We start from the raw sequence: 71,112 nt of genomic DNA, 5'->3' as shown, positions 1-71,112 counted from the left end.
TCATGCCTTTAGGAGTCAGGAGCATTTCAAAAACCTTATTTCAGATCCCGCTACCAAATTCCTGATTCTTGAGGTTTGAAAATACTCATGTCTAGACAGCAGCAAAATCAAAGGCATGAAAGTCTATGAACATGTTAACTGTGTCCTTATTAACACTATTCATCATAGCTGTTCTATATACCACAGGATGTATATCCACAAATATTGTCATCCTGGAATGTATTTGCTGGTGAATGAATGTTCCAGCACCTCAGATCCTCAGCTGGTATAAATCCGTGTAGCTCCTGTGACCTCCCTGTTATGCCCTTACCTCACTGGGATTTCCAGGAACTCCAGCAGAGGACCTGGCCCTATGTATGCAGCCCTCGTGAGTGTGAAGGCAACTGTAATATAAACCAGTGGAATGCTGGCATCTTGAGTCTGCAGCCATGGCTATAACTGGAGGACAGGCGTGTGCAGATATGGGACTTACAGCACTCCTTGGCCTGCCCAGTTCTGTTCACTCGGCGTGTGAGTTGGGAAGTTTGGCCCTTCTACCAACAGAAGGAGGCCAATAAAAGATATTCCCTCACCTACCTTGTCTCTCTAATACATTGAGACCAATACCAACAACACAGCAACATACAATTTTGGTCAGTTAATTTGTCATCAAATCTATTTTACAATGACTATCAGGGCATAACAGTGATTTTGATTCAATGGCTGCCAGTGGAGGATGGGTTGTGTCACGTACTGTTGGTTCAATGGCTGCCAGTGGAAGATGGGTTGTACCATGTAGTGTTGGTTCAATGCTGCCAGTGGAAGATGGGTTGTACCATATACTGTTGGTTCGATGGCTGCCAGTGGAAGATGGGTTGTATCACGTACTGTTGGTTCAATGGCTGTCAGTGGAGAATGGGTTGTACCATGTACTGTTGGTTCAATGGCTGTCAGTGGAGAATGGGTAACACTGTGTATTGTAGCAGGATAAGTCACCCCTGAGAAGTCAACGGGGAAGCCATTTGTCACCTCCACAGCTCTGCCATTTGGTGCTTCACTGGGTGAGAGATATGCAACAATAGCTTAGGAGGCACATTTTTAACAGTGATGGTGTGACAAAGTGAAAATTTATTTTTTATAATATTTTTATGAGTTTTATGTGTGCCTCAGTTTCCCCCAAAATTTTGCATGGCTACCCAGTGGTGGGGGAGGATTAAGTTTGCTCTCAGGGAGACTGAGACATAGGTGTATGTCACCTCCCTGTCTGGGTGGAATGAAGAGTCATTAAGGAACTCATTGAAACTAACCCAGCTGACCAAGGGGTTCAGAGAGACAATGCAGGCTCCAGTGACTGCTGGATTTCCCTGCCTCTCAGTGGGGAAGCTGAGCAAAGATTCCAGCTGGAGAACACAGGACTGAGAGTTGTGAGGTGGAGATAAGCGTGGGCCCTGGACGAAGCTTGGGATCTGACTAAGGCCAGGTCTACACTAGGAAATTAGTTGACCAGCTATGTTGCTCAGTGGTGAACATCCACGTTCCTGAGCTTCCGAGTGCAGCCCTTCCCTTCCCCCAGCATCACGACAGCCATCTCTTCCTCCCTCCTCCACCTCCCTTGCTGGGCCCTGAGCACTGCTGAGGCACAGAATTTTTTTGTACCTGATTTTGTTCTTTGCTAATAGCACCTGAGATCCAGCGCCCCAGTGCCCTCCTGACCCATCCCAGCAGCAGCCCCTGCAAGCTCATACTGCAACCCCCTGAGGGGCTGTTTCAGCACCAAGGGAGTAGCTGTTGCCTTCGTGGAGGCCTGTGATTTCCTGTGGGCCAAAGAAATGGGCACGTGCGTGTGCATGGGCTTGTGCACACGTGTGAATGAGTCTGATGGGGCGCGGGTGTGTGCCTGGGGCTGGGCATGAGTGATGGCCATTTAGGGTTGCCAACTTTCTAATTGCACAAAACCGAAAACCTTAGCCCCACCCCCTGCCCCACCCCTTCCCCGAGACCACGCCCAGTCTCCAAGGTCCCACTGCCCAATCACTCCATCCCCCGTCCCTCTGTCATTCGCTCCCCCCCACCCTCATTCACTCACTCATTTTTGCCGAACTGGGGCAGGGGATTGGGGTGCGGGAGGGGGTGAGGGCTCCAGCTGGGGATATGGGCTCTGGGGTGGGGCCAGGGATGGGGTGGGGCAGGGGGGTGGAGGCTCTGGGTGGCGGGTGTGGGCTCTGGGTTGGGGCCAGACTGCACTAGGGATGAGGGGGTTCGGAGTGTGGGAGGAGGTAGAGGCTCTGGGTGGCGGGTGCGGGCTCTGGGGTGGGGCCAGACTGGAGCCTCCTCCTGCACCCCAAACCCCTCATACACCCCCCCACACCATAGAACCCTGCCCCAGCCTGGAGACCCCTCGCACACCCTGAACCCCTCATTTATGGTCCCACCCTGGAGCCTGCATCCCCCAGTCCAGAGCCCGTACCCTCTCCCACACTCCAACCACCTGCCCCAGCCCGGTGAAAATGAGCAAGTGAGTGAAGGTGGGGGAAAGCGAGTGACAGAGGGAGATGGGATGGACCGAGTGGGCGATGGGGCCTCAGAGAAGGGGCGGGGCAGGAGGCAGGGCAAGGGTGTTTTGTGTGATTAGAAAGTTGGCAATCCCAACACAAGAAGACCAGGGTTTGGTTTTATTGCTATGCCACTAGGTGCGGGACGGGGGAGCCAGCCCCAGGGCTTAGTTTGCATTTAGAGTAATTGTGGGGAGGTTCATGGCTGCCCCTCTTTCTAGTGCAAGGCGCACCAGCAGCTCCCTTGGCTCCCATGGAGGTTCTGGCCCCTACACTCAAGTGACTCTGTGAGGCCTGGAGGGAGATTTGGGGACAGCTGGGGGACAGGGATTCAGTGACGTGGCAGGCAGGGGGAAATTTGGTGAGTATGGAGGGATGTGGGGACTCAGTGACAGTGGAGAAGAGGAGTACGGGGGATGGGGTGGAGTTGGTCATGGCGGGGGACGCGGGGACTCAGTGACTGCAGGGTGAGGGTGGATTTGCTGCTTGGGGGCTGGGGAAGGAAGCAAGGAAGCCCTAACTGTCTGCTCCCAGGGTCCAGCACAACAGGGCAATATCTCAGCTGCAAGGTGCACGTCCCCACTGGGGGCGATGCCAGCAGGGCCTGGGGCCAGGTCTCCCTGAGCCTGGAGCTGCCATAGGGGACCACAGCAGGGCAGGGCGGGCAGGCTGCACTTGCATGCTAACTGGTGAGTTGAACCCTAGCTGGGAGTCCAGGCTGCACCTCAACCAGTGACAGTGCCAGACTCCGCTTGTCCCGCCTGCACTAGGGCTTTGTGGCGTGTTTGCTGGAGCGCGTCACATCAGCCAGCGCGTTTTAGAAGTGCTGTTCCCCTGGTGTGAACAGGGCCTGGGACCCTGCTGGATCCCAGCCCACTGCATGCTGATGATGAGCCAACAACCAGCACGTGGCCCTTCAGCTCTCTGAGACCTGGTGCATCGGGCCCTTGGAAGGCTCTTTTCTCCAGGGATCCGCTCTAACACCTGTGACACAATCAGTTTCTTCCTCAAGATGAGTGCGTGGAACAGCAGCTGGCCAGTGAGCGAGGCCTCTGTGCCATGTTCCATGGGGCTGCGTTTTGGGGTTCTCTTCAGTCCCAGTCCCTGCTGTGCAAAGCATTGCTGTTGTGTTTGCATTGCCCCCTCATTTCCAGCTGTCCTGGCAGCATAGTACTGCCCTAGGCAGGGTGCTGGGGGTGGGGGTCTGGGCCTGTGTGCACCCCATAGGAGTCCAAAAGGCCTTGGGATGTTGAGGACAGGGCGTTTCCTCTGCCCCACCCCCCCACCCCCCGGTCTCCCTACCCCCCCAGCCAAAGTTCTTGCTGGGGACGGAAATGGGAACGTGACATGTCTCAGGTGAAAAAGCCCAAACAAGGGGTTTTTATCTGAACACAAACCTGAGTGACCATCTGAGCATGTTCCAGAGGACGGAAGGGCCTGCACACACCCATCCTACAAGCTCTGGAGGCAGGCACGTGCTCTTGATGTGTTATGCGCTCTCCTAGCAGCTCTGCTAACTGGCGTAAAGCAGGGGAAACCTGTCTCTGCCCTGGACTTGTTGTGACGAAGTGGGACTGTTCTTAATGTCTCCTCTGAATAGTGTGGGGGTGCCTCAGTTTCCCCTAGGCAGTTCTTAAGTATCTAGGTGGTGGGGTAAGGGTGTATGATCATTGCAGTGCCCTAGAGGGCATGTGTGTGCAGGAGTCTGGACACAGAGAATGGCCGACACCCTGTTTCCTGGCAACTGATGGCCTGGGCCCTTCCCCCCCTGCAAGGTGAGAGCTGAAGGGTTGGAGAACAAAGGAATCAGGTGACCTCCTGGCCCGGGAAAGGAACAAAGCCCAGAGGAGGAGGGGCTGGAGGGGTTTTCAGTTTGGGGCTGGCTGGGACATGGAGTGAAGTGCAGACGTGGTTGTCTGGCTCACTGCCCCCCAGAATGGACCCAGCTGAGGGGTCCCGTTCTCTGCACCTGCAAGCTCTGTTTTAGACCATGTTCCTGTCGTCTAATAAACCTTCTGTTTTACTGGCTGGCTGAGAGTCACGTCTGACTGCGAAGCTGGGGTGCAGGACCCTCTGGCTTCCCCAGGAGCCCCGCCTGAGCGGACTCGCTGTGGGAAGCGCACGGAGAGGCAGAGGATGCTGAATGCTCCGAGGTCAGACCCAGGAAGGTGGAAGCTGTGTGAGCTGCGTGTCCTGAAGACAGGCTGCTCACAGAAAGGCGACTGCCCCCGAGTCCTGACTGGCTTCATGGGGAGCAGTTCCAGAGCATCGCCCAGGGACTCCGTGACAACTGGTGGCAGCGGTGGGATGTACTGCACCCCGTGGATGGCGCTTCCTGCAGTAAGTGACTGGGGAGCAGTAACACGAAGGGGGATTGCCGAGGACCAGGCCTGCTGAAGGCTCAGAAAGGAGCGGTTTCGGGGGGCGGTTAACCCCTGGGAGTGTGTGACCAGTGAGAGGGACTGTGCAGTAATGGGGTCCCCCTGGGGACTGCAGTGAGCAGTCTCAGGGGCGGAGGAGTCTGCAGCTCGACCCTGGCAAAGAGGTGGTGACCTCGAGAAGGGCTGGCACACTAGGGGTTCTCCCTGGAAACCGTGGGGAGCTGAGAACACACGGGCCTGTGAGTCCACAACAACTTGGGAGGAGCGGAGTGATGGCCTGTCACCGTCTCCTTAAGAAGGACATTGTAACCCTGTGCAAAAAGAGAGGGTTGAGCGTTGGAAAGTTCACCAAAGCAGAGTTAATCGTGCAGCTGGAGGAGGATGACCGCTCTAAGGAACAGATTCCTGACCCCAACTGGGGCTATAGCAGGATCTGGGAGCAGCTGGAGCGGGAGCCAGGCATCGCCAAGACTCCTGTCCCCGACCAGACGGGGGTCTTCACGATCGGGTTCCCCATCGGGGGATCGAGACGGACGGGATTGGAGCTGAGTCTGAGAGAGCAAGAGGACCGTGGGAGACAGCGAGAGCCCGAGAAAGAGCTGCAGAAGCAGCAGCAGCATGAACTGGGGGTGGTGGGGCGGAGAGGCCTAGGGGACCTCCCCGGGGTGAGTGGGGATAGATCCCGGGGGGCCAGTTCCGCAGGGAACCTCGAGACTAAATTGCTGCCCCTGGTTAAGGAGGGGGGGGTGTGGATGCCACCTCACTGCCTTTGAGCAGGCTGGAGATTTGAACCAGGGGGACCCTGCGGAAAAGCCCCGGTGTCTAGCTCCCTTGCTGGGTCCCAAGGCCATAGACTCCGTCAGCCAGGTGGTTGGGGATGTGGACAGGCTCCCACTCCTGACCCCAACCTATATGTCTGTGTGGAGTTTCCTGGGGCCAGGCCCCCCGGACCTCCAGTGGGAGTAGAAGGTGATGGTCAATGGGGAGACATTCTTGGGGTGGCCAAAGGGCATGGGCTGCATAAACCTTCCCACATGCGGCCTGCGAGTGCTATCGACCACCCCTGATCTAAGGGAGGGCGTGAAACTGGAAGGGCCTGGTGTAACTCCTACCAAGGAATGGGAGAGATGCTGGGGCATCCATGGGAACGTTGGTGGCTTCGAACTTCCCCAGGTCACCGGCTAAAGTGACCCCGCTCAGTTCGATCTCGAAGGGGGGAGAGATGTGACGAAGTGGGACTGTTCTTAATGTCTCCTCTGAATAGTGTGGGGGTGCCTCAGTTTCCCCTAGGCAGTTCTTAAGTATCTAGGTGGTGGGGTAAGGGTGTATGATCATTGCAGTGCCCTAGAGGGCATGTGTGTGCAGGAGTCTGGACACAGAGAATGGCCGACACCCTGTTTCCTGGCAACTGATGGCCTGGGCCCTTCCCCCCCTGCAAGGTGAGAGCTGAAGGGTTGGAGAACAAAGGAATCAGGTGACCTCCTGGCCCGGGAAAGGAACAAAGCCCAGAGGAGGAGGGGCTGGAGGGGTTTTCAGTTTGGGGCTGGCTGGGACATGGAGTGAAGTGCAGACGTGGTTGTCTGGCTCACTGCCCCCCAGAATGGACCCAGCTGAGGGGTCCCGTTCTCTGCACCTGCAAGCTCTGTTTTAGACCATGTTCCTGTCGTCTAATAAACCTTCTGTTTTACTGGCTGGCTGAGAGTCACGTCTGACTGCGAAGCTGGGGTGCAGGACCCTCTGGCTTCCCCAGGAGCCCCGCCTGAGCGGACTCGCTGTGGGAAGCGCACGGAGAGGCAGAGGATGCTGAATGCTCCGAGGTCAGACCCAGGAAGGTGGAAGCTGTGTGAGCTGCGTGTCCTGAAGACAGGCTGCTCACAGAAAGGCGACTGCCCCCGAGTCCTGACTGGCTTCATGGGGAGCAGTTCCAGAGCATCGCCCAGGGACTCCGTGACACTTGTAAACAGCCTTGTAAATAGGGAAGAGTGGGGCCCTATGTCTCCTCCTCTCTGACTAGGAGTTTGGACCATACTGGCCACCCTGGATCTCAGCAACAGCTCTGCTCCCCACCCAGAGTTCTCCCGTGACAGGCTGATGGCAGCTTTTCCAGCATGCGCCAGGCCTGCGGCAGGAGGCAGCACCACCAGCTAGAGAGACGCTGGGGAGTGTCACTAGGTCATGTTCAATTAAGACTTTTCAGCTCTGTCTCAAAATGAGGATTTGTGCTCGGTGCCGAAGCCTCCCCCCGCCATCTGCCGTGCAGCCAGGCCCAGGCAGCCCCCCACCACACTCACTGCCTGATAGGAAAACTGCTCACATGCTTATTTAACACCATGTTTATGCCAACATTATTTGAGAGATAATTGCAGTCTTTTAATTAATTAGGGTAAAAAATTAAATATTACAGGCACGCATAAAATCCAGAGACTTTAAAACAATAATTATTGGGTTAGTAATTGAATCACAATTCCGTTCGTGACAAAGAGAGCAGCGGGAAGGAGAACGCCGGCCCTGCTCCCTGTGCACAGAGACGCAGCAGCACTTTTGACTGATGGGATTAGACCAACCACATTCCGTTTATTTGGGCTTTTAATCAAATGGAACGTTTTAAAGAGCACTTCCCCCTCTTGATTTTATAATGAGGACACTTAGCAATTTATAAATGGGAGCTAATCCCCACAGCCCCCTGTAGACAGAGGCAGGGCTCTGCCCCATTTTAAAGAGAGGGAAACTGAGGCACAGACGCCTTGCCTGAGGCATTCCACTTCTCGATGCTGCAAGCCCTCCTCTAGCCCCGGCTGTCCTGCCCCCCAGCTGTACACGCAGTCACAATGGCCTGGCCCGTGTGGGCTCCTAGCAGGCTGCAGACACTGGATGGTACAGGCCTGTGCAGTGGAGCTAGCCCTGGCTGCTGGAGCAGCGGGGGAGTCCCTGTGGGGAGAGCATGAGGCAAGGCCTGCACAGGGAGCCAAGTCCTTTTAAAGCCGGGGGTGTGAATGTACCTCGTGTGGCCCAGCCGTCGGGTGGCTAAGGAGAGATGAGCCGAGCGTGTCTCTGGCTGTTTACAAGCGTGTAGGTTTCAGTGGCCCTGCTGCATCCCCCAGAGAGCGAGAAGCAGCTCGGCTCCCCAGGCTGCGGGGTGTTAAAAGCTGGCGCCAGGCGCAGGGAGTGAGGAGATCCTGTCACTGGATCACACGAACATGACGGCTTGTCAAATCGGCTCCTCTCTCGCTTGCTTAGTGACCGTAACCAGCAGCGGCAAGCGCAGCCCGGGAACCCGCCAGCTCGCAAAAAGCTTGTTTTGTTTGGAGAAATCAGGCTCATGAAAAATGCAGCTACTCTTTGAGTTTTACACGGATTTGGTTTTAGCCCTGACTTCATACGTGTCATGCTGGGGAATAGGACGGAGCCAGTCACAGCAGGCTCTGCTAGCTGCCCCACCCTGCCTCCATGCCCCCCTGCCCCAGCACCTCCTAGCACTCTCCTGGGTCGCACCCCTGCCTGGTCTCTATTCCCTTCTCCAGACCCTGCTCTCCTCACTAGGCTTGTGGTGCTCCCCTCACTCTCCCAGGGACTCATAGCAATGGCGGATGGGAAAAGGCCCATCAGTTAACCCAGCCTCCCCACCTCTACTCTCCTCCTGCCAGGGGTGGGGGGGAGGCATTGCCAGTTAGAGAGAGAGAGAGAGAATGGTTAATAATTAATAACACCTATCCCACTACCCTCCCCAGCTCCACCTCCACAGCCCGCCACAGGCACTGTGCCCCTCACCTACCCCCACCTCACAGGTGGGGATTAGAGTTGCCAGGCATCCGGTTTTCGACCGAAAAGCCCAGTCGAAAAGGGACTCTGGCAGCTCTGATTGGCATGGCCAACTGGGCCATTAAAAGTCCGGTTGGAGGCACAGCGGGGGCCCAGGTCTAAAGCAGGCTCCCTACATAGCTCCACGCGGCTCCCTAGACCCATGGGCAGCCAGGGAGGCTCCACGCACTGACCCTGCCCCAGTGCCGGCTCCGCAGCTCCCATTGGCTGGGAACCATGACTAATGGGACCTGCGGGAGTGGCGCCTGCGGGCGCAAGGGCAGTGTGTGGAGCCTCCTTGGCTGCCCATCTGCCTAGGGGCTGCAGGGACCTGGCGGCCACTTCCGGGCAGCTGTGGTAAGCGCTGCTGGGACCCCGCACCATGAACCTCCTCCTGCACCCCAACCCCCTGCCCCAGCTCAGAGTCCCCTCCCCACCCAAACTCCCTCCCGGAGCCTGCACCCCTCTGCCCCAGCCTGATGAAAGTGAGTGAGGGTGGGGCAGAGCGAACAATGGAGGGAAGGGGGATGGAGCGAGTGGGGGTGGGGCCTTGGAGAAGGGGCAGGTGGGTGGGGCCTCGGGGCAGGGGCAGGGGCAGGGCAGGGGTGTTCAGTTTTGTGCAATTAGAAAATTGGCAACCTTAGTGGGGTTGCAGGTATCGATGCGTTACTCTCTGGGGGTGTGAGCATGTGGCCCTCGATGGGTGCGTGTGTGCGTGGTTCTCTCTGGGTGTCAGTGTCTCTATGGGTGTCTCTCATGACTCTGCTACTGTCTCACTGTGTGATCTGGGGCAAGTCCCTTTCGCTTCACTGTGCCTCAGTTTCCCCCTCTTTACCAGGGACTAAGGTGTCCTCCTCACCCCACTGGGCTGCTATCAGACTGAGCTTTCCAGGGAAGGGGCCTTGTTTTGTTAGTGCCTGTGCACACCCTGCACACCTCTGGCTCAGTGGCAGGTGCAGCACTCAGACTCAGTGCAGGAGTGAGCTGAAGCCAGTGGGGATGATTCATGGCACTCACTCACTCTCCTCCCAGGAGGGGCTGCAGTCACTGCTGTCTGTGACATGCTCTGAGATCCTCAGTGGGAGGGGGCTATGTACAGAGCCCTGGACTGGGACCTGGGGCCTGGTTTATATTCCTGGCTCTGCCTCCACCCTGTGGGGTGACGGGGGCAGGTCCCTCCTTCGCTGGGCCTCGGGGTGTCCCCCTCTTCCAAATGAGGGTAATGACATGCTCCCCTTCTCAGTCACTGGGGACAACACCACTTTCCTGCCTGCCATCTGGGCCCATAACCTGGGTGCTGTCTTCAGCTCAGCCCTCTCCGTGGGTCCTGCCGTGAGAGCTCGGGCCGATCCTCCGGGTGAGCCCAACTGTGGGAAGTGGCTACAGGTTTATGAAATGTCACAACAACCTACAACAACAAATGTTGATGGGAAAATGTGTAAAAGCAAGACAGACAGACTGAATGAAAACAAAACGGTCTCCTGCTATCACGGAAGGGCTGTGTGAGGCCCAGGGCTGGTGAACAAGAGAAGGGTGGGACCGGAAATCAATGGCCAAAATTGGTGTGTTGGCAATTAGGCCTAATTGGTGAGCAACATACTGAGGGACCGGGCTATTCCTCCCACCCCTCCTCTTGTCTCAACAAGAGACTTTGGGAGGCAAAGGGGGCCGCTGGCTGCCTGGAAGACAGACCAGGAAGGAGCGAGGTTCACCACCATGTCTCGCAGTCTCCTGGGGCCTCGGAATCCACCGTGACACTGCTGGGACTTCAGTGTTTGGTCCTGAGATGCCCAGACTGGACTGGGCCAGAGAGAGGGGCGCAGGTGACATGGCTACTACCACCCGTTCCAGTGAAACCCCAACCACCCTCCAGGATGTGAACCCTTGTCATCGTTCCCCACCACCATGTGTCCTCTTCCTTCCCACCCTTACTTCTCTCTCCGCTCGCTCTGCCTTTTCTTTATGGCCCATACCAGTCTGGCTTAACTGTGAGTCTGTCACCAGAAAGCAGCAGCTAAAAGCAATGCCCTCATATAGTGGTTTCCAGCCTGCTTGGGCTCAGGACCCAACTAATGGCTGAACCTTGATAGCCTGTTGCCACCCAGAGATCCCCTGGGATGCTCCAGACCCGATGCCCCAACCACCAAAGGGGCCCATTGGGGCCAGGAGCATGTCAGAGCTAAGATTCCAGAGGCTCCAGCCAGATGTGAACATTAGGGGAACCACCCCCACCAGCTATTGGGAGGTGGGGCAGCAAGTTGAGACACGCCCCAAGAAGTACATAGCTCCCCCATGTGGCCCATGGAGGGCAGAGGGTAAGGGCAGTATTTGGGGGTCTGGTGGTGAAGTGAGGAGATTGAAGGATCCTGGGGGTGTAGTGAGGAAGGAGATGGGGGTTCTGGGATGGGCTACGGAAGGAATTTGGGGGCAGAGGTGTGGGGGTGTGAGGCCGGGGCAAGGATATGGGATTAGACAAGCCAGATGAAGGGACAGTAAGCCAATAGCTCCCCAAAAAACACACAGGGCTCTCCACAGTCCCTGGGGGTTAGAGTGGGATTTGAGTTTCTGGGAATATAGTGCAGAGGCTGGGGGAATGAGTTGAGGGGGAAGGGGCTGGGGATGCAGTGGGAGAAGATTGTGCGGGTTGGGGACCAGGATGTGTGGTATGATAGAGGGCGAGTCACCTGACTGTGGGGGATGGGTACATTGGGGGCCCAGGCTGGGGGGTAGGACAGGGTCTGGAAGACAGAGCATTGTCTGGCTGTGGGTGGGGGGTACCTTTGGGGGCTCCCTCACGGCTTCCATTCCACTGGGCTGCTTGGGCTCCGTTCCCCGCTCCAGGCGTTGCTACTTCAGTTTTGTCCTGGCTCCCTAATGGGGTACTGGCCATACCAAATTCGTGTTAGTGGCACTGAACCTGCCACATGAGCTCACTCAAATTTGGCCTCTCCAGGTTCCCCATCATCATGAGAGATGGGAAGCTGGGCCAGATCTGAGCCACACTGTGACCTCATGCAAAAGGTTGTGACATGGGGAGCTGGGCCCAGCCAGCTCCATCACCTTTGACATGACCCCTGGGTTGAAAAATCCTGTCTTAGACAACCCAACATTAGTACAGGTTTTCCAGGCCTCGGAGTGGCCAGCCGCGAGGTTGGGAGTGAAAGTCAACACCAGATCCATAAGCTGCATTTTCCGCCCTCGCTGTTCTCATCTCTCCCCTTCAGTATGTGTTTGGCTTGTTTTGTTGTCTAGAAAACAGGATCAGGCTTTAACATCAGTGACAACGCAACAGCTCCAGCCCAGCCCAGCCCAGCCCCAGCCCAGCTAACTTCTCTTCTCCCCCAAAGGCCAATTATTGCCGTCTCTGATACCATCTGAGAGACTGTCCAACAAGGGGCTTTTCCTTCTAAAGACTCTCCAGCTAAGGGGAAGGGACCCAGGGAAGTGGTTACACTGACAGCCTGACTTAATGCTTCACATTTCAAACACTTGAACTGCTTTTCCTCCTTTGCTGTAAGTTCAATAACAGGCTGTTTAATGGGATGTTGCCATGGTACGAAGTAGGCTGGGGTCTCTGGGTAGCAAACCCTGACCCTTGTTTAACCCTGTTTAGTGCTGGACAGTGACTGGGTCACGTTAACAGCTCTGACTCTTTGGGCCCATATATTCCATCAAAATTAATACAGCAGTTCTCACATCAGGCTATGCCTAAATCTTGTAGATTCTGTCTGCATAACACCGTTAAAATACAGACTTTCCAAATTCCTAGCCATCCACACCTCTAAAACTGCATCCAGGCGCTCATCATCTCACGTCTCAATTAGTGCAACAGCCTTCTCTCTGGCCTTGACAAACGCAATCCTGCACTGATTTGCAAATGCAGTCCTTCCCCCAGCCTCGTGCTGCATACCCCCCACCCACACCTCTGCTATCAAATTCCTTCCCCCGCCCCCCTCCCAGAACTCCCAACTCCTTCCTCACTACACCCCCCAGCAATCCTGACAGAGCTGTGCTGAACACGGCTGCCAACGTCCTTTCCCTAGCCTGTCACTTTGACCATGTCATCCCTCTCTGTGAAACCCTTCCCTACCTCCTCCTGCTCTACTGCATCAAACATGAACTGCTTGTGTTCCCCTCACAGTTCCCCACCCCACCCTCCGTCTCCCATTCACTAGTGAGCTGTCCGTGCTCCCCTCCAATCAGCCCATCATGCCAGCCTACATCACCCACTTGTTACGTTTACAGAGAAGCCTCTTTGGGCTTCCTCCCCTGCTGTCCCTCAGCCTGGCAGGGGCCCCTTGTGAACAGCCACAAAACTACCTCCTCCACATCCCTCTCAGAACTCTCCTTGGCTGTGATGCTACAACATTTGGCTGCTAGCATGCTGAGCCCCTACCTGTCATGCTGACTAGAACGATCTTGTTCTCTCCTTGTGCTCCTGCCATAATTGGGGCTAAACCCCCAGCTTTGGCACAAGCACTTGAAGGAACCCCTTCGATGTGCCAGACCCCCAAGGGGCCTCACTCTCCCCTCAGGGTCAGCCACATGGCATCACTGCTTCCTGAAACTGAACCTCTGGGACTCTAGCCCCTCTGCTTCACTCCCTCTGTTCAGTGAGACCAAATGAGTCACACCCTTGGATCAATGCACCTCACCAATGCACCTCACCAAGTGACACTCAGGCAATGTTTTCAGTCGGTGTGACGGTGCCCCCCATAAGGCTTTATGGAAATATGCTTATGAATATATGTGACATAACTGGAATATGTTCTGTGTTACATATGCCGTGTAACATATCTATGTAAACGTTATGATCTACTGAATCTATTAATCCTATTTGTATGCATGTATCATTTTTGTATTTGAAGTTATGAATATTGGCCGTGTACTGGCTTGATTTCTAAATAACTTTAGTAGAGCATTTGGTCAGTTCCTGGAGAAAGGAATTTGCAAAGTTAAGTGCCCAATCAAGAAGCACTTAAGGAACAATGCATCTTGGAAGGCTCCAATCCACATAAGAAGTCTTCCTGGAGACATTCAAGATACCATGTGAGCAATGACTTCTGCCTGTAAAAGCTGTGAGTCATGCATGCATGGACATGTGACTTGCCCAGGTGACTCCAGAACTCCATCTTGGAGCTGGACTTTGCTTAGGAGAGATGAGGGGGTCTCCACCCACAAGAGAAAGTCTATTTAAGCCCATGGGAGACCCCTCCAGCTTGTCTTCAGCTGGCTAAGGAGATAGCCTCTCCACCCCCAAGGATACCTGAAAGAAACTGGAACAAAAGACAGTAACTACGGGGGTGGGGGGTAAGTGCTTGCTGGACCCAGACTAGAAGGAGGATAGTCTGTAAAAGAGAGCTTACTGGAACTGGTGAGGTTTTTATCTGTATTCAGTTTGATTAGACATAGACTTGCGGGTTTTATTTTATTTTGCTTGGTAATTCATTTTGTTCTGTCTGTTACTACTTGGAACCACGTAAATCCTACTTTCTGTACTTAATAAAATCACTTTTTACTTATTAATTAACCCAGAGTATGTATTAATACTTCATGGGGAAACAGCTGTGCATATCTCTCTATCAGTGTTATAGAGGGTGAACAATTTATGAGTTTACCCGGTATAAGCTTTATACAGGGTAAAACGGATTTATTCAGGGTTTCGATCCCAACTGGGAGTTGGGCATCTGAGTGTCAAGGACAGGAACACTTCTGTAAGTTGCTTTTAGTTAACCCTACAGCTGTTAGGGGATGTGATTCAGACCTGGGTCTGGATTTGCAGCAGGCTAGCGGGTCTGGCTCAAACCAGGCAGGGCACTGAAGTCCTAAGCTGACTGGGCAGGAAAGCAGGAGCAGAAGTAGTCTTGGCACATCAGGTGGCAGCTCCCAGGGGTTTTCTGTGATCCAACCCATCAGTTTAGTAGTCAGCTGGTATACAGCCGAGGGAGTCCTTAGGGTAGCGCAGTTAAAGCCTCATCCATTCCGGTCAGCCCAGAGCCCTGCCAAGCTGTAGGGAACCTCATTTTTGGCCTGTTTCTGACTTTGCTCCTTTGCTCCCAGGTGAGAGTGCCTCAAGTTTCTTCCAGAGACAGCCAACTTATCCCCCACCTCACACTGGGTTGGGGTCTCTGCTCAGCTTCCCTGCTGGGAGTGTCAGTCCAGGAGTCATTGGAGTGTGCATTGTCTCTCTGGACCCAGATCTGAGTCAACTTCAGCCAGTTATGTAACCACTCTATTCATTCCACCCAGACAGGGCGCTGATGCACACCCCTATGACTCTTAGCCTGCCCTGAGAGCAAATGTCATCCTTTTCCACCCACTGGGTAGCCATGCAAAATATAGGGGGAAACTGAGGCACACATAATCATAATGAAAATATTATAGCACATTCCCACTTTGTGATAGATCTCCCCACCTCATCTGTCTGTCTGCATCCTCTTGTCTGATACTTAGATTGTCAGCTTTCTGGGGCAGGGACCATTTTTTGTTCTGTGTTTGTACAGCACCTGGCGCAGTGGGGTCCTGGGCCAGGACTGGGGAACCCAGGTGCTACGGTAATGCTACTCATAAGAATAATGGTAGTTAGTAAAGAGCTTTCAGATCTCCTGATGGAATGTGCTGTGTAGCAGCTCTAAAAGGCTGGCACAGGTGTCAGGGTCCTTTTCCCTGGCAGACTGCTATCCAGCCCCTCCCTTGCTGGGCACCTCTCTGCTGTGCAGTGCAGTGCTGGGGGGTGTGGGTAGCTGCCTGCTGGACTGTAGCTGGCTAATGGATCTGACCTCTCCAGGGGCCCTTTGTCTTGGAGGAACCCCTGCTGTCTTTGTGGGGTGCCTGGTCCTGGGGCATGTTCTTGCCTAGCCGGACATTGTGTTGCTGGGCTTTGATCAGATCTGGGGTCGGAGGAGGGACTCTCCCTGTTGAGGGGGGGACTCATTCCAGGCAGCATGGTCTAGTTTTGCAGGCTCTGCATTTTCACTTGCCTGTCTCCCTTGGCCTAAGCCACTTTGATCACACACACCCTGGCCTGGCATTGCAGCTGGCCCCACAGTGCACCTGGAACGGAGTCAGCTGTTGATGCAGTCACCAGGCTGTAAATATCACTGCTGAGTAACATTGTGCTCAAGGGCACCATCTTGCCTTGACGTTCCTCAGGGAGTGGTGGCATGACCTTCTACTGTGGCTCCTTGCCCTTCGCTCTCACACTTCTCTAGCAGCCCCTTGAGGTTCTCCCCATGGGTGAAGCTGCCTGTGCTCGGGGTTGTTCTGCCTCTGCCTGGTTTCTAGGGATCCCATGGCACCCGCAGATGCTTGGACTCAGCTCAGCAATGCCAGTGACTGTCCATCACCACCTGGGCTGTGTAAACCCCAATCTGTGTCTCCTGGCTCTCAGTGTCTAGGGTCCCAGCTCCCATCACATACCTCTCTCTTCTCCTGGTCTCACTCGTCATAGCGGCATCTCCCCCTTCCTCTGCCTCCATCTCCTCCTTCCTGTGTCCCCAGTGCATGCCATTTCTGAGGTCTCTGAGTGCCCCATGCTGGACGACCTGGGTGCTGCCCCTGCTATGATTAGGGTTGATCTGGATTGCAGGCATGTCTACAGCCCTCCTGGTCCTTGCTAGCCTGATGCTGTTGTGTTTCCCATGGCCTGGGTCGGTGGCACTCAGGAGGGGACTCGCATTGGTTCAGCAAGGGGCTGTCCTTGGACCGCCCTCTCCACAGCCTCCCTCTGTGACCCCTGACCAGCCGCTGGCTGACCAGGCCTTTCCCTTGTCACAGCAAACCTAGTTTGCTGCTGATTTCCCTGGGGCGCTTGTATTCCCCAGGCAGCCAGCTGCCTGCAAGAAGAGCAGGGTGACAGAACCACAGCTTTTCCCCAGGGTCCACCACATCTCCCAGCCAGGCACCATGCATAGCCTTCCAAGGGAGGAGAGGAGGGTTGACAGGGCATGGGGTGGGGGGTCTTTCAAGGCTGAGGTGGGGTTGGGGGGACTGTATCAGGGGCTGGAATAGGAGTGGTGACCAGCTTAAAACCACTCTGCAGGGTCAAACCCACCCAGCCCTGTCTGCGTCTTTCCCTGTAACAAAGTACCCCAATCCTCTGTGCCCGCTCCAGTGACACGCTTCTCTGTCCATTCCCTATTTGGTTTGCGTGCCATGGGCAGCATGATTTTGTCCCTGTAAATAGTGTTAATAAGTGCTCCAAGGTATCATTAGAATTCTCTTTGACTGGATTATATTTCAGGGTCTGTCCTCTCAGCGCATCTCTGGAAAACAGGGAGTGCAGCTCGCCTGGACAGAGCTGCACTGACCTCATTAGCGGGAGGGCTGGAGGAGGGGGTGGGAGAGGGGGAGAAGGGCTCTGTGTGTGTGTGTGTGTGTGTGTGTGTGTGTGTGAATCAGAGCTCTGAAGCCCAAGAAAACCATATCTCATTCCGAGTGCAGCCAGGAAGCTGGGGCCACGCTGGCGTGGCCTTGGGTGTCTATTAAAGATGCAGGCACTGAATGGACACAGTAGAGAGGGGGCTGCAAAGGCAGGTGGTAACACAAGAAAGCAGATCCTCCAGGAATGTAATTCTATGATTTCCCCTTGTCTCCCATGGAGCCAGCTGCAGTCCCAATTCTGCATGCAGGTGGCAGATAGGAAAATGGGCTGGGAGTTCCAGGGACCTGTTTGGGCTGCCTGCAACTTGCAGGAGGAAATAAAGAATTGATGAGCTACTCTAATTTGTAAACACTTGTGGCAGATGAAGAATGGCTGAACATTTGGCACTGGGAACATTTAAACTCCGATACAGTGACAAATGCACAGAGCAGCACACACCCAGCCCCTGACAGTGCACAACAGATTGGTAAACAGACACACCACACTGACCGGCACACAGGGAACATCCATGCTGCCAAGCAACAAACATACCAGCAACTCCTGCCCTCCCCTTGCCAGAAATGCACAGCAGACTGGTAAATACACACCCTCCCCCAACAAATGCACAACCTATTGGTAGACATGCTGACAAACACACAGCACACACACACACCAGTAAATATGTACTTATACACTCGCGCATACACTGACAAATGCACAGCATTGCCAGTGTGCACAAAGCAGTGCACCCTCACTGACACTTCACAACCATAGTCGCACACGCACACAGGAGCACTGGAAGGGAAATGTGTATCTCAGAGACCTGGTCCCTTGTGTGTTTTTGCTGTTTTTCTCATTCCTGTTCATAAAGGTCTGAGCTTAAGTAATGAGTTTTTTTCTGTGGGTAGATACACAAGTGTGCCAATGTAAATTGCTCCATTTGGAGAGCTAATTGCACTAAAAGGCAGCCTGATCTGTGGTTTTTCTCTATTTTACATTAGCAGCTGAGCTGTCAGATCTGAAATGGAAACTCATTTTTAAGGCTTTGCATTTACAGTGGCTTCAACAATGAAAAATGTTCCCTGACAGTAATAGAAGGCAAACCTCATTAGAGAAACTTAAACCAAAGCGGCACAGTGCTAAAGCCCTCAGGCTGCTTCCAAGCATCTTAAGAGGGAATGAGAGCATTTTTCACATGACTCTCTCCGCCCGCGGAGTGCACTGGCTCTGCTTGACTATTGCTGCACCCTCAGGAGCTGTACATCTGACATGCACAGGGTTTCAATAGAAATGGCAAATGGGTATCTCTCAGGGGCACAGGCTGCTGAGCCACTTAAGGGGCTGGGAGCCCATCTTGCTCCGAATTTGCAGCTTCCCCCCCCCCATTCCCTGGCAGCATCTCTGGCTTGTTGAAATTGCCAGGATATTAACTGGGGAGGGCGCCCCTCAGGCTGTGAGAGGGGCAAATGCAGCACAGCACAGTTAGTTACTCAGCTGCCCAGCTCTGATGCATTCAGGCCCAAGGATGTGGAGAGAGACCTGACCCACAGCCTGCACATCGGTTACTCAAGCCCCACAATGTTGCTTGGTCGCTAAACCAGCTGCTGGTACCAACCGGGAAGGGGCGGGGGCATCCTAGGCAGCAGCAAGTCATATCTCCAATAGCAAGCACAGGGCAGAGCTCCAAACCCACAGGCTTCCCCTCCTGCACAGCCCCTGCTGCTGCGAGGAAGGGGGCAGATACAGGCTCCCCACTGTCTCAGTGCCCCCTGCTGGGGTGGGGGGCAGGGCTCAGCAGCTACAGGACCCCCCCGCACCAAACACACACACACACTCTCAAAGCAGCCCCCGCTGGGGGCAGGACTGAGCAGCTGCAGGCTCCTGTCTTTCTGGAGTTGTCTGTAAACTGTGCAGATGGCACTGTGCCGGGGGGGGGGGGGTGCTGTGTTGCGAGCTGTTGGTAGGGGGCAGGGCTAAGGCTCTCTGGCCACACTCACTCAGTGAGCCCCGTGGGCTTGGCGAGGGCTGTCCTCTCTGGAGGAAGCCTTGTTATAGACATAGCCATCACCTCATCACCTTCTCCAAATGGCCCAGCCAGGGCTGTGATGTTCCCAATGCTGGAGTGGCAGTCAGGGCTCGGAGGGCTGCTAATTGGAACTGCTCGAAGGTCGGCACCATCAGTGCAAGGCACAGGCTCTGGGAGCCCTCCCTGCCTCCCCTTCAACGCCCCTGGACAGGAGCAAGTAACCGAGCACCGGCAGGCAGGGGTGGGGAGGAAGCCTGACAGACACTGGCCAGGGCAGGGGTGGAGAACAGGGGGGTGCATTGCACTAGGTGTGTGCAGGGGGGGGGGTTGTGAGTCAGAGACTGTGTGTGTGTGTGAATCACAGCAGGGAGACTGTGCAAGAGTGTGCGTGAAAGTGATGGACACAGGAAGCCTGTGTGTGTGATTCACCGCATGTGTGACAGACAGCGGCCTTTTTGGTGGTAAATAATGAGCCACTGGGGGTTGGCAGTGGAACGGCTGAGGTGGTGCTGAACACCCATTAGCAGCAAGCGCAGACAATGACAAACAGGGTTCAGCACCAGTTCAGCAAGCAAGGTTAAACCTGTATGGTTCTAGGTGAAGCACAGGCCCTCTTTGCATAACACAAAACCAAGCAGAGGTTCAATGAAACTGAAAGGCAGCCTAATGGACACTGACAGCAGGGAATGCTGTGCTATGCAGCAGATAATAAACCTGTGGAATTCCCTGCCACAGTACATCACTGAGGTCAAAAATTTAGCAGAGTTCAAAAAGGAATGACAACCTCTAGTTAAGGTCACCTGACATTTCCCATTATAAGACCTTGTTCTCCATTACTTATAACCCTATCCAGCTCATACCATTCGGGCTGAACTTTTCCACATCAGTTAGCCTCAGGCTGAATCTTTTTGGAAAATTTCAGATGTTTGTCAGAATGAGATTTCGCCCATGTTGAAAAGAATCTTACATTGTAGTGCCTCCTTGCACTGGAGCAGGGCCTTGTAACTTGGCGGCAGCAGGGTGGGTATAGGGTTGCCCTGGTGTCAGGGAGGAGCCTTTTGCCATCCCCAGAAAAATTTATCCAAATTGGGCTGAGTTAAGAGCCTCTGAAAATCTGTCTGAGACTTGTTAGAATACAGCAGCCGATTCCCTCTGCACTGAGAATGCTCCAGCCCCTCACAGCTCAGACTACCAGTGCCCCTGTGTGTCCCCACAGAAAGACGTGCGCTCCAACCCAGGCTGCGGGGGCTGAGCAGGACTTTCCCTGCTATCGTCCTCCAAAGGCGCTGTGGTGTGGGGCACCGGAATTGAGAACAGGGGGACTGTCTGTCATGGGCCCTCAGTGCTCCTCTGTGCCCAGGCAGTGAGGCTCGGTGGAGAAGGAGGAAGCAGCTTAATCAGAGAGTGCAGCTAAGCGGGGGGAGGGGGGGCGGATTGGTGTGGGGTGAGCCTGGGACAAAGGGCCAGGGAGAGTGGGGGGATGGGGGCGTGGAGACAAGTGCGAGACTGGGCCTGGAATATGGAGCTGAAGAGGGATGGGAGGGGGGAAACTGGGACTCAGACTGGAACAAGGATAGGCTGGAGGGACCTGGGACAGGATTTGTCAGACTTGGGCAGGGACGCAGGAGCAGAGAGTCCATCACCTCTAGAGCATGTTGCTCTCAGAATGTGGAATAGAGCCCAGGTTTCCTGTCTCTCACGGTTCCTCTGTGCCAGCAAATAGCTCTGAAACCCACTGGCAAAGTGTGTGTCCCGTCCCACTCTAGTGCTGGCCCACACAGAAGATAACAGCTTTCTATTGCCATCAGTCACTCCATTAGCCTGAGAGCAGAGGTGTGATGCATCTAAAGGTTCCAACCCTGCTGATGTCCCACATGGGGCTCAATAGAGTGCCACTTATAGGATTTCTGTTTTTTCAGTTTGGATTTTTTAAAACCTAAAATATATACATAAACCCACATATGTTGTGAGAAAGGTAAGATTGCAAAATCAAGCACTCAAAAGGTAGGAAATACCAGACTGAAGGTTGCCTGTGGAACCTTAACTTGGCCTTGTGTGTGTTTACATTATGACACAGTCTTTAATTGCAAGATCAAATACTATTTTTCCACAGGAGCCCTGCCTCCTTCATTGCACAGGATGGCCCTACTCCAGGAGTGAATCAGGGTTGTGCAGCTCTCTGTAGACCCCCTGCCTCATCTGTTGCAGTAGGAGGAAGGGGTGTAGAGAATGAGGCAGGAAGAGCAAAGACAGTCTCAAGGTTAAGGCTGTTGAATACCAGGGTGAAACAAAGCCACAGTAAAAGTCTTTGCAGGCAGTGAGTAATGCACAGCAAAGCTAGGGTCACAAACCTGGCTCCCATCTGTGGTTTCAGCACAAAGAGCCCTGTAATTCCCCCTCCAGCTCTCTTTCCCAGTTTGGGTACCATGATCATCACTCAAGTATCCGGGGCGGGGGGAGCTGTCATTCCCCGATGGGCAGCATCACATTGCTGGGCAGTGAATCAGGTGAAGCATCTGCTGTAGGACAATGGGGGAAGCAGGATGGCGATATCCAAGCCTGGACCAGTAGTCAGCTCTTCTCCAGCAAACCCTCTACTCCTAGGCCTGGCTCCTAGTCATCCACTTTCCCTGTTGGCCTAGTCTTGAACTCTCCTCCTCCTCCTTTTCCATCCATCTAACACTTCCCTGCATGCTCTGTGCCCAGCAGACACATTGGGGTGTGGAGAGTTCTAGGGTAATTGGAAAAGGCGTTTTTGAGTTAGGAGACTTTTGGGGAAGTGATGGTTTTTCACTTTTTGTTCTAATGTTTTTGTCCCTCACAATTCAAGCACAACCTGATGGAAAAACCTGGCCTGTGTTTTATTGTAGCTTTCTCCAGGAGTGAGGCTATACAGCCTCCATTCTGTTCCCATTTCAGACTTTATCAAACAAATTCCATTAGGCTTAAATTCCCCCTGCTTGGACTCAGCCCAAAGTTGACATTTTATGGAAAAGATGAGCAAAATCATTTGAGCCACTTTCCAGTTAAGCAAGGGTAAAACCAAAAAAACATCTTTCTCTTTATATTGGGCCTGCACTCGCATGGGTCACAAGCAGCAGTGACTGGAAATGTTGAAGCAGGCTTGTTTTGTCCTCGGGAAGAGGAATAAGATTGGTTGTGCAGTGTTACTGGGATCAACAATGAAATTCGGTATTTTCATGCGCCATAGAATATTTAAATAGAGCTACTCAGGAAATGGGTGGGTTTGTTTACATGGACTTTTTCATAGGGAAAACATTGCTTTGTGTTGAGAATTTTCTCCCACATTTTTCAGGTTTTTGGTCGCATTACTGAAAATTTTCATCAGACAGGATGAAAATTTTCAGCTTTGGTTTTTTGACAAACAACCAGCAAAATTTCCTTGAAAACGGACCTTTGCGCAGAAATTTCTGTGCTGATTAAAAAAAAATTTGGTCAAAAAGTCATTTTGAATTAAAAGTGCGGCTCAGCTCTCACTCTTTTGATCCAGTTTGACACTGGCTTTTGTAAGGCTGCCTTTGTTAAGGATTCCTCAGTCAGCGATGTGTTTGCAAAGGTGCCCCCAGCAATTACACTTTTGTTCAGTGTGCTTCCATCCAGACTCCTGTTCAGTTATCATGGGTGCTTCCACGACGGGCATTTGTTAAAGACTCTCCTCCACTAAAGGAAAACAAACGGGGTTCGTGCCCTCCTTGGCTGCTTTATGGTGTTTAAAAAGGACCTAGAAGGGGAATTCAAACAGAAAGTGATTTTTCCCTCTGTTTATATTGACATTAGAAACTGTTTATGTTTTTTGTGGAAGACTATGGATGTCTGGAGACCTGGTGGGTTTCTGACATCACAGGGACCGAAGCTTGAGCATTCAGGATGGATGGAGAGTTTTAGTCAGTCTGTTTAAAACCCTCTTTATTTTGTTCAGTTTTATGAACACTTATTTAACTCAAACACCTTAGAAAAAGTAGAGAGAAAAGGTCTATTTGTTAAAGATTCACCCCAGCCTGTCAATTAAGGGCTAAGAGAGCCCCCAATCCAAGAAGAACTCACACAAATACAGCTTTGATATGCCTGATTAGTCCTAGGCTAAACAAAAACCACTCACCCACCCTTCCTGTCTTTCTTTATGAACCAGAAAGGTGCTAATGTAACGCCAACAGACTCCCGTCATTATTAGGAGGTATCGAACCTGGGATCTCTGGAGCTTAGTGCATGAGCCTCTACCCATGAACTAAAAGCCAACTGGCTGTTAGCTAAGGCTGTAGAGCGGACTCATTTTATCTTTCTCTCTAAGTGGTCTCGGTGCCACTGGATGGGACAGAGTACCACACCCAGAAAGTGTGTGGGTTACACTAACAATGGAGTGTAGGTTGGGCAATGGGCCTGGGATGTCACAGACCGCATCACCCTGGGGTATAGCCAGGCAGTGGGCCTGGGACATCACAGGCAGTGTCACCCTTCTGAGCACAGGCAGGTTAGGGTTCCATCAGCCCTCTCCCTGCCCCATGCTCAGCGTTTCAGCAGAGGTGACATAGCCAGCTGACCATGCTGCTTCATAGGCTCCAAGCCCTACTCCTCTGTCCCAGGCCTGCTGCTGCTCCCTCGACAGCAGTTCTGAGGGTCCACTAAACCAGAGACCCTGAGATCAGCCCTGACTTCTGCCCCTTGAGCCTTTCCTCACCACTTGGGGTCCATTCGTCCCAGTTGTTTCAGCCATGGTGTAGGTCATTTGAACCGCTGTCTCTAGAGACCATTCCAAGTCCCCCATCCTCTCCCTCATCCTTCTCAGGGATCCTAGCCACAAGACCATGCTGATGGAAGTAGTCAGTCCCATGAAAGTTTGGAGCCGAAGAGGGGATGGTGCCAGCTTCTGTCAGGCAGAGGATGTTACTGGCACAGATCCAGTCAGGCTGACTAACAGCCACCCACCCGACTGCTGGGAAGGGAATCTAAGCTTCCGTGTCCCTGGATCCCCAAGTGTTTTAAGCCTCTGAGGCCTGAACAGACTCCAGCCACTGCCCTGTCTTGGGGTCCCTAGGTACTCTCTCAGGGTGCAGATCCTCTGTCTAGCACCCGCTCTAGAGAGCTGGAATCTGCTGTCCAGCTGCCCAGCCCCTGGGCTCAGTGCTGACCCTTCAGACTCCATTAGACCCGCTCTCTCCGAAAACCCCACCTGCGCTGTGAGCCTGCCAGGTTACAGGTGAGCTCTGTCTTGGGGCACGCGGGAATTGTCAGGTAGATAAGTTGCCCAGAGTCTTACACGTTGTTGCTCTTTTACTGAACAGACAAAGCACTGACAATACAGATCATAGAATACAATAAACATCTTACCCGCAACATCATCCCTAGCTCACCCTTCCTGGGGAGAACTTGGGGCCCATGTGGAGTAGGCAAGGTCCCCTGCCTCACGAGGCTGATACACGCTGGGTTGCTTCTCCCTCCTCTTGAGCTGGAGAAAAAAGGTCAAAAGCCCCAAATAGCTCAGCAGCTCCTCCCTTTTATAATCCTCCAGTCTCCTCTGTCAGGTGATTCCCTTGCCAACTTCAACAGCTGACCAGAGATCCCTACTGGGTGATTTCATTTTCAATGCCCTCCCTTGACAAACCAGTTCTCCTGGTTGGGAGCCAGTCTATTGTTTAGAGCAATTCCATTTTGATGGGAGAGCATTTAACATTAAGGACATCTTTTGTTATCCCTTTGCCACCAGCCTTTGGAATCAGCAGCCCAACATGGAGGAGAACAGAAATCAGAGAAGGCAAAAGGCTGCACCTTCAAAACGGAGTTTGCAGCTTGATAAAGAGAGAGATTTCATAATCTCACATGGGGTACACACCTTCCCCAATTGGTCAAAACTGCACCCCTTCCCAGCCTCTACACACCAGGGAAGAGCCACCAGCTTTTCCAAGGGGTCCCTTAACTTGTCAGGTTTAGTTTGATCACACAGTCAACGGGCCTAGGATTACCAACTTTCTAATTGCACAAAACCAAACACCCTTGCTCTGCCCCTGCCCCTTCTCTGAGGCCCTGGCCCCACTCACTCCATCCCCCGTCCCTCCATTGCTCGCTCTCCCCTACCCTCACTCAATCACTCATTTTCACCGGGCTGGGACGGGGGTTAGGATGCTGGAGGGGGTGCAGGGTGCAAGCTCTGAGAGGGAGTTTGGGTGTGGGAGGGGGCTCTGGGCAGGGATAGGGGGTTGGGGTGTGGGAGGGGGTGAGGACTCTGGGGTGGGGCCAGAAATTAGGGGGTCAGGGTGTGGGAGGGGGCTCTGGGCTGGGGATGAGGGTTTCAGAGTGCGGGAGAGGGTGTGGAATGTGGGCTCCGGGGGGGAGTCTGGGTGAAGGAGGGGGCTCAGGGCTGGGACTGGGGCTTGGACACAGGAGGGCATTCAGGGTGCGGGCTTTGGGTGGCACTGACCTCAGGCAGCCCCCAGAAGCAGCCGGCATGTTTGGCTCCTAGGCGGAGGAGCCAGGGGGCGCTGCCCGCAGGTACTGCCCCCACAGCTCCCATTTGCCGCGGTTCCTGGCCAATGGGAGCAGCAGAGCCGGCACTTGGGGCGGGGGCAGCACGTGGAGCCCCGTGGCCGCCCCTGCACCTAGGAGCCAGACATACTGACCACTTCCAGGAGCCGTGCGGAGCCACGGCAGGCAGGGAGCCTGCCTTAGCCCTGCTGCATCGCCAGCTGCCCTTTTAACAGCTCAGTCAGTGATGCTGACCAGAGAGGCCAAGGTCCCTTTTCGACCGGGCATTCCAGTCAAAAACTGGACACCTGGCAACCCTAGATGGGCCATGCACTTGAACACATTGATACTGAGTGGACAGGCAGCATCCCAGGGCGAGCCTAGGCAGCGATCATTTCTGGCGCTGAGTGTGTTCCCTAGTCGTGGTTCACACACATGGTTGACTGTCAAAAACCCTTACCTAGTGAGCTGGCTCACATGAGCACAGCCTCCTCAGGGTTAATTCAGTCTGTCTAGGCATTCCTCTCGCTCTCCTCGCTGTGCTGATTTGTGTGATACACTTGTGCTGTTGGTAAAGCATGTTCCCTTTTACTGACACTGTGACTGAGTGAGCATGGCGAAGTCTGCCTTCCCACCCACTCCATCGGTAACATTTATAGGAGCCAATCTGGACTCCAGATGGGCCTTAGCTTGTTTGCCTCAAGAGAGGCTCTCAAACCTTCAGAAGGCAGTGTAATTATTGGGGTTGCTCTGTACCCAAGCCCCTAGTGTGCCGCGTCTCAGAGCCAAGCACTTAGGTGCTTCAGCTGCTCAGCCTTGCAGGCACTAGCCCTGGTGGGTCTCACTAACCACTCTGGCCCAGGTCTCAGGGAAAGGTTTTTACTAAGGGCTTGGCTACACTTGCGAGTTGCAGCACATTAAAGGAGCCCTGGGCGCATGAGCTCACTACCCGTCCACACTGGCAAGCCACGTGGCTAGAGCGTTCCTGGTACTCCACCTCGGCAAGTGGAATAATGTTTTGTGTGCCCACGCTGGAGCGCCACGGTGGCAGTGTGGACGCCCTGGTCTGTTAGTGCGCTCTGATCGGCCTCCAGAAGTGTCCCACAATGCCTGTTCTAGCCACTCTGGTCATCACTTTGAACTCTACTGCCCTGCCCTCAGGTGACCAACCGTCAGAACCGCCCTTTATATTCTCTGGGAATTTTGAAAATCCCCTTCCTGTTTGCTCATCCAGGCGTGGAGTGCTCTCAGTGCATCTTTCCAGGTGACCATGCCTCCACACGCCAGGCGATCCCCAGTATGGAGCAATGGCGAGGTGCTGGACCTCATCAGTGTTTGTTGGACCTCATCAGTGTTTGTGAGGAGGAAGCTGTCCAGTCCCAGCTGCGCTCCAGCCATAGGAATTACGATACCTTCAGGCAGATATCAAGGGACATGATGGAAAGGGGCCATGACCGGGATGCACTGCAGTGCAGGGTTAAAGTGAAGGAGCTGAGGAATGCCTACCGCAAAGCCTGCGAGGCAAACAGCCGCCCCAGTGCTGCCCCCTGCGACCTGCCATTTCTACAAAGAGCTGGACGTGATACTTGGGGGCGACCCCACCTCCATGCCAAGGACCACCATGGACACTTCAGAGCCCAGTTCAACGAGGCAGGAGGAGGAGGAGGAGGAGTAGCAAAGCAGGAGCGAGGGTGCTGAGGTGGAGGAAGACACCCCGGAATCCCTAGATGCATGCAGCCAGGAGCTGTTCTCAAGCCAGGAGGAAGGCAGCCAGTCACGGCAGCTGGTGCTTGGGGAAGAACAAACACCAGAGGAGGTTCCCGGTAAGCGGCTTTTATTCTTAGAAGGAAGTTATTCAGTGCGGGCTCTTGGGGCGAGGAGGGTTAGGGCTGCATGCATGCATAGATGCGGAATAGGGCATTGATGTGCTCTCTCACATCGTGATAATCGGCCTCAGTGATCTCTTCAAAGGTCTCATCCAGAAGTTGGGCAATGCGCTTGAGCAGGTTTCTTGGGAGAGCCACTGCGGTCCTTGTCCCAGTAAGGCTCACTTGTCCGTGCCACTGTGCCGTGAGGGGTGCGGGGACCATTGCTGCACACAGGCAAGCTGCATATGGGCCGGGCCGGAAGCCGCATTGCAGTAGAAAATCCTCCCCTGCTTCGCAGGTCACCCTCAGCAGCGAGATGTCTTCCAGGATGAACTCCTGTGGAAAATATGGGGACAGTGTTCAATATAGGGGCCCCCTGCAGCTGTTGGCTCTCCCCAAGGCACAGAAACCCAGAGGATAATACCGCCGTGAAACAATCAGTCACGCTTGACCCTGTGCTTACTCACCATTTTGGGGCTCCCGTGGGTTATGTGCACTCGCTTTGGGACGGACAAATTATGCTATTGCGTAGACTGTGCTTGCTCTTGAGTACGGGGGAATCATCGCTCTGTCTGCTGTGAACAATGCTGCCTCTGTTAAGTGTTGCATTTTGCCTTTACAGATGCAACCTTGTTTTATCACCGGCCGACAGACTCCAAAGAATCAGAAAGAGACCACGTGGAAGCAAAGAAGACATGTTGCATGAAGTAATGCAGTATTCAAATAATGAAAATCGAAAAGTGCAGGAGTGGCGGGACAGTGAAAGGAGGCTCCGCCAGCAGAATGAGGAGCGCCGGCACAAAAGCGCAGTGCTCTAGCAGCAAAGTACGGATCGGCTGATAAGCATAATGGGACGCTAAGTGGACTCTATCCAGGCATTCGTAGCCATGTAGGCGGAGCACTACCACCTCCGCCCCCTTCCCCCCCCCCGCTGCAGCCCTTGTCCCAAAACTCTTTCCCTTGTGCCCCCATGTCACCTCCAACCCACTTTCCCCAACATCCGGGTTCTTACTGCCACCAGCTGCCTCCAACACCTGCAGCTTCATCACCCAGCCCTGAAAACTACGACCCTTACCCACTGCACTCGACCCCCATCACCATGCAGTGTAGCCATCCTCAAGTGCAACACTCATTGCACAGCACTCCAGACAGGAAGGCTGAGTATGATAACAGGACATATGTAAATCTGTGATTGTACCGTTCCCCACCCCACCCTCTTTCCCTTTCTGTTTTCCAAGCAGCTGTGTTTCTTTTCAATAAATGAATATTTTGACTTTGAAAACATTCTTTATTATTGCATAAAGTAAAAGATACCTTAGCCCAGGAAAGAAACAGGCACTACAAGTCAGCAAAGCAAACACAGATTCCTACTAACATTGGAACCACTGCACTTCACTCCCATGCAGGGCACCAGACTTTCAGCCTCAAATTGCTCCCTCAAGGCATCCCTAATCCTTGCAGCCCGGCTCTCTGGCTGTTCAAATCCAGCCTCCAGGTGTTGAACCTCCAAGTTCTATGCCTGAGTGAATTGTTCACCCTTCCCTTCACAAATGTTATGGAGGGTACAGCACATGGATGTAACCACGGGCATGCTGTCAATGGCCAGGTCCAGCTTCCCATACAGTGAGCACCAGCGGACCTTTAAACAGCCAAAAGCACGCTCCGCATTGTTTCTGCACCGGCTCAGCCTTTTGTTGAACCACTCCTTCCTGCTGTCAAGGCTCCCTGTGTAAGATTTCATGAGCCACGGCATTAAAGGGTAAGCGGGGTCTCCAAGGATCACAATGGGCATTTCAACTTCCCCTACGGTGATCTTCTGGTCTGGGAAAAAAGTCCCAGCTTGCAGCTTCCTGAACAGGCCCGTGTTCTGAAAGATGTGTGCGTCATGCACCTTTCCGGGCCAGCCTGCGTTAATGTCAATGAAACGCCCACGGTGATCCACAAGCACCTGGACAACCATAGAGAAATACCCCTTCCAATTCAGGGCTCTGTGGGCTGGTGCCAAAATTGGAATATGTGTGCCATTTATCACCCCTCCGCAGTTAGGAAAACCCATTTGTGCAAAGCCATCCACAATGTCATGCATGTTACCCAGAGTCACAGTTCTTCTGAGCAGGATGCGATTAATGGCCCTGCAAACTTGCATCAACATGATTCCAACTGTCGACTTTCTCACTCCAAACTGGCTCGCAACCGATCGGGAGCTGTCTGGAGTTGCCAGCTTCCAGACTGCAATAGCCACCCGCTTCTCCACCATCAGGGCAGCTCTCAATCTCATGTCCTTGCGCCGCAGGATGGGGGTGAGCACCTCACACAGTCCCATGACAGTGGCTTTTTTCATCCGAAAGTTCTGCAGCCACTGCTCGTCGTCCCAGACTTGCATGATGATGTGATCCCACCACTCAGTGCTTGTTTCCGCAGCCCAAAAGCAGCGTTCCATGGTGGAGAGCATGTCCGTGAATGCCACAAGCGAACTCGTGTCATATGCGTTACTCGAGTCGATATCTTCGTCGGAGCCCTCACTGTCACTTTGGATCATAAGGAATAACTCGACTGCCAAACGGGACATGATGGCGAGACTCATCAGCATACTCCTCAGCAGTTCAGGCTCCATTCCGACAGACCAAAACGGAAGACAGAGCGTGCAGTACAAAAAACGTTGAAAGATGGCACCAAATGTGCACGGAAGCTCAGGGATTGCTGGGATGCGAACCGATGCATCCTGGGGCATTGGAACAGGACCCAGAATGCCCTGCACCCCCCACCCCCTTCCCACAGGCCACAGCGCCAGACTGGGAAGAGGTGCTCTGTGGGATAGCTGCCCATAATGCACCGCTCCCAATGACGCTGCAAGTGCCGCAAATGTGGCCACGCCAGTGCGCTTGCAGCTGTCAGTGTGGACAGACTGCAGCGCTTTCCCTACTGCGCTCTCCGAAGGCAGGTTTAACTCAAAGCGCTCTACATCTGCAAGTGTAGCCATGCCGCAAGGCAGGGTGAAGACACCCAAGATGCAGAGGCTTAACAGTGACAGCTTGAAGTGAGGAGCATGTAGCAGTGTTTCTTGGTTGGGTCCCTGGGGCTTTCCAGTCCAGAGTCAGGGCCCTAGTCAGAGTCAGAGTCAGGGCGCTAGTGCCGGGGGTTTCCCTCCAGTCCAGGCTCTATTCAAGCAAATAAGCATTTTCAGATTTCCGTGCCAGGTTCAGTGTCTCTCACTGGGGCCCCCTATCCTGGCTCCCTGCCGCCCCAGCTGCTCCTCATAAGCTCCACAGAGACCTGCCCCCAGTCACACATCTCTGTCCACAGGTCCTGGTGCATCTCCCCATTCCTGGCTGCCATGCGGGCAGCTCCTGCTCCCAAACAGAGCCTGGCCACTTCCTGGTTCAGGAACTTCTTCCGCTTAGCTGGCCATTGCCAGGGCCCAAGAGAAGGGGAAGGAGAAGTGCAGTGGGGAGGGGGCTTATGAGAAAGTTAGTCCCTGCTTAGCCAGGAGGGAGGGGATCTACAGTGGGGAGGGGTCTGATGAGAGTTGTGGTTCCCAGCTGGCTTTGCAGCTCTATCACAGCAGCTTCAGCAGGAATGTCTGCAGTCAGAAGTCAGGTCTGTGCTTCCTTTGGCCTCCAAGGTGAGGGCCTGGCATACCCATGGGAGCTTGTCTGCAAGACTGGGTTTGTTTCTGTGGCACAGTCTCAGCTGATCCCTCTGATGCCAGGGCAGGGGGATGCAGAGTCTCATAGACAGAATGGGCAGCAGCACTGTTGCCTCGGCTCCCCTATGTGCTGAGAAGGAATGTGGCACCTGTGCATGGAGCATCTCCACTGACGGCACAGCTGGCTGGTGTAAAGAACCTGCCTCCTCCTCCTGCTGCTGCTCTGAGCAGTCTGGACCCAGCGCTGTGCTAACGGGCTCTGAGGTATGTGGAGGGGGAGTTCCTTCTGCCTTGGCCACAGGGAGCTTGCAGAGACTGCAGGTGGTTTGCGGACATTGTACCCTCAGCCAGGACACAACACTGGGTGTTTTGCTCAAAGGCAACAGGTGTGGGTTCTTCTGAAGCAGGGAGAAGCCTAAGTGACACCTTTTCCCCTTTCCTTTTCCTTATGGGGGATTTGTCAGGACAAGACCTTGATACCTGGCCTTGTCCAGCTAGTTGGGTGCCCAGATCTTCCTTGCCCTTTCCGGGAACGCTCCATCCGTCCTGCCTCTGGGGCCAGACCTTGTGTCTCAAGAGAAGGGTCAGATGCTGCAGCCTCATCCCCTAGCAGCTGGGCTACTGGGCATTAACTGGAGCAATTTTCCATTTGCAGAAGATATTAGTAGAAAGAGGTGTTGGGATTCAGAAAATTTCCCACCAGCTGCTGTGACAAAAGCCTTTTGGGGACAGGCAGATACCAGAGAGACTGCACCAAGATCTTGCCTGATTCCTTATTACTGAGAGACTCTTTCATCCCTGGGGATGACTGATCTCTCCGTGTGTCTGTGACAGTGGCACACCTAGCAGCCATTGCAATTTACCTTGCTCCTGTGAAAGGCTCTTTGATTGTTTCTCACCCTTACAGGGGTTAGTGTGGCCATCCAGAGAACACCTGTCACGTCAGTAACCTGTCTTTCCCCGTCAGGAAACTGGAGGTCTCATCAGGCTGTGAGGAGGTGAAGAAGCCCTGGGGATGGTGAGGAGTCACCCACATGTTCCTCTCCAAGCTGTTGTGTGAGCCGCCCCAGTGCTTCTGCTGCTCTCAGGGGTTCCAAGATGTGTGCTCATCCCTGATCCATGCTTGTGACTCCCCCGACAACTGCCCTGCCTTGCATTGGAACATAGCCTGTGCACTAAGAACTGGATGGCAGACCACAGTGAAAGCAAGTTTCCATGAAGGAAGAGAGATAATACAAGGGACCTGGCATGGCTGGTGCCATTCACCTTGGGGACACAGTTAACTGACCCGACGGTGACAAGGGCGACCCTAGTTAGTTCGTATTGTCTCAGTGACCGGAGTGTGCCGCCCGCTCTCCAGACTCACTAAATACATGTAGTCGTGCCCTGAAGAGCACATGACTTGGCTGCAGACACAGCGCATGGGGCGGGGGGGAGCTGGGGGATGGACCATGACGAGGTCATGCCCTTATCCGGCCGTGTTCTCAGCATGTTGAGGGCCACCAGAGACACAAACACAGAGACACATGCACAATCACAGAGAGACACACAGACACTAATACAGACACACAGAGACACACTAAATAGACACACAGACACACATCAAACAGACACACATGCACATACAGAGACACACACACTCACAGAGACACAGAAACTAACACCCCCCCCCCCAAACACCACCACCCGAAGAAGAAGAGCTGTAGACCTGAAGCAGAGCTCTGTGTGGCTCAAAGCTTGTCTCTCTCCCCACCAGCAGTTGGTCCAACAGCAGCTATTCCCTCCCCCATCTTGTCTCTCTCACATCCTGGGACCATCCTGCTCCAAGAGCACCACAGTCACACACAGTCATTTTGTGCTTGGCTTCTCCTGCTTTCCCTCACAAGCTCTCTCTTGCTCACTCATCTGTTGTTTTAAACCTTCTGTTCTTCTTGTTCATTTTAAATCCCCTAAACTCCCCCTGTCCCTGGTCCTCCAGAGAACAGACTCTTCCTGGAGCTAGCTGGGGAGGGGGCTTCTGCCCCATGGGGTAGAGAATCCAGAACACATATGCCCAGTGGGAAGCAGGTGCCGAGAGAGGTCTGGGGGTGGCACTGAACATCAGACGTGTCTGCAGGGAGATAGGGAAGCAGAAAAGGACAATTTAAAGTAGGCTGCACACCAAGAGGTAGATCATTACGACCATCGATCCCAAAGTGATGCTGACCCAGTTTCATAGATGTAATCTAACAGATTGATAGTTTCCTGGCCAGTCTGATCTGCTGCAGAGCCGAGGCCAGAGACTTCCTTCTCCCAGGGGTGCTATCCATTCCTCTAGGGTGGTTCTGGGTGGGGCTGTTGTGTAATCATCAGCCTTGAGGACACGTCCTATATGGGGTCCCTCAGGGCCCCTTTATAACTGTTGTGCTCAGTGCATGTGGGTCTCCAGGGGACTGATCCTGTAATGTGATCTAAGATGTCCTCCTCACAGCTGAGCTTCATAAAGACTGTTCGAGGCTCAGTGAAATGGAAAATACAGATTAGCTTCACGTCTCCATAAAAGAGACCTTGCAAAGAAGGAATCCTGAAGAAGGCAGTGTTCCTGTGAGGGTGGGCCTGTATTTCTAACACACACCAATCAATGACCCTTCCAAGGGGGATACATCTCCAAAGGAACAGAGAATGTGGATATGTATGTAACCCTTCTGCCAGGTGGAGCTGGCAGCAGCCAGGGCCAGGTTCAATATCTAGGGGTTCCTTTTCAACAATACAACACAAAAACGGCTTGGGCCCCCACGCAGTAACCTGGGATAATTACACACCACCCCGGGCGCCTCCGAGAGGCAATACTTCCCCACTCACAAGCACAGAGTCTGAGCATAGAAAAGAAACTTTTAATGAAATAAGGGAAGTCACCTGACATTAATTAGGGAAAATGCCACAAACAGGATTCATAATCATAAAGCTGTGAGCAGGAGAGCCACCCCAGCATGCGTGGGGCAGTGTCTTCTGCCTCATGTTCTTGAGTTCTACAACCAAAAGTTCCTTTACTGTGCCCCCCTCTGCTCCCTCACCATACCCCACTCACAGTGGTTGTCCTTGGTCAGTGAGGACATAGGAGCCAACTTCTACTGGCACTGGCAGTTGTTCGACTCCCCCCTGCCGCCGGCCGCGCCCTGACTCCACCCCTGCCCCACCCGCTCCTGCCCCCATTTCAACCCCTTTCCCAAAGTCTCCACCCCAACTCCACCCCCATTCCAACCCCTTCCCCAAATCCCCAGTCCCACCTCTTCCCCGCCTCCTTCCCTGAGCGTGCCACATTCCCGCTCCTCCCCACTCTCTCCCGGAGCATGATACAGCTGTTTGGCAGCAGCAAGCGCTGAGGTAGGCGGAAGAGCAGGGACGTGGCGTCCTCAGGGGAGGAGGCAGAGGCGGATGAGGAGGTGAGGTGGAGCAGGAGGTGAGGGGAGCTTGGCTCCAGCCCTGGAGCACCCACGGAGTCGGCACCTATGAGTGAGGACCCAGGGTTCAGAGGTGCATCTGTGTGAGTTCACCTCCAAATGGGGGAAGAAGGCACTTGGCTTGGTCTGCCATTTGAGTACTTGCTCTGGCTGGCCACCCCACCAGCTGCTGTTCCTCACCATCCAGCTGGCCCACCAGCTGCTGACTGCTCACAACTTCATAGAATCATAGAATATCAGGGTTAGAAGGGACCTCAGGAGGTCATCTAGTCCAACCCCTGCTCAAAGCAGGACCAATCCCCAATTAAATCATCCCAGCCAGGGCTTTGTCAAGCCTGACCTTAAAAACTTCTAAGGAAGGAGATTCTACCACCTCCCTAGGTAACGCATTCCAGCGTTTCACCACCCTCCTAGTGAAAAAGTTTTTCCTAATATCCAACCTAAACCTCCCCCACTGCAACTTGAGACCATTACTCCTTGTCCTGTCCTCTTCTACCACTGAGAATAGTCTAGAACCATCCTCTCTGGAACCACCTCTCAGGTAGTTGAAAGCAGCTATCAAATCCCCCCTCATTCTTCTCTTCTGCAAACTAAACAATCCCAGTTCCCTCAGCCTCTCCTCATAAGTCATGTGTTCCAGACCACTAATCATTTTTGTTGCCCTTCGCTGGACTCTCTCCAATTTATCCACATCCTTCTTGTAGTGTGGGGCCCAAAACTGGACACAGTACTCCAGATGAGGCCTCACCAATGTCGAATAGAGGGGGACGATCACGTCCCTAGATCTGCTCGCTATGCCCCTACTTATACATCCCAAAATGCCATTGGCCTTCTTGGCAACAAGGGCACACTGCTGGCTCATATCCAGCTTCCCGTCCACTGTCACCCCTAGGTCCTTTTCCGCAGAACTGCTGCCTAGCCATTCGGTCCCTAGTCTGTAGCTGTGCATTGGGTTCTTCCGTCCTAAGTGCAGGACTCTGCACTTATCCTTATTGAACCTCATCAGATTTCTTTTGGCCCAATCCTCCAATTTGTCTAGGTCCCTCTGTATCCTATCCCTGCCCTCCAGCATATCTACCACTCCTCCCAGTTTAGTATCATCCGCAAATTTGCTGAGAGTGCAATCCACACCATCCTTCAGATCATTTATGAAGATATTGAACAAAACCGGCCCCAGGACCGACCCCTGGGGCACTCCACTTGACACCGGCTGCCAACTAGACATGGAGCCATTGATCACTACCCGTTGAGCCCGACAATCTAGCCAACTTTCTACCCACCTTATCGTGCATTCATCCAGCCCATACTTCTTTAACTTGCTGACAAGAATACTGTGGGAGACCGTGTCAAAAGCTTTGCTAAAGTCAAGAAACAATACATCCACTGCTTTCCCTTCATCCACAGAACCAGTAATCTCATCATACAAGGCGATTAGATTAGTCAGGCATGACCTTCCCTTGGTGAATCCATGCTGACTGTTCCTGATCACTTTCCTCTTATGTAAGTGCTTCAGGATTGATTCTTTGAGGACCTACTCCATGATTTTTCCGGGGACTGAGGTGAGGCTGACTGGCCTGTAGTTCCCAGGATCCTCCTTCTTCCCTTTTTTAAAGATTGGCACTACATTAGCCTTTTTCCAGTCATCCGGGACTTCCCCCGTTCGCCAAGAGTTTTCAAAGATAATGGCCAATGGCTCTGCAATCACAGCCGCCAATTCCTTTAGCACTCTCGCTGGCCACTCCCACCAGCTCACCACTTTTGCTGGCTGCCCATCAGTCACCTTCTGCTGCCACCTGCCTCTCTGCTGTGACCTCTGTAAATCAGTCTCTTAGTGATTTTTCTCAGTAGGCTCGGCAGAAACATTGCCCCATCTCAAGTGATTTCAGCTCTTATTGAGTACTTAAAATAACAAAAGAGTCCTAATAAAGCTTATTTAGCTCTATCTTTGAACAGTAGAGAGGAATAGGTTAAACCAGACTGGGGGCTACCTCCTAGCTAGAACACTTGTCTCCTCCATTCTCCCCCTGTCCCTTGCTTTCACAGGGGTCTGGCATTTGAGCCCCTGGCTTAGGAAGTTCCTTTCAGCTGAGGGTGATCCCCTCAATCGGGACAGGCTCAGCACAGTTCTGCTCCTCTTTAGTCATAAATGAAGATAACAACATTGATAACAACATTTCACTACCGTTGCATTCATACTAAAGGGATTTGTAACCCAACACCAGCCAAAGTTGATCACTTGGAGCTACACAGCTCCTGTCTGCTAGATAGGTATAGGCAGAGCAGGTGTATTCATGTAAATACAGTTTGCTCCTGAAGTCTCTCCCTCTCCCCAACTAGCTGTCAGGGGAGAGTTCATTCAGACCCTGTTTACACATATATGACCACTGTCCCAGTTACTGAAATACAGACCATGGAGGAAGAGAGCTCATGGGCTAGGCCTTAGCCCAGCAAGGTCCTGAAGCAAGCGCCAAAACTTCAGCATGTGAGTAGCCCCGTTGAAATCAATGTGCCCATGTGCTTAAAAGCAGGCGTGTGCTGAGTTCAGCACCATGCTGAACCAGGACCACATGAAATCTAAGGTGCTTCCACCCCTGCTGGTCCATGAGTTGGAGGCAGGGCCTTCTTCCTCGAGGGCCCATGTCTGAAATACGCCCCCTCCCCACAGCAGGGCTGGAATGGGGATATCAGTGGCTGTGGTCTCCTGCCAGCTGAGGGGAAAGACTCTCTCCTTTCTCCATTGCTGGTGTTCATTAACTATGTGAGGAGGGCAGGGCTGCTAGCAGAGGGTGCCTTGTCTAGGGATCTCACTCATCCCCGTACTCCACTCAGCCCCTCTCCCTGGGTCTAAGGGCTTTCCTGGCACTATTTGTTTAACTTGGCCTGTAAGCTCCTTGGGGTAGGGTCTTTGCTACGCCTCCCACCTGAAGCTTTCCAGAGAACATTACTGCTCCTGTCAGCATAGGGGTATTTGTGAAAACACTCAGCATGCTAGGGACGGAGCAATGCCCCAGGCCCACACTCAGCTGCCCCCAGGAATTTCCCATGCCCAATCTTGAGTAGGAGCAGAGAGGTTATTTTACCTCTATATTTGGCACTGGTGTGACCACTGCTGGAATCCTGTGTCTGGATCTGGTGTCCACTCTTAAGAAAGGTTTTGATAAATTGGAGAGGGGTCAGAGAAGAGCCCTGAGAATGATTAAAGGATTAGACAACCTGCCTTGTAGTGACAGACTCAAAGAACTCAATCAATTTAATTTAACAAAGAGAAGGTTAAGGGGGGACTTGATCACAGTCTTTTAAATACCTACATGGGGAACAAATATTGAATAATGGGCTCTTCAGTCTAGCAGAGAAAGGTCTATCACAGTCTGATGGCTGGACTTTGAAGCTAGACCAATTCAGACTGGAAATAAGGTGTAAATTTTTAACAATGAGGGTAATTAGCCATTGGAACAATTTACCACGGTCTTGGTGGATTCTCCATCACTGACAATTTTTCAATGCAGATTGGATGTCTTTCTAAGAGATCTGCCATAGGAATTATTTGGGGGAAGTTCTCTGGCCTGTGTTATACAGGAGATCAGACTAGATGGTCACAATGGGCTCTACTGGCCTTGGAATATGAACCTATAAAAATGTCCCAGGCCCACAATGGGGTCCTATTCCTGCACTGGGGTTGTATCATGCAATTTCTCCACCTCCCTCAGGGTGACAAGGTGCAACATGACCTTGCCACACCAATTTGCACAGTGCTGTTTTCTGTCCCTGCCCCAGGAAAGATGTGCAGTGCAACATGTCCCAGAGCAGGCTGGGGTGAGATATTGCACATCTGGCTGGTCCCCTCTGCAGGCCCAGCAAAATGACATGATGCTTCTGGGCAATTCCTTTCCAAGGTGCTGCTGAGGTCCTGTAGGAGAATGGAGAGCAGCCCTGTCCCCAGGTGAACCCCAGCCCTGGAGCCAGGCCTGGTTGCCAGTGAGAAGTGCTGCTGTGGGTGAGTGTGGAGGGGTCTGGCTCAACCGGGCTTCCTCTGCAGCTCCCCACAGGTGGCACATGGGTGGTAATCTCGGCAGTTTGGTGGTGGCACCTTGATAAATGGGTTGTAGAATTTGGTGAGATAATTAAAGAGCCTGACTCTCACAATGCACCTGATAATAAATGAGGTGTCTCTTTTTCCTTTCGGTTTTGCACAGTGAATTGTATTTCTAAAGATTAATGGATTTACCATTCCTATCTCAACACTGCCCCTCTCACTGGCCATGGTGCCTCTTTCTGTATCTGTCCCCCTGGTTACCCTCCAGGGCTATGGCCCAGCCTCCCAGACACAAGGAGAAAGCATACAGCCTGGCTGCAGCCCTGGTGCTTCTTGCACTGAACCGACTTTCCGCTCTTGTCACCAGCATGCAGCGGGATCATGGGACCCTACAAAGCAGGACAGAAATGTCCTGCCAGGCCCTGTTCAGCCCATCCCCACAGGGCCTGGCTCCAGGCAGCGTGTCCTGCAGGGATCTGCCCAGTTCAGCTGTGAACATCCCACATGGCAGGGCTCCCAGTATGTCCCTGGGTGCCTCACACCAGCAGGAAGCTGGGGCCATGGGAATAGTAGGAGAGAGCCCCAGCCTTTTCCCATCCCAGCCAGCCCTTTGGAATGGGCCCCTCTGCCCTGATTCCTTTCCCAGGGGAAATCAGTGCTGAGAAATCCTTTAGAGCCTCCAAACCGCAACACAGCAGGGCCCCAGGTAACCCCCTCAACCCCGCCCTTGGGGTGTCTTGTGCTTCCCCTACACATGACACTGAGATGAGTTCCTGGGGCTCCCTTGGCGCAGCCCTCCTGCAATTTGAAGTGACTCGACTACCCGCAGGGGAGCGGCTTAGTTAGCTCATTGCCCTGTGCTGGGCTCCCTCCATGGAATTGGGGAGAGTGAATAGAAAACTTCTCCAGGAGACCGTCCTGGGGCCCAAGTGCTGTGTGTTCTCCTGGGCTCTACAGAGCTGGGAGAGAGATGACCCAGGAAACCTTCCCCACTGGTGGCCCCAGTTACTGGGCCTGTGCTGGGAGTGGGGAACAGGGCTGTACCAGTTGCTAGGAGCTGGGAGCCCACCCCAAGGGATGTTCAGGTCATGCTTATTTCACATCTGGACAGGCTCTGTGCTGAGATCACACCAAGAGGAGCAGTTGCCACAGTGCCTCGGGCTGTGAGCTAAGCAGGGTGGGTGGCGGTGGGGCTAGTGCTCCATTTTCCTGCACTCGCTGCCTGTCACCGTGCCTATGGGAAGCAGACAGCCCTATGCTGCCTGCAGGTGTCTTGTAGTCAGCCCACAGGGATAGAGTGATTGTAACAGCTGGACCAGGCCTAGGGGATGTGAGCAGCAGGAATGGCCACATTAGAGTCCTCACAGTATCTGCTGCAAGCACCTAGTATGCTCCAGAGAGCACGTCTCACCAAGCTAGGTGCTGTGCTGCCGGGTTCCCTCCTGGGAGCTGCTGCTGGGTCTGCGCTCAGCTGTGCCAGGGGCCTGCTGGTCAGCTCCCTCCACGAAGGCCCTGCCCTTTCTCCGAGCCCCAGCCCACCGCTCACTCCATCCCCCCTCCCTCTGTTGCTCGCTCTCCCCCACCCTCGCTCACTTGCTCATTTTCACTGGGATGGGGCAGGGGGTTGGGGGGGGGGTGAGGGCTCTGGCTGGGGGTGCAGGCTCTGGGGTGGGGCCAGGGATGAGGGGTTTGGGATGCAGGAGGGGGCTCCGGACTGGGGCAGAGGGGTTCAGAGTGTGGCAGGGGGTTTGGGATGAGAGCTCTTACCTCAGGTGGCTCCCAGAAGTGGCGACATGTCCCACTGGCTCCTAGGTGCAGGGGTGGCGGGGGGTCTCCAGGCACTGCCCCCACCCCAGGTACTGCCCCCGCAGCTCCCATTAGCTACGGGAGCTGGTCAGTGGGAGCTGTGGAGCTGGCGTTCAGAGCAGAGCCTGCACTGCAGACAGCGGCAATATGTGGAGCTCCCCTGGCTGCCCTTGCACCTAGGAGCCAGAGAGACATGGCAGCCCCTTCTGGGAGCCATGCGGAGCCAGCACTGTGACTGACCGGACCTTTAGTGGCGAAAACCAGCCACCTGGCAACCCTAGCCAGCGGCAGTGTGAGCCCTGCATGGAGACTAGCCTGCCAGGACTCTGCAAGGCAGGGCTGAGCCCAGGGTTGTGAGGGGAGGCTGTCTAACATGCCCTTCCCATCTCTGACTGGGTCTCCTTGCACCCAGGGGGCCAGGGCTCCTCCGGGGCAGCGTCCTGAATGACATCCCCGCCTGCACTGGGAAGACTTGGGGGCAGTGCACGAGGAGGCGGAGGAGAGTGGACTGTCTGGCTCCAGCCCAGCTAGCAGTTGCTCCAGTGTGCACCGTGCAGCTGGCCCAGCAGTCAGCACTGTGCCCTGCCCTGGCTGCTCCTTCCCCTTGCTCAGATCCGCGCTGGCTGAGAAGTGCTGGCCAGGGGCTTCCCCGGTAAGGGCACTGCTCCTGCCAGTGAGCTGGCCTCCAGGGCAGGGTCAGTCTGGCTGGCAGCACCCGCTCCCTCACAGGCATCCCTGCATCCAGCAGGAGGCAGCCCCTGCACTCAGCCAGCCCTGCTAGCTCCGCAGAGTGCCTGGGCTGTGAATTCCGAACTGCTCAAGCACTGAGCACAGCTCCATGGCCATGGGACTGAGCCAAGCAGGCGAAGCATCTCTGAAATGTGCTTGTATATTACATAGACATTGAAATTAGGTACCGGTGCAAATCAGCAGGTCATTAATCACCCACTCATTTAATTGGTTTCCCTGCCAAATTGGTTACAGATAAATAATTAAAGCTAAAAAGTAGGTTTGGATACATTTCGCTGGAAAGCAGGGTCAGCAGTTGTAAAATAAATCCTGAACTCATCATCTGCCCCAGCTGGTCCCACAGAGCAGGAGGGAGTGGGATGGGGTCCAATACAGGAGAGGGGCTGGGACAGCCAGGAGGGGAGGGCCAAGAAGGGATGGGGGAGCACCAGGAAGGCAGAGGGGGAGCTGGAGGCAGCTGGGGTGGAGGCAGTGCTGGGGGCTCCTCTCCAGCAGCAGGAGAGCCCAATACTGTGCTTTCATGAACTCTGAAAGGTACAACCGGGAGGGACAGGGGCCGGTGCCAGGGCACAACGCAGGCATCACCTGGGCCTGCGGAGCCATTCCTCATGGCCAAGCGAGGGCTGGGGCTCCCGCTCGCTGCTTGCATGGGTTTTTCAGTGTGCTCGGCTGCTAATCATGCATCATAATCGCATTTGCAGAACACAAATGTCACTTGGCTGAGTGCTTTTATTTACTGCCCTGTAAACACTCCCTGGGGAGTGCTGGGCCTATAAAACATTGACAAGGGCCTCGCTTCCGAGGCCATCTTCACGCCACCACCATTCAATATGTAACCCTTCTGCCCGTCAGAGTTGGCAGCAACAAGGGCCGGGTTCAATATCTAGGGGATCCATTCCAATAACACAATGCAAACCGGCTCGAGCCCCCACCCAGTGACCTGGGACAAATATATACCACCCCCGCTGGGTGCCTCCAAGAGGCAATACTTCCCCTCTCGCAAGCACATAGTCTGAGTGTAGCAAAAGTCTTTTAATAACAGAGAGAAACAATGTGGCATTATGTTTGGGAAACACCACCAACAGGATTCATAACAAAACCCATGAGCAAAAACCCACCCCAAGCAAATTGGGGCATGCCCTTTTCCCTTTGGTTCTTGAGTCCAGCAACCCCAAATCACTCAAAGTCCCAAAAGTCCAATGCCCCAAAAGTCTCTGTCCCTGGTCAGGGCCGCCCCAGAGTTCAAAAGTTTATCTGCGGAGCTTTACCTCCCAACCTGGGTGGAAATGGGACGGGGGTAAGAGGCACCTTACATGATCTGAAGCTGACCGCCCCACAAACTCCTTCACTCAGCTGCGCTCCACTCCGCCAGCCGCCCCACAAACTCCTTCGCTCGGCTGCGCTCCGCTCCGCCGCGCTCCGCTCCGCCAGCCGCCCCACAAACTCCTTCGCTCAGCTCCATGGCCCACAAGCAGCTCCTGCCATCCACAAACTGCTCCACCAGCCGGTCCGCAAGGCACTCCAGCCGGCCCGCCAACTGCTCCACAATATATCTTCCAGCTCCCCCACTACTTAACACAACACTCAGTGATTTCAGCTCTTAGTTAAATTCAGCTTGTAGTAGGGGAGCCCCAGTGCTGGTGCACTGTCAGCCCAAAATGAGCTCAGCAGCCTATAACTAGACTTCTAATGAAATCAAAATTAGCTCGGATATTCCACAGTGGAGAGAGGAGGAAGTGCAATTAGCATGTAAGGGGCCCATGCCACCAAGTATTAGTACTTGTCCCCAGCCTCTCTCCATTCACACAGTTTTGGAACCCATGACCCTTGCCTAGCGAGTGCTACTTAGTTGATGGTGAATCCCTCCATCATAACAAAAGGCCACGTACAGTTCCAAGCACAGTTCCCATAATCAGGGTAATAACAATTTATTCTTCCTGCCCCAATAACAGAGACACTGGGGATCCCACAGCAGCCAAAGTGACCATTTGGGCAGCTATGGTCTCATTCTAGGCGGGGTGGGTGTGCCTATGCAAATGAGATCGGCCCCTGAAGTTCTTTTCCACAACTTGCCACACCTCACCACCAGATGTCAGGGTGGAGCTCATCCTGACACTGCTTACATCTATATAATGACCCCATGCCACAGCGCCTGGCTGGCCACATGCTCAGAGCAGGGCAGGGTCTGCCTGGCCCAGGACACCAGGCATGGAGGGCCCAGTTGCAGGGCTGGAGCCCCCAACACCACACTCACTACCAGAAGAGTGGGCTTTGGGTCCAGCAATGTGGGGGGTTGGTACAGAAGGGCCTTGTGCCCATGTCTAGGGCAGGCGGATCTCTGTGCCAGTCTAAGGCCAGACACACTCTGCTGCACACAAGGTGTCACAGCTGTGCTGAGCATGACAGCCCCTTTTCTCATGTCTCTGTCCCAGGCTCATTCGTGGCCCCTTCCCCAGCCCATGTTGCATGCCCCCAGTGGGCCAGGCTCTCTCACAGGCCTCTCGGCTCCGACCTGCCAGCACATGACACTAGCAATGAGTGCCCATGAGTCACGTAGGGACCTCTAGCTTGGCTGCATGTTACAGCGTCACCGACAGGTTTCTAACTCTCCAAGCTCCTAGATACAGCCATTGGTTGATAAGGTGCCTCCACAGCGCACCCCACAGAGGCCGCCAGCACGTTGGAAGTGCTGGCTTTCCAAGCCCAGCGCCCAGCTGCATCTCTGGTGTTCCCAGAGCAGCTGCTGGTGTTGCTCTGGTGCACACACTAGAGGGGACCTGGATTCATACTTCACCAGGAAGTTAAAGCTGTTTGCTAGACAGCAGCAGAATGATGCAGAACAGGACTCCAGCCTTCATAGAATCATAGAATATCAGGGTTGGAAGGGACCTCAGGAGGCCATCTAGTCCAACCCCCTGCTCAAAGCAGGACCCAACTAAATCTTCCCAGCCAGGGCTTTCTCAAGCCTGACCTTAAAAATCTCTAAGGAAGGAGATTTCACCACCTCCCTAGGTAACCCATTCCAGTGTTTCACCACCCTCTTAGTGAAAAAGTTTTTCCTAATATCCAACCTAAACCTCCCCCACTGCAACTTGAGACCATTACTCCTTTTTCTCTCATCTGCTACCACTGAGAACAGTCTAGATCCATCCTCTTTGGAACCCCCTTTCAAGTAGTTGAAAGCAACTATCAAATCCCACCTCATTCTTCTCTTCTGCAGACTAAATAATCCCAGTCCCCTCAGCCTCTCCTCATAAATCAAGTGCTCCAGCCCCCTAATAATTTTTGTTGCCCTCCGCTGGACTCTTTCCAATTTTTCCACATCCTTCTTGTAGTGTGGGGTGCAAAACTGGACACAGTACTCCTTCTGCTGCTGGCTCTGGAAGTGGAGCTTAGTCCAATGGTTAGAGCACTTCTCTGTGCAGAGGAGTCTCATGACCCAGTACTAACAGGGCTCAGCCAGGCACTGATACCTCAGCTAACTCCAAAGGAGTGGAGAAGAGAAGCCAAGGGACAGACAAACCATCCCGAAGTGCAGAAAGAATAGCAAATATGGCAGGCGACCAGCTTGGCTTAACAGAGAAATCTTCAGTGAGCTTAAACACAAAAAGGAAGCTTACAAGAAGTGGAAACTTGGACAGATGATGAAGGAGAATTATAAAAATATTGCTTGAGCATGCAGGGGTGTAATCCAGAAGGCCAAAGCACAATCGGAGTTGCAGCTAGCAAGGGATGTGAAGGGTAACAAGAAGGGTTTCTACAGGTATGTCAGCAACAAGAAGAAGGTCATGGAAAGTGTGCAATCTTTACCAAATGAGGGAGGCAACATAGTGAAAGATGATGTGGACAAAGCTGAAGTACTCAATGCTTTTTTTGCCTCGGTCTTCACAGACAAGGTCAGTTCCCAGACTGCTGCACTGGGCAGCACAGTAGTGGGAGGAGGTGAGCAGCCCTCAGTGGTGAAAAAAGTGGTTCAGGACTATTTAGAAAAGCTGGATGAGCACAAGTCCATGGGGCCGGATGCAATGTATCCGAGATGCTGAGGAAGTTGACTGATGTGATTGAAGACCCATTGGCCATTATCTCTGAAAACTCGTGGTGATCGGGGGAGGTCCTAGACGATTGGAAAAAGGCAAATATAGTGCCCATTTTTTAAAAAGGGAAGAAGGAGAATCCGGGGAACTACAGATCGGTCAGTCTCACCTCAGTCCCTGGAAAAATCATGGAGCAGGTCCTCAAGGAAACCATTTTGAAGCACTTAGGGGGGAGGAAGGTGATCAGGAACAGTCAACATGGATTCACCAAGGTCAAGTCACCAAAGGAAAGTCATGCCTGACCTACCTGATTCACCAAGGGCAAGTTATGCCTGACCTACATGATTGCCTTCTATGATGAGATAACTGTCTCTGTGGATATGGGGAAAGCGGTGGACGTGATATACCTTGCCTTTAGCAAAGCTTTTGATATGGTCTCCCACAGTATTCTTGCCAGCATGTTAAAGAAGTATGGGCTGGATGAATGGACTATAAGGTGGATAGAAAGCTGACTAGATCATCAGGCTCAATGGGTAGTGATCAACGGCTCCATGTCTAGTTGGCAGCCGGTATCAAGCAGAGTGCCCCAAAGGTTGGTCCTGGAACCGGTTTTGTTCAACATCTTCATTAATGATCGGATGATGGGATGGACTGCACTCTCAGCAAGTTGGCGGATGACACTAAGCTGTGGGGAGAGGTAAATTTGCTGGAGGGTAGAGATAGGGTCCAGAGTGACCTAGACAAATTGGAGGATTGAGCAGAGTCCTGCACTTAGGATGGAAGAATCCCATGCACTGCTACAGGCTGGGACCAACTGGCTAAGCAGCAGTTCTGCTGAAGAGGACCTGGGGATTACAGTGGATGGAAAGCTGGATATGAGTCAACAGTGTGCCCTTGTTGCCAGGAAGGCTAATGGCATATTGGGCCGCATTAGTAGGAGCATTGCCAGCAGATCGAGGGAAGTGATTATTCCCCTGTGTTCAACACTGGTGAGGCCACATCTGGAGTATTACGTCCAGTTTTGAGCCCCCACTACAGAAAGGATGTGGACAAATTGGAGAGAGTCCAGCGGAGGGCAATGAAAATGATTAGGGGTCTGGGGCACATGACTGATGAGGAGAGGCTGAGGGAACTGGGATTGTTTAGTCTGCAGAAGAATAGAGTGAGGGGGGATTTGATAGCAGCCTTCAACTACCTGAAGGGTGGTTCTAAGGAGGATGGAGCTCAGCTGTTCTCAGTGGTGGCAGACGACAGAACAAGGAGCAATGGTCTCAAGTTGCAGTGTGGGAGGTCTAGGTTGGATATTAGGAAAAGCTATTTCACTAGGAGGGTGGTGAAGCACTGGAATGGGTTACCTAGGGAGGTGGTGGAATCTCTGTCCTTAGAGGTTTTTAAGGCCTGGCTTGACAAAGCTCTGGCTGGGATGATTTAGTTGGTGTTGGTCCTGCTTTGAGTAGGGGGTTTGACTAAATGATCTCCTGAGGTTTCTCCCAACCCTAATCTTCTGTGATTCTAAGGAGACTAATTAGCTGGTGCTTCCTTGGCTGAAGGATTGCATGGAAGGAGGGGGAAGTGGTTCAGATATGGGTGCAAGCTGGGAACGCCTGCAGGCGGGGACAGTCCCCTAGTGCAGGGGGAGGGAGAGCCCACCTGCCCCATGACGCCTGCCTGACAGGCCCAGCCCCCATTGCTCCCTGCCAGCCACCTGCCTTCAGTGCAGCTCCCACAGGGATGGCCTGGCACTTCTACACACAGCCCAGGGAGCCATTCAGCATCAGTGCACCCCCCTTCCCCTCTGTATGACCTAAGCACTGAAGGCCCACAGCACCCCCTCCCAGCACACCGTGCCCCCCCCCCCAGCTCTGCCCTGCACTCTGCCCCCACAGCTCAGTACCATGCTCAGGGGACATGTCTGGGGGAGCTAGGAACACCCACAGGGACACCACTGCCTGATGAAGGGCAGACCCCTTCTAGTGTCCACAGTTCAGGAAGGATGTTGATCGATTGGTGATGGGTCAGAGAAGAGCCACTAGAACGATTAAAGGATTAGAAAACCTGCTTTGGAGCAATAGATTCAAAGAGCTCAATCTATTTAGCTTAACAAAGAAAAGGTTCAGGGGTGACTTGATCACACTCTGTAAGTACCTGCATGGGGAACAGATATTGAATAATGGGCTCTTCAATCTAGCAGAGAAAGGTCCAACACAATCCTATGACTGGAAGCTGAAGCTAAACTAATTCAGGCTGAAATAAGGTGCACATTTTTAACGGTGACAGTAATTAACCACTGGACCAATTTACCAAGGGTCATGGGGGATTCTCCATCATTGACAATTTTTCAATCAACATTGTAGGTTTTTCTCAAAGCTCTGCTCTAGGAATGATTCTGGGGCAGTTCCCTGGCCTGTGGTACACATGGGTCAGACTAGATGATCCCAGTGGTCCCTTCTGGTCTTGGGATCTAGGAATCACCAGCCCAGCTAGACACAGTGAGTGCTGTTCAATTTCGCTTGTAACTCTCCAGCCCTGCAAAGCTTTGTTCCTGTTCTTGGAGCCCACCCTAGGGAGGGCCGGGCAGGGCAGAGCCAATGGCCCTGAATTGGACACTTCCACTTTATATAAAGTGCTGCCCATGACACTGCAATGCCAACTTTTCATTGTGCTAGGTGCTGTACAGACACAGAACAGAAAGACAGTCCCTCCCCAAAGAGCTCACAATCCACAGTGGGCACACTGAAAATGGAGAGATGGACCCAGACAGAACTGCTCTAGTTTTCTTTGCATTGGGTCTGTGTGTGAAACACCTTCTGGCTTTGGGCCCCTGCTGCAAACCCCTCACACGTGGGCAGCTCATGGCAGCACTGGAGGCACTGGGCCATTAGCATCACCTGCAGTTTCCATTCATGGGCTGCTAACTCCCTCTTCTAGTCACTGATGGAGATGCTAGGTGAGAACCAGTCTAACACTTCTCCAGGCACTCACTAGCCACCCCAAGTCAGTACTCTCCCGTGCACCGTTACCCCAGTTTTACAGCCCAGCCACCAGCATGCAGTCTGTGGGGCAGTGCTGGTACCAAGCGAAGCTGAGTGACTCAATCAGTTGCTTTACTAAATAGCAGTTGACATCATGTGTGGCCTTTCCTTCAGCCAGTGTGTTTGGAATGGAGGCAGGAGCCCCTGGTGTCAGACTGGATGGTCAGCGTGGCCCCTTCTGGACTTAACAGCTCTGGACAATGAGTTTTGTCATTTTATCAGAAACCCCCTCCAAACACGGACGTTTCCCAGCCTAGATCAGGTTCTGCCCTGGCATCTTGATCCTGCTTGTTCCTGGGCCCATTATCCTTGTTCTCTTACTGTTTGTTCCTTTTTTTACTAGTGCTGGAGCTCCCTGCTTTCCTGTGTGCAAACTGGTACCTGGCTCTCTGGCACCTGCCAAGGACGTCCCAGAGATGATTGCTGTGTTTCAAGAGGATCTGGCATCCAGGCCATCCATATCCACTGATTGGTCATGGCCACTTGTCCTAAGTATTTCCCTAATTTTGTTTTCCTTAGAACTATGTCAGAGAACCTTCATTGCTCCCTAGTTGTTTAAGCTCTTTCCCTTGTTTTTCTTGGTAAAGGCAGATTTAAATAGGTAGTTCAGTAATTCAGCCTTTTGAGGATCATCATTAATTTAATATTCCTCCTCATTTATTAATGGGTCTACTTTGTCTTGACTCTCTAGTATTTTCCCTTGATATATTTGTAAAAGCTGTTCATATTCCCCTTAGCCCCATGGCTAGTACTAACCTCTGCTTTTTTGCTGCCTTTATCTTTTCCCTGAAATTGTAAATGACTTGGGCTTTTCCTGGGGACTCGCCTTTGTTCCCCACCACTCACTGATCTTTGCACGGTTACTAGTCCAGCTGCACTGGCCACTTCTTGTTTCAGGAGGGCTGCAGGGGAGGAGCCCTCTCCAGCTCCCCTCCTGGGTATACAACAGTGCAGCTCCTGTCCCTTGGGTCATTAGCAGGCCTGCAGCTCTGGGGCTCTTCTCTATGCTCCTTAGGAGGTACACAGGGGCGAGCCCTGCTAAAGCAAATGTCCTTAGACCTGCAGGAACGGAGTTCTGTCCACCGCACCTAGGAGGCAGCTCAAGGTCCATGGGGGATGTTACCTACACTACTCTCTATAGGCCTGGCATGAGAGGGCTTTGTGCACTCGGTTTCTGTGAAAACTCCTCAGCCCTGGAGATGCAGAAAATACCATGCTCCCATCCCAGCACACCACATTCTCCTTTGCACCACTTGGTTTTCCATTTTCAAGGCTCCTTCAGAAAGCTGTGTCAGTCCTGCGGAGGCTGCTCCAGTGTGTGGTACAGGCCTTGTAACATAAATAACCAGAAGCTCACCTGTAAAGGACAGCAGCAGTGCTAAAAGCTGGAGATCTGGAAGTGGAAGTGTTTCCATCAATATGCTGTTGCTACTCCATTCGTTAGGGTAATGACAACACGGACACAGGGAAGCTCTTGCTAGCTTTCCGTACGCCTGGAGTTCTGCATCGCTGTTGGCCCATCTGCTTTTTGGGGCTGGGACTGCGTTCGCTTCCTCTGGGTTTGGAAAGCACCTGGCACATTTCAGGTGCCTCTGTGGTCTGCGCTGACTACTGTCACAGCCTGCTTTAATGGGGGGTTGGGGTTCGCTGGGGCTGCTTCCCCTGTGTCCAGGCCAAACACATGGCAGGTGGCCAGTGGGAATGGCTCCACCCCACAAGCCTCAGTCTCTTGCTGTGACCTCCAGCCTTCCCTGGTACCACATTCTTCCATCTTCCCTCCTTCTGCTCCACATCCCCCAAGCAAGGTCCCAGCCGTGTCTCTCCTGACACTACTTCTCCATGGGCATTGCCTGCTTTGAGCACCGTCAGCTGCCGTTCCAGTCCCTTTGCTTCTCCTGAACTTGCCCTGCAGCCCTCTCTCCATTGGTCTTTCCCCCAACATTTCCCACTGTTGACACCAGGGCAGCTCACTGGTGCTGGCGAGGGCAGGGTGTGGGTGTACACAGAGCCTCAGTGCTTTAATTCCCCACTAGCTAGACCTGCTCCAGGCTGGGCTAAAACAGGCTCCCCGCCATGCTAGCAGTGGTGGGAAATGCTAGAGGGGAAATGCTAGTGTAGACACTACCGGGGGCTTGGGGCATCAGCTGGAAGGTGGAACGTGATCCTTGCTGTGCAACCTCAAAGCCTTTGGGAGACATTCTGTACCCAGTTGTTAACGGGAAGTTTGAAATGTTGCTCTTTCAGGGATAGCAGCACAGTGGAAGGGCAAGCTGTGGCTACCCAGCAGGTGTGCGTTAAATGCTTGACTCTGCCACAAACGTTGTGTGTGTGACTGGAGTGCCTCACCCTGTCTCTCCAGACATCAGTTCCCCTCTGGGAATAGGGCTGAAAATGTTCCCTTGTCTTGCCTGTTTCAACTGTAAGCTCTTTGCAGCAGGCAGTGTCTCTTCCTAGGTGTGCACCGCGCTTAGCAGAGTGGGGCCCTGATCTCAGGCACTGTAATAACAATCAGATACAATAAAAATGGTGAGAGTTATTATTACTGATCAGTCACTTAGGAGCATTTTTAACATCAGATTAAGTCTCGGGATCCCCAGTTCTCATGAGCAAAGGAGACAATGTGGGTCACAAACCGCAACACGCATCGGTGCTATTGCTATCCCTAAAGCAGTGGGGCATAATCACAGGTCATGGGAGAGCTCCTACGGCAGCACCCTTCTCACTCTCGCCTATGTACTGGTTTTGACAAATAAAGCCTTAAGCTTCAAAAGTAGCCCTACATTTCCAAATGGTGGCCACAAAGGAGTAGGTAGGACTGAACGAAACACACCAGTTTGGGTGAACTGAAAACAAAGAGTTTAGTTCACCCGGGTTGTAATTTTCACTTCCTTAGAATTTCAGATTCATACAAACATTGAAAGCTTCAAGCAACATATTGTGAGGTCACTGCAACAATTGCCAGTCTTGTATATATACCCACATTTTGTGTACCCCAAAACCCAGTATAAAGAGTGCACAGCTATGATATAGAAAAAAAGGTCTGCAAGAGTCCCTGTGAATAGTTTTGTACAGTGTGAGGATCAAATTCTAATCTCCATGATGCCCGCGTAAAGCTAGAGTAATTTCAATGAAGTCAAACATGTACTACAATGTAACTGAGATCAGAATCTGACCCCCCGGTAGTAGTATCTATGTGATTTCATATTGTAGAAAGGCATCATACCCGCTCCAGACTGGGTTTTCTAGTCATTTCTTTAATGGATATAACATGATGCTGAAGGAAAATGTAGATTCATTACTTAACAGGGAAGGAGAGCAAATAGCCGATGACACAGAGAAGACTGAAGACTGTAATGTCTTTTTTGCTTCATCCTTAACTAAAAAAGTGAATTGTGATCTGGTGCTTGAAACAAGCAATATTAAAAACAAGGGGGAAGATCTTGGGCCAGAATAGGGAAAGAACAGGTTAAAGATATTTAGATAATATAGATGTATTCAAGTCGGCAGTGCCTGAAAAAATTCACCCTGGAGTACTTCAGGAACTAAGGGACAGAGCCTTCCCTCTGAACTAATAGAGATGATCTTTGAGAACTGATGGAAAATGGGTGAGGTCCCAAAAGACTGGAGAAGGGCAAGCATAGTTTGTGTTTCAAAAAGAGAAAACGGAGGACCCAGGGAATTCTTGACCAGTCAGCCCAACTTCAATACCCAGAAAGATACTGGCACAAATTATTTAACAATCAGTTTGTTCAAACCTAAAGGATAATTAAGTGATAAGTAATAGATGGATTTGTCAGGAATAAATCATGCCAAACCAACCTAATTTCCTTCTTTGAGGGGTTACTGGCCTCGTTGATGGGGGAAAGCAGTAGACATGATATAACTGGACTTCCGTAAGGCTTTAGACATGCTCTCATAACATTCTCATATGCAAACTAGCAAAATGTGGTCTAGCTGAAATGACTATAAGGTGGGTGTACAATTGGTTGAAAGACCATACTCAAAGAGCAGTTATCAATGGTTCACTGTCCAACCTGGAGGGTGTATCTAGTGGGATCCCACAGGGGTAGTCCTGATTCCAGTACTATTCAATATTTTCATCAACAACTTGGATCCCGGAGTAGACAATGTGTTTATAAAATTTGCGGATGACACCATGCCGAGAGGGGTTGCCAGTACTTTGGAGGTCAGGATTAGAATTCAAAATTACCTTGATGAATTGGAAAGTTGATCTGAAATCAATACGATGAAATTCAGTAAAGACAAGTACAAAGTACTTCACTGAGAAAGGAAAAGTCAAAGGCACAACTACAAAATAGGAACTAAATGGCTAGTGTTCCCTCTAATTTTCCCTGTGCATGTGCAGAATGAATTTTGTTATGTGCACCAATATGGAGGTGATATACGACACATCACCTTCGTATCAGCGCACATAACAAAATTCGTGTGGTGGGGGTGGGGCTGAGGGGTTTGGAGAGTGGGAGGGAGCTCAGAGCTGGGGAAGAGGGTTGGGGTGCAGGGGTGAGGGCTCCGGCTGGGGGTTTGGGCTCTGGGGTGGCGCTGGGGATGAGGGGTTTGGGGTGTAGGAGGGTGATCTCCCCCCAGAAGCACCTGGGCTGGTGGGGAGAAGCGCCTCTCCCCGCCGCGGCAGCTCCAGGGCTGGGGTTGCGGGAAAGCCACTCCTTCCACCTCCCCAGCAGGGCTGGGCTGGGGGAGGGGTGCCGGGCGGGTTCCCTGAGCGCCTGCACGGCGCTAAATAGGCTGCTGTGCGGCCACACAGCTCACAGGGAACTTCGGTGGTAGCGCTGCTGAAAAGGACCGAGGGGTTCTAATGGATCAGAGACTGAATCGGAGTCAGCAGTGTGATGCCCTTGGGGAAAGGGCAGATGTCATTCTGGAGTGTATTAACAGGAGGGCTGTAGTAAGACACAGGAGCTCACTGTCAGCACTGGTGAGGCCTCAGTGGGAGCACTGTGTCCAGTTTTGGGCATCGCACTTTAAGAAAGATGTGGACAAATTTGAGAGAGTCCAGAAGATAAGAGGTTTTGAAAACATCCTTATGAGGCTATATTGAAAGAATCAGGCAGGTATAATCTAGAGAAGAAAAGGCTGAAGAGGGACATGAAATATGTAAAAATATTTTAAGGTTGTTCTAAAGAGGACTGTGATCAATTGATCTCCATGCCCACTGAGGACAGGACAAGGAGTAATTGGCTTAGTTTGCAGCTAGGTTTAAGGTAGACATTAGGAAAAACTAACTTTTAGGATAGGTAAGCACAGGAACGGGTGCCCTGGGAGGCTGTAGAGTCCCTGTCACTAGAGGTTTTCAAGAACAGGTTGGACAAATCCCTGTCAGGGATGGTCTGGGTTTACTTGGTCCTGCCTCAGTGCTGGGAGCTGGACCTGAGGTCCCTGCCCAGCCCTACATTCTATGACTTCAAAGATGTCTTGTCCTTTGCTTGGACCTGCTAGCATCCAGGCCTCAAGAACCCCCTTACCTGCTGCTAAGGTAACTGCTCGAATGTCATGTTGCTGTAGCTGTGTCTGTCCTGGGATGTTAGAGAGATCAGGTGGGGGAGGGAGTAGCTTTTATTGGACCAATTGCAGCTGGTGAGAGAGACAAGCTTTCACGCTGACACAAACTGCAGTTGGTCCAATAAAAGATATTCCCTCCCGCACCTTGTTGCTTGAATGTCCTCATTTATTTAACTGACCCCTGGTCCCATGCATTCATAAATGAACAGCATCACATGCTCTGTTGCTCACTCTTTTAATCTAGGTCTATTGCTGACCTTCTCTGGGCACACGGTGGAGGTGGTAAACACAGGCCAGATTATCTAATCCCATCCTTTCCCAACTGAGACTCCCTCTGAGCAGTGAAGAGCTGCGTGACCTGTGAGCACCCAGGCCCTGCTGGAGACCAGGCCCCAACCCTGGGCCTCGCAGACACTCTGGGAAGCCACCCGGGAGAGGCCCCGCTGAGACAGCACAGCCAGGGAGATTCCCTCTGGTGCCAGGAGAGAGCTGCTGCCAGCTGCAGGGTTCCCCGGGGTGGGAATGGGCACTTGCTGTCAGGAGAGCAGGGAAGTCCCATGGCTCCTCCTCCACATTTCAGTCGACTCCCCGCCAACATGAGCAACTGCTGTGGTAGCACCAGGGATGTTCTGGGATTGGGATAGGGGGGTCCAACTGATGGTGAATGAGGGGGAGGGCCCAGGGGTAATTTTTCTCCACTGGCTCCACGCCAAACAGAAGCTGCTTGTTTTCACCTCCAAGGACTGTCACAGCCTCACCCCACCCAAGCGCCATTCGCTATCGACATGTTGCCTCCGACTCTGATTGGCCTGTGCTGCCACCTCCATTGCCCCTTGTTACATTCTCAAACAAGCCCTTTCTCCAATGGCTCCACAGCACTTGGGAGGAGCTACCCGTACACAGCCACAAAGCCACCTCGTTAGTTGCCTTCACATCCTTCCTCAACACTTTCCTGGGCTGGGATGCCTGCACATAACATGCCAGCAGTTGAGCTGCTGAGACCAGTGCCAGTCGAATTCACCAACATGGTCTCATTGTTTCCTTGGACAGCCCCATCTGGCTGGCTGTGTCTGGCGGGTGTCTCTTGTCTTAGCCCTGGTCTACACTTGAAAAATTAGATCGACCTAACTCCATCACTCAGAGGGTGAAGAACGTACACCCCTGCATTCCAGAGCTACCCTGACCAGACCCCCAGTGTGGCCGCGGCTAGGTTGGCAGACAGATTCTTCCATCACTCTTGCTACTATCTCTCAGAGGGTGGGTCAGTACAGCGATGTGGAACAGCCTCTCTGTTGCTGTCAGAAGCGCCTGTAGTGTGGACAAGCCCTTAGACTGTAGGGTCTCTGGGGCAGGGAGTGTCTGTGTTTGTACAGAGCCTGGCACAATGGGGTCCTGGTCCTTGGCTGGGGTGCCTAGGCCCTGGGGCAACACAAATTATTAGGACCCTCAACAGTCACCATGCTGAGGGCATAGCAGGCAACAAGGCCTCTGGGACAGAGGATCCAAGGAAATGACCAATGCAGTGTCCTGAGGGGAGAGAGTGGAGAGCCTGGCACAGAGAATGGACCTGGGGGAGGAATACTCCAGGCCAGCTATGCCTTGTGGGGATAAGAGAAGGGAGAAGCAAGCACATGCCCACAGTCCATATGCTTGCCAACCCTTCAGGGTTGTCCTGAAGTCTCCAGGAAATAAAAATTAATCTTTAATTAAAGATTATGTCATGTGATGAAACCTCCAGGAATACATCCAACCAAAATTGGCAACCCTAGGCAGAGATTAGAGGGGCAGCAGGGCCATTGAGAAATGCAGGATGGATCCCTGACTCTCTGCATACTCAACAGCTATCCTAACACTGCTTGCTAAACACAAACCAGGCACAGACACCTGCAGGCGGCTGGGATGTACTGATGCTCTGGAGAAAGAGAAAGCCTGGGTCAGGGGATCCTTTGAAAACATCAGACAAACCAGCCAGCCAGAGCGACACATCCCAAGGTGCTCAGGTGATGAGAACCACACCACATTATTGCCATGATTTGATTATCAGTAATGGCGCTTGTGACAAATTGGGGGTTCTGTATGTACCTCATCTGAACTGTGGCTAAGGTTATGAGAGTGTGACAGGAAATCACTGCGTCATGCAAAGCCTATCTGGCTGTGGCTCCACAGTTAGCAAGACAGGCCAGAGACAATGGGAAGTGATCAGCACTCAATGATTGTCTATTTGAAGTAAAAGCAGCAACGAGTCCTGTGGCACCTTATAGACTAACAGACGTATTGGAGCATAAGCTTTCGTGGATGAATACCCACTTCGTCAGATGCATGTAGTGGAAATTTCCAGAGGCAGGTATAAATATGCAAGCAAGAATCAGGCTAGGGATAACAAGGTTAGTTCAATCAGGGAGGATGAGGCCCTCTTCTAGCAGCTGAGGTGTGAACACCAAGGGAGGAGAAACTACAGGGATTGGTGATTGGTGATTCACTGGTGATTGGTGATTCACTGGTGATTGGTGCACTGTAGTTTCTCCTCCCTTGGAAGGGCATCGGTGCATGCCCAACAGAGACCCAGTTCTTCCTTGTACCTGGCTTTCCTGGCCAGTTAGCCGCCACAAGCTACAAATCCAAGCCACAAACTCAAGCTACATTCAGGACTGGTAACTATCTAGCAGCTGCAGAACATCTGATGTGTGTGTGTGTGTGTGTGTGTGTGTGTATACATAGGTATTAGATATTAGTTACTGGTCTTAAACCAAATTGTGTTATTATAATAAATGTGACATCTTGTCTTGTCCCCTGAAACGATCCTGTGTAGTTTTGTCTGTATAACAGGCGGGGGGGGGGGGGGGGGGGGGGGGGCTGGTGGTGCTCAGTGCTCCAGCCAGGTAAACTGGAAATCAGCAGCTTCACAACTCTGGGGGAGGGGGGTATTTGAGTGCTGGGGGTCAGGGTTAGCACTGCACCCAGAGGGCCTTGGCATCTGGATAGCGGGTTTCAACACTTGTAGGCCTTGGTCTACACTGTGGGGGGGGATCGATGTAAGTTAGGCAACTTCAGCTATGTGAATAACGTAGCTGAAGTTGACGTACTTAGATCGACTTACCGTGGTGTCTCCACTGTGGTGAGTCGACTGCTGCCGCTCCCCCATCGACTCTGCCTGCACCTCTCATAGCGCTGGAGTACAGGAGTTGATGGGGGAGAGCTTGGGGGTCGATCCAGCCGGTGGTGAAGACTTACCCTTGGAGGGCAGAGCTGGACAGATGCTCTGCACCTTGGGAGTATGCCTAGGGACCCTGAGAGTGGGGCACTGGCTGGACTCCGTTCAGGCGCCAGAAGCTTGAAACCCCCTTGGGAATCCAGAGCACAGAGCTCCCTCACCACAGTCCTCAACAGATCTGTGACAACGTTATCTGCTTGAAAGGTGGTCATCAGTCTGAGCCCAGCACAGCAAGAGGAGTTCTCAAGAGAGGTTTTCTGCCTGAGAAACAATGTCTCTGCCATGCAGAAATGGTGTCTTTGTGAAGGTGGAACGGCTCCTTTCCAGTGAGTGGAAACATGACCAGTGGGAAGCTCTAAGATGGTGATATACGCCAGGACACAGGAGTCAGGAGAGGAAGGGCAAGCCCATTGGGTAAGAAACAATTCACTGACAAGAGGCAATGGCGGAAAAGTTTTGGCATACCTATAGAAAGGTGATGGGGCTTGAATCAGATCCCCTGGAGTGACAGGGATCAGCTGTTGCTAGGAGACTGTAAGCACAAGGAATCCTGATTGTGTCTATGTATTTTACATATGCAATGTTGATTAGTGAACATGCATAAGATATAATTAACAGAGGTATCAGAAGCATCTGGGTAACCTCAAAGACCAGGTAAAACATTTAATTTATATGTTGACAAGCCAATTTGATGTGAGGTTCCTCAAGGTAAACCCAACACAAGTATGTCACTTGGAGATGGATGGATGGCCATGGAGGCCTGCTCCTGCTTGATTAGAAGTACATGGACTAAGTGATTCCCACACATAAGTTAGCTAAGAATAAATAAGGATGACAAACAAGTACCACTAGAGAGGTTAGAGATTTACACAGCTGTCCCATGCTGCTGGCATTGAACTAAGTGGAGTCTGCTATAGAACAGAGGATTCAAGTGACCTCATCACTGTCTGATGGACTTTGCAAAGAAGAGGAGCAGCAGTATCAGATGGAACAAAGCCTTGTGCAGTTTGCCAAGGAGGTCACTCTGCTGAGACAGGCCACATGCCAAGCTGGGGGTGTCAGGAGACCAGCAGAACTGTGATGTCCCAAGACACGAGCATGTGAAGACCCTTGGGCTCTGGGAACAAACCACACAGGAACCATGTGCAGCTACAGATCTGAAACCACAAAAGTGATACCCTGTTTTCTCATTAGACTGTTAAAAGGTGACACATGAAGCTCAGCTGGTATTCTGATTGGTTGCCCTCATCTCTTCATAAAGAGTGAAGATTGCACCCTGATCGGTCCACATTACTGTTCTGAAAAAGGAGCCAGTCAACGGATGGTCCATCACCACTAAGTCAAAGAAGGCTGGTGCCTCCAGTAGTCACTTCTCACAGCTGCAAACACCTGGGCAGGAGGGGCGAGCGGGAGTGGCTAACAACAAAACCTTGGCATAGATAAGCGCCTCACTGACTCTTTCCCTTTGAGGTCCCTCACGGATGCCTGGCACTGTGATCCTGCCTAGACCTGAAAGGAAGTTCTGCCTATCTGGCCATTGGCCATGGGGAGCCTTCAGGCTGAGCAGAGAGTCTAACTGATGCCAGGCTGACTTGATGAGTAACAGACACTTTTATACACGTCTTTCTTCTTACCTAAGTGGTGACTTGGTATCTGACGTAAGAGACTTAGGTATCCGTGTGAGGCATGCCTGCAGAGACTTGAGCTGTACCACTGTGTCCTGGAGTGTCCCTGACAGCCTGAGCCCCAGGGGCCAATGAATAAGTGGTTACGAATGAGGAGACTGGAACAGTCCCCCCATCAGCTCCACCTAGCACTCCAGGCAAAAGGCGACTGGAGTGATACCTGCCTGCCCTGAGCGACGGCAGATGGGGCTCTTCCGAGATTGGTGATGTAGTTTCTTGGACAAGAGACAGAGGCATGAGTGAATGCTGCTGGATTGTAAGCCCAAGGCTTTCCCATTGTTTAACAGATAATTAGGGTGCCAACTGAATTTATACTGAACTAGAGGGAGGTTTACCAGTCCCTTGGGCTAGCCCTGCTGGGATGTGCCAGAGCAATTAGAAGCAGCTCCGAATCACGATGGATATGTCTGTGCTTGGCCTTTATGCTGCTGTGTTTTGTCGGGGGAACAAGCTACCTCCCCCTGGCATGGCCCATCAGAAGGCCAGGAACACCAGCAATTACTGTGGTCAGAGATCACAGGAACAGTTCTGGTCCTACAGCTCTGGGCACATACCGTGCCACAACAGGGGCAGGCTGAGATTGGGAGGAGGGGCCATGGGTGCATGGCCAGGGAAGCCCGTCAGAACCCTGGTTGTCCTGCGGGTTGTATGAGGTATGCAGGCAGTGGAGTAAGGCTGGCCTGGCTGGGAACAGTGACTGTTTCCCTGCTACTTACAGCCCAAGACACTGTGATGGGGAAAAGCTCAGCTGGCAAATGGATACAGGCCTGTCTGAAGGATCCCATGTCCCTTGGGAGAACCAGTCCCTGCTCTGGGTGGCAGCTCGTTGCAGAGAACCTGACTTTGCTTTGTTTGGATTTGATCTATTACTTCGTGAAAAGTGTTACCATCCCCTGTTAAACCATTAATTTATACTGTGCAAACTCTGCCATAACCCATCTTTGCTCAGCTCTCTGTAATTTCCCATTTATCTTTCAAACTGATGTGGATTAATAAAATGTATGCATGTATACAGATTCGCGTGTCTAATTTACTTTAAGCAACTTGAAATCCAGCAGATTCTGAGAAACCTGCTATGGTTAATTGGATCATTCATATTCCATAGCCAGCGTGCGTTTTACTCTGAATCCACCCGCATATCCTCTCTAAGGGGCAGACTCTCCGAGCCTTGCCTGTGGCAAGCAGCATGCTGCTCTGCAAGTACTCCTGGGGCATCGGGACATGGCCCAACACCTAGCCAGGGCACTCTCTCTCAGCCACTAGCGGGCATGAGAGGAGGATAAAGAAAGAAATGAGAAAAGCTACTGTAGCCCCCTGTCCCCCAGCGAGTTTGAGGGTACAAACTCAGGAGGTGTTAATCGTAACTCTCCACACTGTTCAGACTTAACAGTTATATTATTTCCACTGGGTTCCTATCACACACAATTAAAGCACAGCTCCTTAAAGCAGTCATTAAACAGTGTACCACTCGGCGAGGATAATCACTAGATTCACCAGATGAGTCATACATAAGGTTTTTACAGGTCTTATCTCCCTTTTTGACCACATCTGTGCAAAGGTTCCCCTTCATTTTGTTCCTCTTCAGACACAGCTTCAGACTCAGTACTGTATGCTCTCTTACAAGCTCCTCAGTGGCCTCTTCTTTTAGTTGCTCTCACACGGGGGAACATGGATCCGGTGAATGTGGCATAGGGGACTCCTTGTCTGCAGTAGGGGGGGGTCCAAAAGTGCCGGGTGGAGTATCAAATAACTGTGTGGGATAAATGCTCTCTGACTTGGAATCAGGACTGGTCTCTTCAGCAGGAGCTGGTATAGTAGTTGCCTCTGGTACAGGGGCAGGCCCACTTTGCCAGCTACACGTTACCAGACTCGCTGACTCCTTAGAGAATCTAACCATCCGTCCATGGCTTGTAGGTTTCTGTGTAAAACCCGTACGCTCCAGTGACCATTTTCAGACTTCATGCAGTGAACCAGAATTCCTGGTAACTTCCACTCCACTGCACATGGATCTGGTTTCCACTTGTCAAGCAACTTGTGTTTCCCAGGTACTCCCAAATTTCTCAGGAGCATCCTAGCACCAGGTAGCATCTCACACTCTCGCACCCACAGGTCGAATGGATCTTGTTTGGCTGGTTTCTCTTCACAGATGGTGGCCAATTTGCACACTGCATTGAGTTGATCCTTTAATTGAATTATGTGCTGTAAACAGGTCTTGTGACTTGCCCCATGTGACCAAAACAAAGGTCCACTGGCAATCTGGCCTCTCTCCCAAACTTGAGAGGGTAAGGGGAGAGCCATGTGGCTTCGCTGTGGGTGTATGCATGGACCAAATGTGCGATGTGATGACTCCACTGACACTTTTGCTGAGTCTCCAGACTGCTCAGCATGTTCAGTAGAGTTCTGTTAAACCTCTCCAGCTGTGGATCTCTTGAGGATGAAATGGGTCAGCACAGGACTTCTCTATATCAGTCACTAAAAGAAGTTCTTTAATTTAATCTGCTCTCGAAGCTCTGGTCCTGGTCAGAAGGAATGCAGGTGCTGGGAAGTCCATAGTGATAGAAATACGCTACCATCAGACTTCGGCTACTGTTGCTGCTTTTTGGTTATTGGTTGGACATGGGCATATCCGTGCAGTGATCGGGAACAACCAAGACGTTAGTCATGTCACTTCTATCAGACTCTGTTGTCAAGAAATTGATGCAGACTAGGTCCATTGCTCCTCTACGGGCCACACTTGCTGATTCCTTAGGTAATTCTTTTGCAGCTATATATCAAGCACAATTTGTACAACATTGCTCACATCACGAGCTAGATAGGGTTGCCAACTTTCTGATTACAGAAAACCAAATACCCTTGCCCTGCCCCTTACCCACCCTTCCTGAAGCTCTGCCCCTGCCCTGCCCCTTCTCTGAGACCCCACCCCCACTCACTCCATCTCCCGTCCCTCTGTCGCTCTCTCTCCCCCACCCTCGCTCACTCACTCATTTTCACTGGGATGGGGCAGGGGGTTGAGCTGTCGGAGAGGGAAGGGCTCCAAATGGGGGTGCGGGCTCTGGGGTGGGGCCATGGATGAGGGATTTGGAGTTGCAGGAGGGGGCTTCGGGCTGGGCAGGAGGATGGGGTGTAGAGGAGGGGGAGTGCTCTGGCTGGGGGTATGGGCTCTGGGGTGAGGCCAGGATGAGGGGTTTGGAATGCAGAAGGGGCCTCCGGGCTGAGGCCAAGGGGTTTGGAGTGTGGAAGGAGGTGAGGGGTGCAGGCTCCGGGCAGCTTACCTCAGGTGGCTCTTGAGAAGTGGCCGGCATGTCCCTCCGGCTCCGCACACTGACCTCATCCGCAGGTGTTGCCCCCACAGCTCCCATTGGCCATGGTTCCTGGCCAATGGGAACTGCGGAGCTGGCACTCAGGGAGGGAGCAGCGCACAGAGCCTCCATGGCCACTCCATGCCTAGGAGCCACAGGAACATGCCAGCCGCTTCCGAGCACCGCATGGAGCCAGGGCAGGCAGGGATCCTGACTTAGCCCCACCATGCCACCAACTACACTTTTAATGGCCTTGTCAGAGGTCTGACTGGAGCTGCCAGGGTCCCTTTTTGACTAGGCGTTCCAGTTGAAAACCGGATGCCTGGCAACCCTAGAGCTAGATAAGGCCGATAGAATTGGTGTCTAACTAGGGCAGTACATTTGTCAATTCCCATGTCCCCTCTGCCATTGTGTAGGGACTTAAGCACAATTTAGTGATATTCCTTCGGCAACACGAACTGTCTCAAAATATGATCCAGTGGTCACAGATGGTTCAATACAACAAGTCTCCTTGTACTAGCAACTTGTCCACCCTCTCGAAGCATAAGTAAAACAACAGGATGAGTGGATTTTTTATATAGGGAGGTGGTGGAATCTCCATCCTTAGAGGTTTTTAAGGCCCGGCTTGACAAAGCCCTGGCTGGGATGATTTAGTTGGGGTTGGTCCTGCTTTGAGCAGGGGATTGGACTAGATGACCTCCTCAGGTCTCTTCCAACCCTAATATTCTATGATTCTATGATTTCACCCAGCCAGGTGGTTTTCTTTGTATTTTAGCTACAACAGTGTCTTTGAGAGTAGGATCTGCCAATTGTGCTTTCTTGAGGTCTTCACAACTAAGCTGAGGCAGGGAGGTGCAGTGCAGGTTAGCAACACAACAGGGATACCGCAGAAGCAGTCTTCAGGGGGAGCTCCCAGCATCTCTACCATGGGTGGCAGATATAATAGGCCAGGGGAGGCTAAGCCTCCCCAAACAGGATGCGGTGTCTGGCCTGCCACTTGTGAGTGCCGCCGAAAAGGCAGCCAGGCCGTGGCCCTGCCCCCACATCCACTCCGCGGCCCCATTCCTGCGTCCTGCTCTTCCCCTGTGGCCCTGCTCCTCTTCCTGTCCCCAATCCGCCCCCTCCCCAAGACAAATGCTGACCACGCTTCTCCACTGCGGCCCCCAGGGGGAGGCAAAGAGGTGCAGGCAGTGGGCCCCTTGGGGGAGGGTGTGAAGAGGCACGAGCGGCGGGTAGGGGGGCCTCAGGGGAGGGGGCCGAGTGGGAGAAGGGCCTGGGGTGGAATAGAGGTGGAGCATGGGTGGGGCTTCAGGGGGAGGAGGCTGAGCAGGGGCGGGCCTTGGGGAAGAGCAGGGGGTAGGGCCACAGTCCAGGCACCAGTGGCCCTTTCTCCTTCTAGGGAGCTTCCAGTGCTCAGGCCCAGCCTCCCAAAATGCGGGAGTCACACACCGCCCATGATCTCTACTACTCTGTCTATGCTGGCTGTAGTAAACCCAGTTTGGGTAGACAGCAATTTGCACAATGCCCTCTCCTGGTGCTGATATTTCCAACCACGCGTCGCTAGGCCAGTCGGCCATGTGGAGAAAAAGCCAGAACATTGGCAGCAATATTGCTTTTCCTGGGCTGATGCTGAATGTGTAAGTCACATGCAGCTAGCACATCAGTGATGCCCAGCTGCATCCAGTTTGGCTGATTGCATAACATATGTGAGTAGGTTGTTATCAGTTCTGATGGGACACTGCTCCAGATAGGTAATCATGAGATGTTTCTACCACAGCCGATTTCAATGCCAAGAACTGCAGCTCATGCACTGGGAAGTTCCTCTGAAGATGTTAGACTGAGGCTATTTCACTAGGAGGGTGGTGAAGCACTGGAATGCGTTACCTAGGGAGGTGGTGGAATCTCCATCCTTAGAGGTTTTTAAGGCCCGGCTTGACAAAGCCCTGGCTGGGATGATTTAGTTGGGGTTGGTCCTGCTTTGAGCAGGGGATTGGACCTCCTCAGGACTCTTCCAACCCTAATCTTCTATGATTCTATGATACAGGATGATGGCCCCCAGGATGTTCCTGATGTACCCAGCACAGTACCCAGGCCAGCCAGACAGGCATACACATGCCACAAAGATGGTTTGTCTGAGCAGGCAAATGCTAGAACAGTAGCTTCCATGAGACTCTTGATCAAAACACTGTGCAGAAAGTGTGTGCACACCTAGTGTCCCTCGCTCACCAAACGGCTCTCTGCCTTTGGGATTGGGCCTCTTGGTTCTCTCGAATGTACGTCTTCTCTGGGTATCTGGTGTCAGCTCATTCAAGGGACAAACGATAGTAGAATATCCCTTAACAAAGCGCCAGTAATACCAGCAGAATCCAAGGAAGCTGTGGTGGGGGAGGAGCCAGTGGCCGTGATGTGTGAGGAGCCAGTGGCTGGGGTATGGGAGGACCAGTGGCCATGGTGTGGGAGGAGCCGGTGGGTGTGGGATAGGTGGGAGACCCTGGTCTCCCTACAGTCCCAGCCAGAGGAATCCTTCCTCCTCCAGCTGGCCGGTCTCCTAGCCTAGATTCAAAGCAAAAGGCAGTTTCCTCCCACCCCAAGATTAGGGTGACCAGGTGTCCGGTGAAAGTGAGCAAGTGAGCGAGGGTGGGGAAGAGTGAGCGGGAGCGGGGCCTCAGAGAAGGGGTGGGGAAGTCCGGGGCCTCCAGAAGGGAGGGGCAACAGATGGGGCAAAGGGTGTTCGGTTTTCTGCGATAGAAAGTTGGAAACCCTCCCCAGGATTCTTGCAGTTCAGTGGAACCCAGGGCAGCTTAGAGCTCGGGATGCTGTGGGGAAAGCTGTGCCAGGCTCCAGCTCCTCCTGCAGACACCCCCTTTAGTGGGGACACCAGACGCTCCTTGCAGGCACCAAACACCAGTCCCGCGCTGGGTTGGGGAGCAGCCAGCCACTGCCTGCTGGGAGAATGTCCTGGACCAGAACCTGGGGGAATCAGACAATTGCAGGGTAACACAGCAGAGTCCACTTGACTGAGAGCTTCCCGTGCCCATGGTGTGGGAAGATGGAACTGGGATGAGCAGGCTGGAGTCAGGGGAGTGAGCGAGGGGGCTGCGGAGGAGTGACCAGGCTGGATGGGGAGCCAGTGGGTTGGTGCGGGGAGCATACAGTCTGGGGGATTTGCCAGTGGGCTGAGAGGAGCAGACAGCCGGGGGGAGCTGCCTATGAACTGGAGCAGAGTAAATGCTCTAACTTTGAACACGTCTGGAAATAACGACTTTAAAAATGTATCATTCTGAAAACTAATTAAGCAGGGAGGCTGTGGCCGGCAGGGGAAGTAGCTTGTGAGTAACACGGCACTGGAAATGCTCTTGAGCTTTCCAAATTGGCAGGGAGTGCACTTGAATGTTTAACCCTACACATTCCCTGTGGGCTCTGGGCCTCACAGGGCTGTGCTGGACCCCCAGAGACTCCAGCTTCTCATGCCCCGACACTTTTTGCCCCACAGCTGCTGCTAGGGCTCGTCTCTTCCCACACCATGGGTAGCAGGTGCTGTGGGCTAATCTCCACCCTCGCTCTCAATCTTGCTTCCCCCATGAGGGGCCCATGGCATGCCCTGCCCCAGGGGCCTCCCGGGCACTAGGAGCACGGCATGCCCTGCCCCACGGGGCTCCCAGGCACTAGTAACATGGCACGCCCTCCCCGGGGGCCTGCTGTGTGGTAGGACCATTCCCTATGGCTGGGCCTTTGTATATGCGTGCTCCCTGCCCAGAGTGCACCCACACATTGCTTCAGACCCCAGGGCACTGCAGGTCCAAACCTGCATCAATCAGTGCTGAGTGTGGCAGGAGGGCTGCGGAGCTCAGATCTCCTCACCTCACTTTGGGCCCCAGTCCTGGAGGGGAATCCAGTCCCAGGGTGCTGGATTGTGGCTGCTGCCACTGAGGGAAAGGCCTGGCCAGTTCAGGGCCACCCAGCTACCCCAGCAGACCTCGCCGTAGGGAAAGTTCCAGGAGCAGGTGGGGGGCTGGGGCCTTGCCCAGGAAGTCCAGGTTCATGGTTAGTCCTGGCTGAAGGCTCAGGGGAGGGACTGGTACTTGTTCTGACCCCATTCGCTCCATCCCGTTCGGGTGCCATGTCCATTGCCCTGGACAGCGAATCTGGCAGCAGGCAGAGGAACCCCCTCGCCCAGCATGAGGGCCCAGCACTGCAACCTGCTGTGGGCATGACAGGGCTCACAGCCTTGTCACTGCATTGCCTGCTGTGCCAGCCCAGGCCACTGCTCCTAGCCCCATCAAGTCCCTGAGCAGCCCCTACCCAAGCTGCCCTGGGCATGGCAGGCAGACATGGCATTCACTGAGCCCTCACTAGGGTGCAGGGCAGCGCTGGAATGGGCAGCACCCTCCCTGGTCCCCTTCTGGGATGCTAAACAGGAGGCTCTGCCCTCGTTCCTTGACCCACAACTCCCACCCTCCCTGCATGAGCTCCCCTCCATCCCAGCTAAGGCTTCTGCCCTGCTCCCCACAGCACCCCCTGCTGGGATAGGCTGGGGCTGGAGTTGCTGGGAGCCCCCACCAGCCAGTGCTTTGTCCTGCTCCCCACGGCACCCCCTGCTGGGATAGGCTGGGGCTGGAGTAGCCAGAAGCTCCCGCCCCGACCCAGTGCTCTGTCCTGCTCCCCATGGCGCCCCCTGGTGGGAGAAGCTGGGAGTGCAGGTGCTGGGCCTTGGGAGGTGGTTCCCACTTTGCAGCCCTTAGCATTCTCTCCCTGGCTACTTACCTGGCAGGGGAGATACCATGGTCACGAAGGTGGTTTTCTCAGGGTGAGACTCATCCATTGCACTGCGGGTGTGCTGACCCCTGCGATTTCCCCAAATGCGGGAAACTCGACTGCATAATTTGTAGAAGGGTGGTGCGAAGCATGTGTGCAATAGCACCCAGCGCTGTGGTGTTTGTTTGCAGGTTTGATCAGCCCCCTGGAACGAGCCTGGAGTGTCTGTCTCCACACAAAGAGTGGCAATGGGGAGATGAAGGCCTAGTTCATAAATATGTAAAAATAAAAGCCGTCACTCTGCCGAGCCCACCAGCACCACGAGTGACCTTTCCCAAACAATGTGCGCTGGAGGCACAGTCGCACGCCAGGCAGGCGTTGCCATGGCAAAGAAGGAGAGCAGAAAACACACTGCAATTAAAGAGGAAAAAAGCCCAGCAGCCCCCATTGGGTGGCACGGCCCTGCGTGCTGTTTGCCGTGGGAGCCACTCGCTCGGCTTTATTAAAGTGCCCTTTTGCACAGTGTAAATGTCACCAGGATCTCACCTGCCTCATGCCGCCCACTGAGTTACTGTATCCCCTGGGGCGAAGCACAGGCTGGGCTGAGGGAGAGGGAACCAGTACTGGAGCCCCACACTTTCCCATGTGCACGTGTGTGCCCACACATGCATGGGCAGGCACACACGCATGCACACACACAAGCAGAAGAGCCAGAGCAATATGCTCATGGCCCAGCTCCTCTGGGAACCTCTGGTGCCAGAGTCCAGTCAGGCTTTACTGAGCACCTGGGCCAGTAAGTCTGTCCACCACAAGCCCACAAAGGCATCCAGTGACCTGCCTATGAATTCTCCCAGCCACTCCACACAGCCATGTTGGCTAGTCATGGCAATGTCCTCCCTAGCTCTGCTCCTGCGTCTGTCCCACCCCAGCACTGAGTGACATTCTCCCAGCCCTGTTCCTGCACCTCCATCCATCCCACCCCAGCACTGAGCAACGTTCCCTCAACCCTGCTCCTGCGCCTCTATCCATCCCACCCCATCACTGAGCGACGTTCCCTCAGCCCTGCTCCTGCGCCTCCATCCATCCCACCCCAGCACTCAGCAACGTTCCCTCAGTCCTGCTCCTGAACCTCCATCCATCCCACCCCAGCACTGAGCGACGTTCCCTCAGCCCTGCTCCTGCGCCTCCATCCATCCCACCCCATCACTGAGCGACGTTCCCTCAGTCCTGCTCCTGAACCTCCATCCATCCCACCCCATCACTGAGCAACGTTCCCTCAGTCCTGCTCCTGCGCCTCCAACCATCCCACCCCAGCACTGAGCGACGTTCCCTCAGCCCTGCTCCTGCGCCTCCATCCATCCCACCCCATCGCTGAGCGACGTTCCCTCAGCCCTGCTCCTGCGCCTCCATCCATCCCACCCCATCACTGAGCGACGTTCCCTCAGCCCTGCTCCTGCGCCTCCATCCATCCCACCCCATCACTGAGCAACGTTCCCTCAGCCCTGCTCCTGCGCCTCCATCCATCCCACCCCAGCACTGAGCGACGTTCCCTCAACCCTGCTCCTGCGCCTCCATCCATCCCACCCCATCACTGAGCGACGTTCCCTCAGCCCTGCTCCTGTGCCTCTATCCATCCCACCCCATCACTGAGCGACATTCCCTCAACCCTGCTCCTGCGCCTCCAACCATCCCACCCCAGCACTGAGCGACGTTCCCTCAGCCCTGCTCCTGCGCCTCCAACCATCCCACCCCAGCACTGAGCAACGTTCCCTCAACCCTGCTCCTGCGCCTCCATCCATCCCACCCCAGCACTGAGCGACGTTCCCTCAACCCTGCTCCTGCGCCTCCAACCATCCCACCCCATCACTGAGCAACGTTCCCTCAGCCCTGCTCCTGCGCCTCCATCCATCCCACCCCAGCACTAAGCAATATTCCCCCAGCTCTGCTCATGCGCCTCTATCCATCCCACCCCAGCTTGTCCCCTCCAGCAGGGACACACACACACAAAGCAGGGGACTCGTTCCCTCCAGCAGGTACACACACACAATGTTTCCGGGTCATGCCCTACCATGGGACAGAATTCCCTCACACACTTTGGGGGACTGGGAAGAGCCATTTGCCAGGGGCTGGGCAGACATTTTGGAGGAGTGGAACTTTACAACCTGCTGTGTGTGCCGGTGGCTCCCATGCCTGCCTTCTCTCACTGCACCCACACACACGAGGCTTCCTGCCTCTCCTCTCACTGCCCAGCTGGCTGAAGAGACAATTCCCCAGTTATCAGCCATGCACTGAACTCCCCCTATCTCATGCAGACAAATCCCTTAGGCATTGGCTGGGCTATTCAGCAGCAGGCTGCATTGCCCAGCTCTGTCCCCAGGGCAGCTAGCAGGCTCTGGGAAACCCCACCCATTCTTTCTCCAGGCACAAGATCTGTCTTTGAAAATTGTGCTGTTTGCCATCTTAGATCTGCACAAGAATAATAATTACTGGGGATATTGAAAATCCATGGAACAGGCACAGATCTGTCTCGTGCTTGGTCGCTCTGTCTAAGTGGCCCTTGGCTTGTCTGCAGGCCAGGGTTTTGTTTTGTTTTTAATTTTAACAGATAATATTGAGGGTTATTTTTAAGGATTTTTTTCTATCAATTAAAATTTTCACATTTGGGAGAAATGAGGGGGGTGTCAGACAATGGGAGAGTGGGATCAGAAAATAATGGTTTAATAACTGTAGAAACTGGGATTCAAAAAGTTAAAGCTTTATAACTGTCAAAAAACAAATTATCAACATCACGGGGCAATATGTACAAAGTATATAGCCTGAAAGCAAACTCTCAGAAGTTCTCACGCAGCGGTTTACTTCTTTTGTCTAGCTGTACAGTTCCATGATGCTCAGTGGTAATATTGGTTTGTTGCTTTGTGGTGTCCGGTGAAACCACCGTGCACTGACATTTACCGATAAAATTCATAGGATCATAGAATATCAGGGCTGAAAGGGACCTCAGGAGGTCATCTAGTCCAACTCCCTGCTCAAAGAAGGACCAATCCCCAACTAAATCATCCCAGCCAGGGCTTTCTCAAGCCTGACCTTAAAAACTTCAAAGGAAGGAGATTCCACCACCTCCCTAGGTAACGCATTCCAGTGCTTCACCACCGTCTTAGTGAAAAAGTTTTTCCTAATATCCAACCTAAACCTCCCCCATTGCAACTTGAGACCATTACTCCTCGTTCTGTCATCTGCTACCACTGAGAACAGTCTAGATCCATCCTCTTTGGAACCCCCCTTTCAGGTAGTTGAAAGCAACTATCAAATCCCCCCTCATTCTTCTCTTCCGCAGACTAAACAATCCCAGTTCCCTCAGCCTCTCCTCATAAATTGAATCCTTCCAGGCCCGTCTCTGAGGCAAACAAATCCATTCCTGCTCCATGCCCGGCCTGAGACTCTGAGTAACGTTTGCCAGTCCTAGCAGTGCTCAGAGCTTGGGAGCACTTTCTGGCCAGCCAGGACGCAGCCTTAGCAGCATTAGGCCCACTCCCCATACCCCTCCAATGCCCTCCTGCTCTCAGCTGGCAGGGCGCTTGCTGGCAAGAGTTGCTCTCCACAGAGCCCGATGGCTCAAGCTGAGCAACAGAAGGCCCATCTCACGCACTCCAGGCCTGGGCTGGGCTCAGGGCAGCAGGATGCAGTTCAGGTCTCGTTGCCCAGGAGACCCTCACTGTGCCATTGCAGTTCATACCCTGCCAGTTAACATCCAGCCCAGGGACCCCCTTGTAGCACCCTCTGCCAGTCAGCCCTCCACAGGATCCCCATCCCCCAGCATAGCCCTAGTGTTCCCTGCCTGCCCCACTGCACCTCTGCCCCATGCCTCACCATGAGCACCCTGAGGCCCGAGCATTTCTGAGTGGTGAGGAGCCCAGCAGGGAGGGGAGGGGAGGGGATTTGGGAGGGTGCCGGTCCGGGAGCGCATTCGGCAGCTCCAGACACTGGTGTCCCTGTCCCAGACTGGCCCTTCCTACATAGGGGTTACCTGGGAGAACAGGCCTCACTTGTGAGAGCCCAAGCCTGCACCCCGGCCTGGGAATGCCAGCTGGGAGACCACATGCACAATGGCTTCACAGCCATGCCCAACAAACTGGAGAAAAGCAGGACTGTCCCTGAAAGAGAAGGTTCAAGGTCTGGAGCAACAGGTATCGACCCTGCGTTGCATAAGAGAAACTGAAGATTTCCTGGACAGATGTCAGGATATGCTTCTACAGGCACAAGGTTCTGAAGATTCAGAGCAGGCTGCGCAGCACGGACAGGAGGACGGTGAAGAAATCTGGCAACATGTGACCTCCAGAAGAAGAAGGGGGAACGTCCATGTACCAGCAACGCGGACACAGATAAGTAACCGTTTTCATGTTCTCTCCACAGGTACCATTGCAGGGAGTGGCCCAGATGATACAT

At 53.1% G+C, this 71,112-nt stretch overlaps 1 long non-coding RNA gene and 1 other non-coding gene across 2 annotated transcripts; one reads left to right on the top strand and one right to left on the bottom strand.

Annotated features, from left to right (window-relative positions):
* Nucleotides 1-27,392: 27,392 nt before the first annotated feature.
* On the bottom strand, nt 27,393-66,988 carry LOC142073088 (uncharacterized). Its single transcript, XR_012669777.1, has 2 exons — nt 66,679-66,988; nt 27,393-27,779 (listed from the first exon to the last, which is right to left on the bottom strand). It is a non-coding gene; the product is annotated as an uncharacterized LOC142073088 (long non-coding RNA).
* On the top strand, nt 66,671-66,836 carry LOC125642001 (U1 spliceosomal RNA). Its single transcript, XR_007358214.1, has one exon. It is a non-coding gene; the product is annotated as a U1 spliceosomal RNA (small nuclear RNA).
* Nucleotides 66,989-71,112: the final 4,124 nt, after the last annotated feature.

Source organism: Caretta caretta, chromosome 8 (genome assembly GCF_965140235.1).
Source record: "Caretta caretta isolate rCarCar2 chromosome 8, rCarCar1.hap1, whole genome shotgun sequence".
In the NCBI taxonomy this organism is placed as follows: domain Eukaryota; kingdom Metazoa; phylum Chordata; order Testudines; family Cheloniidae; genus Caretta; species Caretta caretta.
This window is presented reverse-complemented; position numbering and strand designations above follow the sequence as displayed.